At 38.3% G+C, this 72,089-nt stretch overlaps 1 protein-coding gene and 1 pseudogene across 1 annotated transcript; both read left to right on the top strand.

The window, feature by feature from the left end:
- The first annotated feature begins 8,429 nt into the window (after positions 1–8,429).
- LOC148040762 (fruit protein pKIWI502-like) lies at positions 8,430–12,249 on the top strand. The gene is made up of 6 exons (XM_087661530.1): positions 8,430–9,229; positions 9,328–9,427; positions 9,549–9,602; positions 9,701–9,781; positions 9,873–9,945; positions 11,967–12,249. Exons 1-5 carry the CDS (start codon positions 8,556–8,558, stop codon positions 9,933–9,935), a joined length of 972 nt encoding a protein of 323 aa, XP_087517656.1. The 5' UTR covers positions 8,430–8,555; the 3' UTR covers positions 9,936–9,945; positions 11,967–12,249.
- Positions 12,250–58,489: 46,240 nt separating this feature from the next.
- LOC148040761 (E3 ubiquitin-protein ligase At1g12760-like) lies at positions 58,490–59,107 on the top strand (annotated as a pseudogene).
- Positions 59,108–72,089: the final 12,982 nt, after the last annotated feature.

The following is a 72,089-nucleotide window of genomic DNA, read 5'->3' as shown; positions in this document are numbered from 1 at the left end:
AGTTGATACAAGGGTGTGTTGATTGAATCTTGATGACTTTAGAAGTATTTTGGATATTTTGAGTAGGTTTGGGAAAGTCATGATGGATTTTGGTTGAGATCTGATGTTTTGATAGGTTTTATGATGAGTCTATTTGGTCATGTTAGGTCTGTTTTGCCTATAATTTTATTTGAATTCTTTTTTTTTGTGAGGTTGAGATAGTGAATAAGTATTTTGAGGAATTATTGAGAATATTTTGAATGGTTTTGGAAGGTTTGAAGTGGATTTGGTTGAAGCTGCATGTTTTTTATGCCTTCTGTTTTGACACTGTGTTGAGCTTCTATCTCTGCTCTGTTTTCTCGATGAATGTTTTGTGGGATGGATTTTTAGCTTGGGAATGTTTTGTAATCTTAGAAGAGGAAGAATGAAATCTCAAAATAGCTCAAAGAAGCAGAAGAAGCAATTGGAGAAGACTTGAAGTGAAGACTGCAGTGATAGTGACAATAGTAAGGACACTGTAGTGGCTTTGGTGACTCTTCATATCAGACATACCTCTTGGGAGGGGTATCCACGACCAAGGGAGGATCATTGAAGATTATTGATTGTAACTCAAATGTAATATTAAGTGCACATGTGTGTGTGTGTGATAAAGTGTGAGAGATAGTCATTTCTATGCTGAAAAACATTGTATCTATATGAGAGATTGAGAGAAGACTATGAAGATATTGAAGATGAATACTATATGATGAAATTACATTCAAAGTGGAGCATTATTTTGTTCTTTTGTGATTATTCGATGGATTCTAAGAAGAATATGAAGAATGTGATTAATTTTCTTAAAGATAAAGCTGTGGGGGATTCTTTATATTCGTGAAGTTTTATTGTGCCTGGTGTTCTTTTTCCTATTGCGGTTAGATAAAGGATGAAAACAAGCTTGTTGATGAATAAAAGATAGATTTTCTTGCAGTAAGATCCTTGTTTCCTTGGTGTTCTCTTGAGAGCTCTAGGAGCCCCTAGGATAGATATAATTTTGATAGGAATACCCAAACCACCTAGAACCATTCTCACTCATCCACCTAGTGACACTGTTGCACACCTTTTGGAAGAGCCATTGGAAGAGAAAACATACATGAATTATTATATCAGATATGATGAAGAGGGATATCCAATCTTGATGGATTTTAGTCCAATTCCACTTATGGATTTGGGCAGGGGGCGAGGCTAAGCCATAGGAGGAAACCAACCATAATAACCTCTCACCTATTGGATGACTTTTGGTGCCACGAGGGTATATTTCATTGAGATGTCCTGAAAGGAAATAGGAGAACAAAGACAGTGCTAACTTGAGATGCCCAGAGTGTGGAGTCACACACCTATATGCCAATTGCCCTAAATGAAAGCCTTCCATTATCTTGGAAATAATGCATTAGTACCATTGAGACTTTTCAATCTCGAGATACTAGATGATGGTGCCACCCCAATTCCTTTGAATGTGATGAGCTCAAGAAAAATAGGCTAGTATTTTAGTACATGGCCAAGAAAGAGTGTCAACCTTGGGATATGAGCCTCAAAAAGCATGTTTTTATGGGCAAGTGATCATTCTACTTGTTTTATGATAGATTTTGGTTGAAATTGTCTGGAAATGGTTATCTTTGGTTGTTAATGCTATAATCTATCAAAGATGTTGAAGAAAATAAGAAAATTCAGTCACATAATAATTTACACATAAACCCATAAAACTTGCGATTATGTGGTTTTAAGAAAAATGGTCAATGTTGGCATTTTTGTGGTGTTTATGGGGTTTGTGTGAAAAATAAATAAGAAAAATAGATTTTTTTAATATTTAAAAATAAAAAAATAAGATTTATGTGTGCGGATGTGTGACATGGCTAGGACATGAGGGATGAGCTTCATTTTAGCCTTGCCTTTGTGTTAAAGTGGAGTCTTTATCGCTTTTATAAAGAAAAAGACATAAAAAATGCTTCCTACACCTATCAACGCATGCATAACCTAGAGATAGAGAGGAGGGGTTTTGAGGGTGACTAAGTGCTGATAAGATTCTAAATTTTGATATTCTGCTGATGCATGGTGTATACGACGTTTATGGTTTAAGTTTAAGAGGGTCTAGTAGCACGAGAATGATCGGTGCGTGACCCTCGGCAACCTAATATTACGTGTAGATTAAAATCATTGAAAGGAATGCCTTTGCACCTCACAATGTTGATTTCTAAATGATAAAATGATTGAGCACTATCGTGAATACATAATTGCATTGCATGAAACTCATGGTATCATTATTGGATGCATTGTAATTGTATTCATGCATATGATCTACGTTGAGTATGTCAGATATCCTAAGTTGTAGGTTTAGACGATCGATTTCCTTGGGGACTATTTAGTGAAAAATATCTATATCTCCTGAAATGTTTGAAAAAAAGAGTGAAGTTTGTGACGCATGTGCTATTTGTGTTAGTGGCGCATCTAGGGGCCAATCCCTGAGGTGTAGGAGAGCCACAGTGGGGCCGGGCATTCAGCCAACGGGTGCTTTCTCTGTCATTGCTTACATGGTTTTTCACACCGAGATGTGTAGGGACTCCCTCTAAGGAGTGTGGTGAAGGCTTAACCATTGGATTACAATCCAAAATGAACACAAAATTTACAATAGAAGTTATGACAGTGTGTCCCTTAGATGCTCCTAGCCGCAAGGCTTAGAGGGTGTGTTCTTTGAGTGTACAGAGGCACGATTATTGCCTAGAGAGTTAGTGTTAGATCCATTTTGGGTCCTTACAACATTTTGTCCTCATGGAACACAACATCGTGGCTACATATCACTTTCTACACCTTGTGGATCCCAAAGATGATATCCCATCTCACCTTTGCATCTCCATAGCTAGGCAAAATGCATTTCATACTTTTAGGATCCAGTTGATTGCGTTTGTCCTTGGGCACATCGCAGCAGAAGGCATCACATCCAAAGCTATGTAAATGAGTATATGAGGGGGGCTTTCCTATCCATCTTCTCTACAACTTGGAAGTCAATGCCACTACAAGGTGACCTACTAATGATATGTACTACACTAGTAACCGCTTTATGTTGAACAGTGCGCGAGGGAGACAAGGAACAGAGGAAGAGAGAGGAGAAGAGAGACACGAGACACCGGAAGTGGAACCCCAGAAGTGCATCAAGTGAGCACACATGATAGGAATATATAGAGGGGACCTGGGGCGCTATATATAGATAGACTATATATAGCTAACATCCCCTGCTCAAATAAAGGTCCCTTACTGTGGATGAAAAAACCCTTGGGGGCTCAAGGGAAAAACCCACAGCTCTATATAGGCCTACCGTTATATTAATATTCAAAATATAAAATTACAAAGTTGAACTTATAAGAGCCTATTCATAGGCATCAAAGAAGCTACATCACTCATGAATTACAACAACCTATTCAGAGGCCTCCTAAATATACAACATGTAAGATAAGGATAAGCGACATCACTGCAAAAGATAAAATCTCCAAGAAATTCCTTCAACTGAACTTGGGATGTAAGTAGTATATCTGTCACATCAAAACTTAAAGAAAAACGTTATAGTGACATTAGAACAACACAAGGTCTATAGAGACGGTTTGCGACGCCGCTCTATAGGCAACATAACACATGTGGGGGCCCATGAACAGAATATAAATAAAACAATTTGTCATCAGCTGGAATACGCGACGCCGCTCTATAGACAACATAACACATGTGGGGCCCCATGAACAGAATATAAATAAAACAATTTGTCATCAGCTGGAATACAGATGCTCATCAGCTGGAAAGAATATAAACGAAATAATGTGTCATCAGCTGGAATTTAGACGCTCATTAGGAAAGAATATAAACGAAACAATTTGTCATCAGCTGGAATAGAGACCCTCATCAGCTGGAAAGAATATAAACGAAACAATTTATCATCAGCTAGAATATAGACACGACGAGGGCAAGCATCATGAAGCATTGAAATACCAACATACCAAAGCATTGAATGAAATAGTAATTGAATAACATCGATTGAATAAATTGAAATATCGACATCCAAAAGCATTAAATTTTACATTGATTGAATAATGGACGAGAACGAGCAGCATGAAGCGATTAAATAATGCAATATCAACATCCCAAAGCATTGAATAAAACCTTGATTGAATAAATGGAAATATCAACATCCGAAAGTACATGGATGGATTAATTTGCAAGATCATCATAGTAGAAACCACATGAAAAAATTATTACGGGAAAAGAAGCCACATGAAAAATATGAAATATAAGCTATGAAACTTATGAAACAATGACATGAGCTTCGCATTGTATCCAGGAATAGAGTGCATGCTTTATCATGAAACGCTAATTGGAGAGGAAAGACAGGCAACCGGTACTCTAAGATAAAAGAACATGCAAGTGGGATGAAAGCACTATATTTGGTACAATTCTAGGTTTCTGCAATTTTATCAATCGTCCATGGGGACGTATAGCACAAGTGCAGACCATCAGAGCCTCTATTGCAGAAAAAAGACACGAACGTCGAGAAGGATTGGTTATACGTGGAAGGTTGCCCTGGCTACTCCCTTGAGCGGAGGAAGCTCACCTCCAAGGGAGCCCCTAAACGAGACCTCGCCTTTGTGGCCTTCATGGTTCTATGCAACGCACTGCCTATTTCTTCGCTTTTCCGCGGGGATGAGAAGGGTTCGCCCTTCCCTCCTGGGCACCTTGATGAACACCCCCCTTATGCCGTTCTCTCCAGGAGGCAGCATCTGGCCCTCCTCCCCACAAGAAGATGGCCTGAGATGGTCGTCATGGCTCTATCTCATTATTTGCTTGGATCGAAAAGAAATCTGTCTCTGATTGGCCTCAATTCTGTGAATCCAAACTTAATCCAGGACTAATCAAAAGTCTTAATAGCCTAATGCAGCAGTAAAAATCTCTCTGATTGCCCTCAATTCTGTGAATCTGACCGGTAGGGTGGCGGTGAGTGCTGCTGCTGATGATGATGATTACGATGATTACTTAGGTTTAAGGTTGCTCTACACTCTGAGACCGCTCCTTGAGGAGCAATTAGTTATTAAACCTTCGCAAGATCGCACACTCTGAGACTGACGAAGGTCTTACCTGGTGTCACAGTCTGGTTTCCAGTAAAACTCATCCAGAAAATCCATCCTTGGATCTCAAGTAAAGTAGACGCCATACCTCAGAGATTTATGTTTATGGTCATCAAGACTAACCAGACGATCGAATAGTTGAAAAACCTAAGGTAATCACTATCAAGATCGAAGAGAGAGAGAGAGAGATAGGATGCAAGGCTCTTGAGAGAGAGAGAGGACGTTAACCACAAAAGTTACTACGAGTGAGGTATCAACTATATCATGTGCTAGAGCTCTAACAAATTGCATGGCAAGAGTATCATCCTCCCTTACAATCTCTTGAGGGGATTCATAACAATAACAACTTGGAACACTTTTCTAGCATTAATTGGGTATTAGGTCAATGTGATTTATGCACACACACACATTCTCTCTCACTCTCTCTCCCTCTAAAAGTTTCATACTTCATATATACATATACTTTATTTTTCTCTCTCTCAATCACATATATGCACACATATCCCTCCTTAAAATGAACCACCTTGCACATACCCTTTGTCACACCAAACTACATTAACATAGTTATATTATCATATATCCTTATAAAAAGAGTATACTTCTTTATGCATGTCACGAATAATAGTTAAGATCTACTACATGTGCATCTTATAGTAGAATGAGATACTCCACTACAAAGACACATTATATTTCATAAGATCAAGATAAGTTATTTTGTCAAAAGCCTCTTTCAGGTCAGGATGTGAAGAAAAACATTAAAGAGTAAGACATTTACATGTGATATGCTTTTATAATGTAGGCATGATGTACAAATAAGTGTGGCATGTGGGGCTCCCTAAATATGTCAAATTCATTTCATGATTTCCATTTGTGTGATACTCATCTTGGAAGAGAGAAAGCTACAAAGGGACACACACACACACACACACACACACACACACTCTCTCTCTCTCTCTCTCTCTCTCTCTCTCTCTCTCTCTCAGGGAGAAATAATAATGCCTAAAATAAAATATTCATGGATATTTTATCTTAGATGGTATCAAAGATATTGCTAAAGCTTTAGAATTTGACTTGATCCTTCATGTGTTATAACTATGTAACATTGTATTAGATATTAGAATTTGACTTTATTTCACATGAAAAAGGATAAGAAAGTGAATGTGAGATGTTAAAACTATAGTTGATTGAAGAACATCATCTAAGAAGTGATTAACTCAAGTATTCTTATCAATGCCTTAGGGTTAAGGGTTTAGTTACAATTTTATATAAAAGGGGTAAAAATTTTAGCTAATTAAAGTTATGATACAAATAAGTGTTGCACATAGGACTCCCTAAATTTGTTAAGTTTACTTCATGATTTCCAATGGTGTGATACCCATCTGTGAGAGAGAGAGAGAGAGAGAGAGAGAGAGAGAGAGAGAGAGAGAGAGAGAGAGAGAGACATTAATGCTTAATATAGAATGTTTATGCCATTTTTTATCTTAGATGTTCTCAAAGATTTTTTCTAAAGCTTTAGAATTAGAGTTGATCCTTCATGACTAGACATGTGTTATAAGTTTGAGTGTATTATATATTAAAACCTCATTTGATTTCATGTGAGAAAGGACAAGAAGGCATGGGTGTGATATCGAAATTATAATTAATTGAAGAGCATAAACCAAGAAGCCATCAACTCAAGTAGTTACAATTATAATGTCTTAGGGTAAAGGTTTAGATACAAATTTGCTTTAAAAAATGAGCCTTTTTTTCTAGTTAGGTAAAGCTATGACATAAATTTGTGTGTATTACATTCAATATTACAACGAGTCAAATAAGTCACCATGTAAATTTTTGAATACTTTGAAGTTTGTAAAACCTTACAACCCTACATCTTAGGGTATCACGTGGCCGTTTTTCTCTTTTTGGTATCTTTGTTTGTCAAAACAAGTAAAAACAATTTGCATATGTCAAATAGCATGTGTTTAAGACCCTAGAAATTCATTATATGTATACCCTTTATATCACATGCGTTCAAGGCCTATTTCTAAATATCGTTATCTATGAATTTTTTCTTAATAAAATGTAACCCTTTTCTATTCAATCTATAAGTAACCTCTTTATGTGGGACCCTTTTGCATGTAAAAAATGTGTAAAAATTGTATGTTAAAAATCCCTTATGTTGAACCCACATGATACATACATATATTCATGACAGAACTCCCCACGGTTTAAGATAATTATGCATGTCATTTTTCACTAATATTATATATAATATATAAATTAAATTATTAAATAGTTGCAAACTTAATCTAGATAAGTGAAAAGTATTTCAATAGACCTAGATAACATATGAAACTTAGGGCATCTCGTCAAATTTAGATATTGGCATGTAAACTGCGGTTGGTGCCAAGGTCTAACCTTCATTGTCTGAGAGTCGTTGACATAGGGTAAAAGAGCCAATGAAGTGTCATCTAACAATCTTTCATTATAATTTTTTTTTTTTCAAATGAGTTACATAAATTATTTTTAATAATGTATATTATATGGAGCTAGAAAGAAAAAGTTTGGGGCATTTTGAAGTTTTTATCAAGTATTCCTAGTTATAAATGAAAGGTTTACAAAAGAGTGATAATGAGGGGGCCAATAGAGTGGCAGTTGAGGAGGCATTATTTTAAGGTTTTAAAAAATCTACAATTTAAAAAAATTTACATGGTTCAATTCTTTGACTCATAATAAAATTATGTATAACATAAAAATATTTATATCATGATGTTAAAGGGCTTTTAAAAATTGCATCTTTTGCACAAATTTGTCACTCAATTAGGATAAGAGATACTAGGGTGCATTTTGCTTCCGAGGGCTGTCACTTGATTTGACATGGACAAATATTGGTCGGTACGTCTTTCGATAAGTATCGACCTACCACTCATAAAATATCGGTACGACTCGACTCGACTGAAACCTACTATAGGATAGGATCATGCTATTGGAAGGACGTCTATAAGGAAAACTGGGGGGCTTCAACAGAGATTCACAAAAATTGGCTTTAAAAACTGCGCAAAATTGTTGCTCAATTGGCATACGGTGTATGTATCTTGCGGAGCCGTCACTTTATTGGTCCCTTTACCGTACCCAAAGTTTAACAAATATTGGTTGGCAGGAATCTCGATAAGTAAAGTATCAACCTACCACTCTCGATAAATAGATCGGTACGAGTCTAACTGAAACCTACAGTAGTCATGCTATCGGAAGGACGTCCACGAGGAGAACGTGGGGGGGGGGGGGGGGGGCGGCGGTTCATCATGAATTGCAGATGCGGGGCTCTTATAAGTTATCAGTACAAGAGCAAAGACGATCGGATCCTCGTGCGTTTGAACCACATTGTTTACTCCGATTCAGGCTTTGGGATCACCGAACTTGCAACTAGTAATTCATAAGCTCGTGAGCAGACAATCCATCATGGCATCCACAGTTGCAGCAGCGGCCGCACTCTGCGCCGAGGCAGCAGGTATCAATGCAGGCGCTGCACTTAATCATCTCAGCAAGCCAGCTGGCGCACGACCGTCGACACTGCAGCTGCAGCTATCGCTGCATCGCAAGGGTTGTCGATGGGGCGCTATGACGTCGGAGGCAGCAGCGACAGCTACTAGTCGAGGAGTGAATGCAGCACCGTCGCATACACTAACTACGACTCGACCACGTCGGCTAGCGGCAGCTGCAACAGCGTCATCGGCAGCAGGCACGACCACAATTAGCACCGAGGTGCTGAGTGTGGAGCAGGTAGCGAACAAGGCCTACTACAATCTGACCCTGTCGGTGCCGTCGGATGCGATCTCGGCCGTAAATTATTCGAACCCGGGCCAGTACGTCTCCCTCAAAGTGTCGGGCTCGTCGTACGCCGCCGACGCCTACTACGTCGCCTCGGCTCCGTCGGTCCTGGAGTCGTCCGGGAGCATCGAGTTCCTGGTCCACGACGGCAGCAGCATCAACACGGCCGACGCCCTCATCGCCAGCCCCGCCGGCACCACTGTCGAGCTCACCCCCTCCTCCTCCTCTGGCTTCAATTTGGAACCCCTTTACCCGGCCGATAACGTCCAGACCGTCCTGCTCTTCGCTTCCGGCTATGCCCTTGGGTAAGCAACTGCCATACTCACACTCCACAATTCACGTATGTATAGTCTCGTGTGCATATTGGCAATTGCCCGGCTGACAAGTCGTTCTACCGCAACAGGCCTGTTCGCGCTCTCATCGAGACAGGGTTTGATGCAACAAAGAGAACGGAGGCCAAGCTCTATTATTTCTACGCATCTAGTGATGAGATGGTATATGCGGTATGCATTTCACAACCGCACATTCTCTCTAGAGATAGCACAAAGTATTTGTGGGAATTATCGCCTTCATTTATTTTCTCCAATATAGATGAAGTTTTGAAGATTACATTGTATTGAGCAGTCTAAGTATGAAGACTGGCAGAAGTTAGGGGTTACGGTCGTCGATCTTCAGCAGGTGATGTATTAGACACAGTCCCCCCCCCCCCCTCGCTCTTTCCATCTCTGTGTCACATATTCATGTTATTCATTAACATACAAAATCGTAATTCATAGGGTACAAGTATTGATCTGGACCTTCAAGATGCGAGTCAAACTGGTGCAGTTATTTCCGTCGCATCCTCCAGTTACCAAACGGTGAGACCTATTTGAACGTCCGCTAGCTTGTTGGTCTTTCGTCGATTGTTGCTTGAATATGCTCCTGAGCTCCAAATTTTTCCTCATGTAGACCATCAAGTCGTTGTTAGTCAATGCCGGGGTTTCTACCGACAAGATTGTGACACTCTTTTAGACCTAAACATGTAAGTGCGTACATAATTTGCACCCGAAGCACGCAATATTTTCTCTCTCTCTCTCTCTCTCTCTCTCTCTCTCTCTCTCTCTCTGTGCTTACCAATCACAAGGGTCATCCTTGACCTGTGGTCCTTGAGCAGTAATTTGTATGAGATTCTATGAAGTTAATATGTGAGGTGTAATAACTTATTGATAGAAAATACAAGTCGCTCCTACCCTGTCCATATTAGTATTACAGCATTTTATCATTAAACACTGGTTTAGCATTTTTCAATACTAAACCGTAATATGTTTAATATTAAAAACCTCTTAATGCTAAGGTTAATATTGTAAAAAGTTTCAGTACGATTTAAGGGAAGTATTCAATGGCTTAATATGTTTTAAGGTTAATATTAAATGTTTTAAGATACATTCTATTTTATATTAAGGTAAATATTTAAAAACGTATATGAATTGGTATCGAAGAACATTTAAATATGCTTTAATACTAAAATACATTTCGGTATGTTTTAAAGGTAAATTTTATAATCGAATCTAATTTCTCCTCACACACAATGTTAAGGAGAGAGAGAGAGAGAGAGAGAGAGAGAGAGAGAGAGAGAGAGAGACACGGACTGACTCATTGATTGAGAGAGAGATTCCTAAATCCCCCCTCCTCAAGTATGCATAGTTGCAAGGTGAAAGGCAATTATATTTCCTCAAAATTTTGGTGAGAAACTTAAAAAAAAATGGCACTAGCATTCAAAAAAACATTGGCATATATAAGGGATCAAGAATGACATCCCACAATTTAATAAAAAATGGCACTAGCATTCAAAAAAACATTGGCATATATAAGGGATCAAGAATGACATCTCACAATTTAATAAAGTGTTCCCTTTTGGTTCACATTTTGCTACCTTTGTGTTCGTGTACACGTGTGACACTGCAATAGATAGAGCAAGTGACATAGGAGCTATCGGTATAGAAGTTCACACATGCATTTCATATGTTGGCTAAATTCACATAATGGTTGAGTTTTTATACCTAATACTCTATTATAATAGTCAATGATGGATCACACCCACACACACTATGTACAATGTGTGAAGTTCTCTTCTTAAATACACATTTGTTTAATTCACCCTTTTAATGAATATTTACCTATAGTAGAAATAAATGCAAAAAGCCCAACATTATACACAAAATTTATTTTAACATTTTTTAGACGAGTGATTCTAAGCTTCAGAAAATTAGACATTTTAGCTCTAATCTACTTGATGAAAAGAACATGCACATGGATGTTTGCCATGACATTGTCACAGAGTCAAGAAACTTATTCCTTTTATAAGAAAATCAATTTACCTCTCTACTTCATGGAAAGAACATGCATATGTATATTCATCATGACATTGTCATGTAGTCAGCAATCTACTTGCCTTTTATGTGAAAAGCTATGATGAACCGCCATGTTTGTGACGACACACTATGAAGACTCACTAAGTAATCCTAGAACTCAATCCTTGATACTTAGGGCTTCGAAGTTACATCTTAATACTATATACATAGGATATCAAAGTTTTTTAATTAAAAAGAAATTGGAGCAAAGCTGTGTGGACTCTCAAGGTTGGTTTCTTTTTGCCTTCACAACCCATTGCTCTTGCAAATGCGCACTCAACAATGTTGAATAGTTTGTAACAACCATCAGGGTATATGGCGTGATTTTGTATGCGACCCATAGAACCAAAATATGATATCTTTCTCTAAACCCTCTTCCTGAATGAAGCATGTGTCAAGATGCAAAGTGCCCTAACAATGTGTCCATAGAAGATATTGTAGAGTGCACTCCCAACACAAAATGAATGTGTTAAAAAATAAAGACATTGCAAGGAAGAACTCAATTCATGAAACATGTTAGAGGGTACAACAATATTGTTGGATCCTTAAGGATCATGGATTGCTTGAATGTGATTGAGAAGAAAATATTTCATTTCATATAATGAATTAAGTTTAAACTATCATTGAATCTAATATTTCTTCTCATTTTCAGGTGAGATACGTAGTGCTGACAAGCCACATTTTGCAACACAATTTGGGGCCACATGTTGTAACAAAATTTGGAAGGAGGCATAGCACAACATCACCCCTACATATTGTGCACCTCGTATCAACTTTGAATAATTCATCTAGAAAGAGAAATATATCTTTTCAATGAATAATTTTAGATAATAGATATATCTCACTTCAAACATATATATCTTGTTCTTCATTTATCATTTTCAATGGTTGAGATATGTAACATTTTATAATGCACTAATCTATTTATGGTGCTTTAGTATCACTATAAATAGGGATATTTTTTATTAATTTATATAGAAATATATGAGTAAGTTAAATTTATGTAAGAAATGTAAGTAATTTTCTTGATTTTTAAAATTGCATCTTATAATCATATTAAAAGACATTTAGATCTCTTGGTATACTTATAAAGCATGTTTATAATAAAGCTACGCTCTTAAATACATAATATTTATGCATAATGCAAAAGCTTTGGAGTCCCTCACAATTAGTTTCTTTATGATTAAAACAATCCATGAACCCTATTGCCACAAAAATCATGCATTTAAAGTCACGATGGAAATTTTCCTAACCTTTATTGATATCAAACCTTCAAACTACAATCCAAAGCATTGGGAGAACACTAGTGCAAAGTGTCCAGAGAACCTACACATTGATTCGAGTATATATTATTAAAAGGTTTAAAGAAGTGCCATATGATGAGGGTAGAAGTACGTCTTGTGGGGACACTATCCTACCTCACCAAAACCTTTTCTTTATTTATCGTGTGTGTGTGTGTGTATACATACATACATGCATACATACAGCCATACCTTTTTCTCTTCCTCTTCTTTTTCTTGTTCTTTGTTGCCACTGCTTCTTCTTCCTCCCCTCTCTCTCAATTATTATCAAGAAAAAGATTGAGAGGTGAGAGAAGAGAATATAGAGAGACAGAGACCGAGAGAAAAGAGGACATCATGAGTGACAAAAAGAGAGATACTAAAAAGATAGACGAGCTGAGAGAAAAGCCATAAAAGTTGTGAACAAGAAGATAAGATGAAGAGACATTAATTGTATTATATAAAAGTGATGAAAATTTACAAGGAGAGAGATACTAAAAAGATAGAAGAGATGCGAGAAAAGCCATAAAAGCTGTGAACAAGAAGATAAGATGAAGAGATAGTGATTGTATTATGTAAAAGTAATGAAAATTTACTAGTTTCAGCACCTTATATAGCTATGTTAGTGTGACAATGTGTTATTAATAAGACCATCTAAAATAATGTCTCTTCCGAGCTTCTTACAATACATCTATTTTTGAAGGTTTTCACCCATTAAAAATAATAATAATGGCTAAAAAGAATGGATAAAATTGAGTATTACTCTATCTACAACTTTATAAATGATTAAAATGAATGACGAAAATCAAATCTTTTGATTGAAATAAAGACATAAATAGAATCCTCTTTCATGTGTAGCATCTAGATATCTTTGAAAGAGAATTTGATCTTTTAAATATTCAAGAAAATATCCCTACATTCTATAGACAGCTTGTTGGAAAGACAAGCTTTTATATCTTTGTGGAAATAAAATGGAATACCTTGATGAGTTTATCCACCACCACATAGATGCTTTTCCATTCCTTTTTAGTCGTAGATAAGCCAAGAATAAAACCCATAGTTATATGCGAATTTGATCTTTTAAATATTCAAGAAAATATCCCTACATTCTATAGACAGCTTGTTGGAAAGACGAGCTTTTATATCTTTGTGGAAATAAAATGGAATACCTTGATGAGTTTATCCACCACCACATAGATGCTTTTCCATTCCTTTTTAGTCATAGATAAGCCAAGAATAAAACCCATAGTTATATGCATCCGCTTTTCCTCAAGAATGAGTACTTGTTGCAATCAACCACCTATAAGCTTATGAGTGCTATCCTTATAGTCCTTTAAATATTTTCACAATCCCTTCTAGTAAATGCTTTTGTTGATGTTATCATAGGTCTTAAACATACCAAAATGTCTAGTTGTAGGTAAATGGAGGAGTAAAGAAAATAACAATCTTGCCATTGAGCCAAATGAGTTCTGTATTAATCCTTACTGTAATTTTTGAAATATATATGGTTAAGCTCTTCATCCAAAAGATAAGCTTTATGTAGCTCTTCAATCAAGTCACTATGTAACTTAGTCATGGTTGAAACTTTGCATATCCACATCCTTGAAAGATAATCAACTGTTAGGGGGAATATGGACTAAAAAAGGGCCTCATAAGAAATTGATTAGAAATCTTTAATCTTCGATTATTCCCTTTTCAATGATCATCATTGCATGCCTTTTTGTCCCGTGCTTCCTCCTACATTCTTGGGTTTCACCCACATTTTCTTGTGGACTCTACCTAGAAAGGAGAGGGGTCTCCCTTTCTTTTCACCTTGGTAACTAGCCCTTTTCATCCTCCAAGTTGGGACCACCACTCTTTCAAAAATATCGCATCAGTAACTTGAATCTATTTTTGTTCCAAAAAATGGCTTTTAACATTTTTGCAAAAATTAGATTTCTTTTTCTTAAAACGTACCTAAATATATTGTAGTTAAAACACTCATTTTTTTTTTCTGCATTAGAGCCCTCTAAATCGATTCATCCTCCAAGAAGGGACCACGACTCTTTTAAAAGTACCCTATTAATAACTCAAAATTTTTTTGGTTCTAAAAATATAATTTTTAAAACCTTTCACAAAAAAATAGCTTTCTTTTTCTTAAAAGACATCCAATCATATTATAAATTGAAATACTCAATTTATACACTTTTTTACATTGAAGAACTGCAAAATCGACTCATATTTTTTAATACCCATTCATGTGATACTTGGGACCCTATAGAGGTAGTTGCATACCCAATTTATGCTCCACTACTCCTAATTGCCACATCAACAAAGTGGACTAATTTTGACTCCAAAAGGTGACTTTTTTCATCTCTTCTCAAAACATGGTCTTTTCCATCTCTAGTGGTACCTAATTATATTATATATACATTAAAGTATTTTTCATGCTCGTTTTTCCCTCTAGCCCTTCCAAATCAATATTATTCCATGAAAACTTAATCTACTCTATTTCTTATCCTAGTCTAATGGAGCCACTTAAGGACATAAGCAATTATAAGAGAAAGGTGAATCTACATACTTGTGTAGATGAAAAGTATGCAATTGCAAAGTATCCTTATAACAAGTGTGGATGTTTCCTTGTATATTGTGGAAGCCTCTTCCTCAATTACTGCCAAGACCAATAGACCGCTTTTATTGTTTCAAACGTTTCAAGCCAAGTGCAATCATAGCTACCTCTCACATATTCATATATGCTCTCAAATCTACAAGTGTAGTGAGCTTATCTTCATGCTCAATTGAGTTTCTTCATCCCTCAAGCTCTCTTAGTAGCTCCACGATCCAAGGTGCAAGCTCAATCCTCAACCTCTAAGCTTCAAGCTCCATTGCCACCTATGAGACAAGAGAAGAGAAAAGAAGAGAAGAAGAAGAGAGGAGAAGATGGAGAGATTCTCCACCACGGTCCCTCACTCTCATACTCTCACTCCCTCACACTCCCTCTCTCAAGCATAAGCACAAGCAAGAGCAAGAACAAGAATAACAAGAGAACTAGTTTTGGTCACACAAGAATGAGCTTCTTCATTCACTTTTTGCATTTTTGTACATGCCCTACTCCTCTTAGGCGGCTATCTGTTTTTACATGACTGGTCATTTTAGCCTAGGTCATCTTTTTCTATTTTCTTTCTATTTACATGGTTCCTTTACCCATGTCCACCTACATTTACAAATTGCATAGGAGGAAGCCAAGTACTCTTTTACAAGGATTTAGGATGCGCTTTTATATTTAAAATGTGCATTTTTCCTTTTGTACTTACCTTGGACATTTGAGTTTGTTTTTTACACTTTTGGCTCTTTTTCTCCTTTTTTTGAGCCGCATTTTTTCACTTTTTTCTATGTCTTTTTAATTCTCTTTGCTTTCTTTGTGCTTTCTTTGCACCAAGGTTAACATCACCCCCTCCTAGCCAAGTGCAAGTCCCATGGCATTTGTTGATGAGGACTCCAGTAGTTGAAGGTTTGCCATGTGGGTCGATGATGGGGCTTTGAAGAGATTGGCTATGAAGAAGAAGCATAACAAAATGAATGAGAGCTTGCAGAGGTTGAGAATAGATTGACTGGGTGATGGGGGCCTCCGATGTCAATCGTTGATCACAAGTTGTCGAGTGTACCTTAAAAGGCAAAGGAAGTGCATTACCTGGGGGTGTGTCTACCTCAGCATGTAGTGTATGGCATTCCTACCACTATAATTGTGAGTTTGATTGGAACCTTAGGCAAGCCGATGGTATTATCCCACAGTTGAGGACCCAGTTTGTGTATAAAGAGAGGTGATGTGGATGTGACTTAGGGAGACAAGTACCATAGGCAAGTGGGAGCTCCCTAGATGTGTCATGCCCTTGATGTGCCCTAAGTATGTGAAGTGGGCGGAAGGGGCTAGGGATATAATTGTCCCTAGGTGTAGTGTCTGTGGCACTCTAATGATACATGAGGATCCCATTTTGTCCTCTTCTTATGCTTTGTCTCTATCTTTTATTTTCCTTTTTTCTTATGCTTTGTGAGTAGGGTGTCTTTTTCTTTCCTTTATCCACTTGTTCCCTAGCCTTTGCATGAGCCTGATCATGTGCTCCACCACCCTTGGAGATAGAACTTTGTCTAAGGAATGAGGGTAGTGGAAGGAGAACTCGAAGGGTCAGCTTTGGTTTTTCCATTACTCCCAAATAGCTAGTTTTTGGGCCTAGTTTATAGGTTAGCATTCCTCTGTTTGTGGAATGTGGACGTCATAAACTTGCTACAACCTAGCTTGGAGTCTCCTTTGTGCCAGCTCCACTTACTCTCTTTACCCACACTTTGTTTCCATAACTCTCTAAAGGTTAGCCTCGTCACCCTACTCTTCCATTTGAGTTTGCACTTGCTACACAAGGCTTAGCACTTGCAACTGTTTTTCTTTATCTTAGCCTTGCTTGAAGTTTGGCCCTTTTTCACTTGGTGGTTCTGTTGGGGCTGCAATGAATGGTTGAGCTGGTTATTCTAGCTCACTAAACCCTAATTATTCCTTGCTTGAAGTTTGGTCCTTTTTCACTTGGCGGTTTTGTTGGGACTCCAATGGGTGGTTGAGCTGGTTATTCTAGCTCACCGAACCCTAATTATTCTAGCTCCCTCATTGAGAGCCCATCATACCTTAGGTAATGTCGTTGTTACTCCATGCTTAGGTTGGTGCTCTCTTTTGGCACTCTTTCATGGAGGTTGTATCTTAGGGATCGTCTTGTAAGTTATACCTTCCTCTGTAGCCCTTCCATGCTATCTTTGCCCTCAGTTTGGGTCATATGTAGAATTGTGTTCAAAAAGACCTGTTGTTGGACCTCAAGACCTACCTCCACTGCTTTTGCCCTTGCTATTGCCATGATTCATTTTCTTTCGGCCAAGACAAGGCATTTAGAGAGGTCTCTGAGTCTTCCAACACTTTGTTTCTCCCAAGGCCTAGCCTTTTCACTCATCCTCTCTACACCTTGATTTCGACACTAAGATAACATCATGACCATTTGTTCTTGCTCTTTCCAAACTCTAAGCGTTTCCTTTTTCTGTTGCTTGAGGCAGTTCAGCTGTTTTGCCAGTTGTTCTCACTCTAAAAGGGCCACTCGAAGTTGGTTTTTCATTTCTATCAATTTTTTGGCTACCACTTTGTGTCTTTATGCCTTAGCCTCACGCAATTCCTTGAGTAGCTCTTTCTTTTGTTGTTTCTCTTTTTTTCACTCTACGTAGGTTTGGGTCCTAACCCTTTCTAGTTGCTCAATGAGCTCATCTTCGATCTTCTTCGATTGGTTGAGGTACTCTTGCATCTACTTGTTTTGCTCTGCCAAGAGGACCAAACACTCCTCCTCTACCATCACATGTTCTCCTCTTTCCTCGCCATGGGGCTCTTTTGCGACCTTCTCCTCCATTTTTCCTTCTATTGCATGTTTAGCTTGCAGCTCTTTCCTCAAGTCACTTATTTTGTTTCGATAGGTGGCTATTTGGCATGTTTTTTTGAGTTAGTAGACCGAGAATATTTATTTTTCAGTTTTTAACTCAGCCAGTGCTACCTGCCTCTCCTCTTTTACGATTTGCAACTAGGCTAGTAGTTCTTGGATATACTTGTCATATTATGTCGACCTGGCATGATCGAGGATATAGACATAGTCCAGGCTTTCACCTTGGTTTTCTTCATGTCTTTCCTAGATTCAACATCCACAAGCCTCTTCATTCCTGGTATATGGGGGCTCCTCCACTAGGTGCTTGTGCAAGTTGTTACACCATGTTGACTAGGTATTGTATCCAAGCCATCACATCGCTTTGGTCCACTATTACATCCATGGTTTCTTGGGTTGTAATGGCAGTGGCAACCATGAGGCCCCATGGCAGTTCCAATGGTGCCTTCCCTTTGCCTTCAACCATAGGTCCTCTAGCTACTTTTGCTCTCCTGTGGAGCTAGTTCCAAGTGTGTCATCTAAGCTCCTTCTAGCTAGCTCTTTAGCACGGGAAGGTTGCTCGACTGACAGCTTGATGTCAAGAGCCATCTACTCTTCCTCTTCCCTCCTTCGTCTTTCCTCCTCCTCTTGTCGCTTTTTCCTTTGTTCTTTCTCTGTCCTTCAAGATTCTTCTTCTACCTTTCGCAGGCATTCCTCCTCTTCTTCTTGCTTGGAATTTTTAGCAAGATTTTATTTTGCTTCCTCTAGCTTGATGGGACTTAACCCTCCATTCCTTGCTTGCTAATGGTTTGCTCAATGGACCCCTCCTTTTGCTATTGTGCTTGGAATTGAGTTCCCTTCTTTCTGATGGCTTGCTCTATTGTCTCTTTCTGTGGCTCACTTACTTATTTGTCTCCCACCTTTCTAGCTTTTGGAGACGCTGATGGGCTTTTTGGGACTGGGAAGAGGTGTTGCTCTTGGATGGGATATCTCTTTGAAGTCTCCCCTACTTCTTCTTCCATTTTTTTTAAATCCCATAGCTTCTTGGATGATGGCGGTTAGCACCCCTCCAAACCCTGTCAGGGATGCTTTTGATGCAAGTATTTTTCGGTCTAACTCAGTTGTGGTGCCTGGTGATTCACCTCATGTAGGTCATCTTTGGCTCAATGATAATGCCTTGGCTGATGATTCAATCATTTTGCAGACGTAGGGATTCAAATTTACTTCGTCTAGGGCCCCAGATGTGATACTTTCAAGCATTGGCATTGGGTTCCAGGCCAAGAGGATATTATATTGGTGACTAGAGAATAGGGCGTGCACCATCTTGGCTTGTAACTAGATGGTAGGGTCAAGGATGTTTGCTAGACCGATCCCATCATTGGTGTGCATATTTATCTTTAGCATCTTTAACATGCTATAAACATCCTTCTTTAGTCTCTTCCTATGCTAACCCTAAAGCCTTCTCCACTATTTCAAGATTGAGCACAACCTCTATCCTTTTGGGTAAACCTTCCTTCCTTACGATCACCATGCTGCTATTCTTTCTTGCACCGAATGTTCATTGGAACTCTCTACACCTACCGTGTCAATTTTTTGGCTAACCTTCTCTACATATTCATGGAGATTGCACTGGTCAATTATTTATCTCAACACGCCTTCCTTGTTGACCATCTCTCCCAAGCTGTTGACAATGTGGTACTTTAGCTAGTTGTAGATTTGTGTTTTAGTGGCCAATCGGTACCTATTTGTCGAAACCTAAAATGGGCATGACATTGGCTCTCTAGCACTAGTTGGACCTATGAGACACACAAGACACCCCACATGGCCTTGCAACCAAGAGCGTCTAAGGCTCACACTACACTAAACTCTAATATCAATTTTGCATTTGTAATAGGACACAGTCCAACGTTTTCCCTTTCCTAATCCTCATACGGAGATCTCATATACATTGGAATAATGTACCACATATCACATACACAGGAGGCAACCTCTCGATTGAAACATCACAGCCTCACTACAACTCTCCTACATCTCATGGATTGGCCCCTTGATGCGCTGCCTCAACATAGAGAACAAACATACAAGCTCCACTCTTTTGTATATCAAACGATCTAGGAGTTGGTATTTCCTCACTCAACTTTCCCCAATGAACTGCTCATCTAACCTACAACAAGGACTTCCTCACACTCTCAGCGTTGGTTAATGTTCGGCATACAAGTGCTATGCATCCAGGCTTTTATACCATGTGGCATGCAAAATGTAAATATGGATGCCTATTATACACAAACATTTTATTTTTAAAAAAATCAACAAAGTGGAGTGTAAAAATCATCCCTTCAATGATTTTCAATCTATGCATTGTTGCTGCATTGCTAGAGACTAGCATCGAGTTTCCTTGTGCTACTAGTCTCTTTAAACTTAAATGATTATTGTCCTATATGACGTGCATAAACAAAAGATCAGACTTTGTATCAATTTTTCAATTAAACGCTTCCATGACTCTTCTTATTACACCTATCTATAGCTACAATAGCTATAGCACAAATCAATTAGTATAATTAGTTATACATTATTTGACTTAGTAGGCCTTTTTCCTTTATGTTGTAATTTTGTGCACATTGTATTGTGTAAGAAAGAAAAAGAAGAAATCAGTAAGAAAACCTTTTGGCCTCCATCTCTCTTCTCATATTCTTTAGTGAGCTTTCTCTTGTGTGTATAGGGTGTGTTTGGTACAATAGCTTAAGTAAGTCCCTCCACCATGCAATTCATGACATGATATTAGAGTAGCACCATTGACAAAGGTTAGTTTTGAAAGCTGAAGGGAAGGAGAAGAAGCAAGGATTTGAGTAAGAAGCCCTCCAATTCTTCCACTCTTTCTCTTGAGTGAATAGTGCTTATGGAGGCACCACAAATAGTGCAAAGCAATAATCTTATATTGCTATGAGATTTGGTGTGCAAGAAAAGCACTGTATAGTCTGCAAATAAGCTCTTTAGGGCTTGTTGCTACTATTTTGGTCAAACAAAGCCGTTTTAGACATTGTTTTAGACTCATAAGGTTGCAGATAATAGTTTCATGGTATACTGCAATTTCAGTTGTATTGACCGAAAGTAGCTGCACAAGTTATAGATTTCAAATTTGTATGTTCTGAGGTATTTTTCAAGAAGAAAACATATATTTTATTTACCAAAGGATTGTAGATTACGTGTAGTATTGAGTAGTTAGTAAAAAAAGACTGCTTAATCTATTACTCTACACTTTGCTGGGAAAGATTACAGAAGACATGCTTACTATTTTATATTCAATTTGTGATAATGGTATAAAAAATAGAGACGCCATCATTGATAAAGTGAACAAGAATAACTATCCATCATGGAAGTTTTGTGTGATGAAATTCCCTATTGGAAAAGGCCTTTACAAGTTTGTTTTAGGTTAAGAGTATGAGCTAGAGCTGAGTAACCCTATGATTATAGATGAATTAAAGCCATGGAAAGAATGGAATGTAAAGGATAAAAATGTGATATGTTGGCTATTTGTAGTCTTACATGTGTCATTAATCACACAAAGAATTCAGTTTCTATTAGCCAAATGGTAGAGCAAGGGTTGCATATTCGATTTAATGCAAAATGTTGTTTTGTAAAAGACTTTAATGATAGTGCAAGTTGGTTGCAAAAGGAAGTAGAGTTGGCCACATATTCACCTTAGATGTTAGAATTCTTGCTATGAATGTTATATGTATACTAAAGGTAAAGGAGTGGTCATAGACATTGAAATATAGCGTAAAGTATTGGACATACAAATGTACAAAGGTTGAAATTAATATAGTCAAAGCATTGGTTACATGGTTGCCTACTTTTAGAGTTGCAAAATTTCATAAAGTATGTGAAGCATGTCAATTTGGTAAGCATGTAAGACAACATTTTTCTCATGATAGAGATGTGAGTAGGTATATACTTGATATTGTGCATACATATATTTGGAAACCTATATAAAATATATCTCTTGATGGCAACAAATATTTTGTCACGTCTATTGATTATTCAAGCTGTGGGTGTATTTCATGAAGGAAAAGAGTGATGTACTTAAGCACTTAAAAACTTTCAAGGCTATTCTTGAAACAAAAATAGGCTTGAAAGTTAAGTACTTGAGATCAGTTATAGGGAAAAAACTCTTGAGGTCTCATGGGATAAAGAGATAGTTTACTTGCAAGTATACCCCAAAGAAAAATGAGATTGTAGAAGATTGATCCAAAGGCTAAAAAGTGTATTTTTATTGAATATTCTTTAGAGCAGAAAGAGTATCGTTGTTATTACCATATCATAATGAGTTCAAAGAATGTTATTTTTTATGAGATGATGAGCAGTTGGTATGTATCTAGTGGTGATGTATTGGATGATCGTGATAGTTTTGTGCAAAAAGAAAATAAAAAATCATGTAGTCTTACTGGACCAAAACATCATCTTATACTACATCTACAATTAACCCTTGTTTGGGAGACTAAGGAGTAAACTCACATCTTTAGGTGCATCTAAAGTGTTACAAGTAAAGACAAAGGAATGAAGTGACAGATGTGGTAATGATCAATCTACTAGTCATTTGGGATTTGATGGAGATTCCAGTGGTTTAGAGAGTTTGTATGATGAGCTTGGTATTCCTTCAATCAAGACACTAGGTGTACAAAAAGCACATGGTAATGTAAAGGCTCCACTGAGTGATTTCGTGATACGTAGGTTTAGCAGGGTTATATATCCTATTAAAATATTTGGCTTTAAAGGTTATTTAGCTCATCATTATGCTTATATGGTAAAGGTGGTTGAGGATGTTGAGTCCACTTGTTTTGAGAAAGTTGTTGGTCATGCTCATTGGGATATAAAATGGATTTCCAAGAGGAACACCAAGAAAATGGAGAATCTATTGCAAGAAAATCTCTCTTGTCACATCAGCAAGAATTTTCTTCATATTTTAATCAACAAAAAGAAGAAAAACAACACTCTAATCTTTACAAATCTTCATGTAATATCACATAGCAGATCTCCCATGGATTTATGACAATAAATCTTCAACATATTCTTCATAGAAGCCATCGAAGAACCAAAGTTACACAAAGAAAATATCAACTTTGAATGGAATTGATTACATAGTATTCATCTTTCATTATCTTCATAGTCTTTCTCTCATCTCTCTCTTGTAGATACAATGTTTCTCATATTAAAAATTGGCTCTCTCTCATACTCTATCTCTCGTAGATATGCTCTCTCTCAATTGCAAATTTAAATAATAAATAAGTACTCTCAATTATCCTCTCTGGGTCATGGATACCTCTCCTAACTAAGAGGTATGCCTGATATAAAGAGTCACCAGAGCCATTTTAGTGTCCCTTGAGAGCTCATCAGTGTCACTGTCACTGCAGTCCTTCAATTCAAGTCTTCTTCAGCTACGTTTTCTGCTTCTTCAATCTATTTCAAGCTTATATTCTTTCTTTTTCAAGATTACAAAACATTCCTCAATCTGAAAACATATCCATCAAAACACTTGTAGAAACAAACAAAGACTTACAAATCAAATACAAAAGCTTTAGAGAACACTACAAAAGCTCTATAGAAGGCATAAAAACCATAAAGCTCAAATCAAAACCAATTCAAACCATCAAAAACCTTCCATCACACTGTGAATCATTGCCAAAAAGACTCAGTTGCAATCTTAACCTCACAAATAGAAAGAAAACAAACCAAAACAGAAGCAAAGTAGACCCTATCAAAACCAAATAGATACATTACAACTTCTCAAATCTTCTCAATGCATCCCAACACACTCTAAAACACTTTGAAACTTAAAAAAAAACCAATCAATCTATCACAAAATCAACCATTTAGTTCACAAAATAGCAAAAATCAACCCAAAAAATAAGTCAATTCAACTCTCAGCATATCCCCACAATTAATCAAGGAGTGTCCTCATCACGACCTTGAAACAAGAAAGAATATTAAATCCAAAAACCAGCTCAAAACTTCTTTCTTGAACATCGATCAATTAGTATCCATGAACGAACTTCAATCCCATCAATCTCCAAAATAACCTGGATCTATAAAAAAGATTAACGAAAGGAAAATACCTTAAAGCATAAACCAATTATTAGCTTATAAAATTGACAAAAAATTTAGTAAAGGATATAAGAGGTTCTTCCAATCCTTTTCTATTCTTTAAAACTTTAGCCAAATCTATAAATCAAAATCCTCAAATCGTTTCTGCTTTCTCAAACCATATCTCCACATGAATAGAAATTAAACACACTCACATACTTACACATAATACATAGAAATCTGAATGATATCCCAATAAGGGAGAATGAAAAGAGATTCCATTAAAGCTCACTCCACCAATTACATCCATAAAGAAATCATCAATGAATATGTTCTCCTTTAAAATCTTGATGATTTCAAAACCTATCCATGGAAAAGGATTCATCCATAAATATCTTGGAAGGATTTTGAAAAAATTGCAAATAGCACATCCTCTCCACAAGAACAAGATATCTACTTGAAAGACAGAGTATGGAAATAAACAATATCCAACTGACAGAAATCAACATCCACATTGGCATTCATACACAACTTTGGTACTAGCTTCTAATCATTATGAGAATGAAGATGCATGTACGCTAGGTACCAAGCAAAATGAGCAATTAATCTAATTGAAGGATCAATAGATTGATGATAGATCTACACAAACTGTAAATATTTCTAATAAGCTTGGATAAGAGTCTGTCAATCCCCTAGAATCATAGGCCAATTAATTTGAGGTCTTGTTAACGAATCTGTTTGGCTCCACCCTCTTCGTCTTTGTATCTACAAATCAAAACCAAAGTGGCTACTAACCAACTGAGAGGGGCTAGGAGTAAAAGTGGTATATAAAGGAAGAGGAATAAGTATCAAGGGATGAAGGGATAGATGGAAAAAAGCATAAAAATAAGAAAGGGTTAAATATGGATATTCATGTAATTTAACTAAATTGGATAAGAAAAAAGTTAGTAAATATACTAGAAAAGTGGAAAGGAGTGTGGTAGATGGTGAAGAACAAGGAGGAGTAGGATAGAAAACACGATCCACAATATATGGGCAATGAGTAAAGATAGGAATTTGGGGAGTACCTTGTGGTTGAAAAAGAACAGGAGAAATAACATGGAGAATCATTTGAAGTATAGATAGATAAGAATCTAATATGTGAGCCATCTGTTGTACTAATGGACCTAGAACAAAGCGATGATTACAAGCTTCAAAGAAGGAGGTATCAACAGGGAATTGTTTAGAAACATGGGCTAAAATATCATCTCTCATTTGTTTAGTATTTTGTAATCATACAGGGGCTTTCAATTGTCTATAATTCAATACCATAAACTCTATCATTGAATATCAAGAAATCTCAAGACATGCATCCACTTTGGAAGAATAGGCTTAAAAAATCTCATCCATGTGCAACTCTTAATGTTTGACATAAAGAACAGCTTGCAAGATAACATCTCCCACATACCAAGACATATCCTCATTTTTTGAAATTAGAAGGTCACCTCTAAGATACATGTAAGACATTAGCATGATGTCTCATATCATTGAATCAACAAAAACCATTCGAGCAACTTCTACGCTAGGAGATTTGAGGACCAAGCACCACTCTATCCATCCTTTGGAGGATGCAAACCCATGGTGAATAGCTTCATGTAAAACACTAGCTTTTGTTATTGATTGTGCACAAAGAAAAAATGATGTAGCAGGATGTATTCCATAAACTGCTCAAAACAAGACCACAAAAGGTACATTTTAGATTGAATCCTTTCCAACTTAGCTTGGAATAAAGGACAGAAGGTTGCATTACATTGGAGAGCATCCAAGTTTGTAGCTAATAAAGATAGCACTAATTGTACATTAGGACATGGAGGAATGGAGTGTAGCTGAGCCAACTGTTTTTTTAACTCCTCAATTTGGGTATTTTGATGCTCAACTGTACAATTTACTAATTGTAATTCCACTAATTGGTCAACAATTAAAGCTTTAAGATCCTGGGTTTCTTGAAAAAATTGATCGTTATCCTCATTGAAAGTAGCTACTTGAGCCTTTGCTTCAGTTAATTGATCTTGCAACAATCTAGCCTGTGACTCCATTTGTTTCAAAAGATTGGAAAGAGTTTCCTTAACAAAGGCAAGCTCAGTATTAGCCTTATGTAACTCCTCCTTGGAGTGTTGCATCTTCTCAGGGAAAGAAGAGTACAATTGCTAAACACAAGCTATAATAACTAATATTTATATGGAACTCTAAATATCCTTACATAAGAAAGGAATGGCATCTCCTACCACTAGGTGATATAGAGAAAGAATTGTTACGTCGAAACTACCATTTTTGTAAATCTAGAGGTATTAGGCATGCAATAAGGGTACTGCTAGATGTAGTAGGAATGGACATTGGAGGAACTAAAGCAAAAACCATTTTAGCCACACACTTTAAGCACTTCCTTCAAATAATTAGAGGAGGAGGGAAGTCATGATCTTGAGGGATAGATTCAAAAATCTTCACTAGAAAAAGAGGGAACCATTGGAGGAATTTCAAGAGGTGGTGGAATTTCATTTGTAGGGGTAGAGTATATCAAGAAAACATATAAGTAAGAAATATACATGACATTAGTCACATCACCCCTCGTCACCATAATAAAAGTGTTGATCCATTTTGGTAATGAGAAATAAAATCCAATCAATGGTTATATCCTTGAGCACCATTCTAGAAGTAGTAAATAACTCCTTAGACATGTAATTAGATGGAGTGTTGGTAGGTATAAACCTACCCTAAAGGAACTGATATAATTGTTTCCAAAAGGGATCAAAGATAATGGAAACACAAACTTTGGATGTGGTGATGACCTGTTTAGCATCCAATAACTCCATGGTCTATCTCTACAAGAGCTTCATAATATTAGCATTGAAAGAGAGCAGGTGGGCTACTAGAAAGGTCTCCCCACGATAAGGAAGAGACAAAATCTTCCCCAATCCTTGAGGTATCATCAGGGCAATGGTCCCATGAACAAAGCTAGACTATTTTTGCTCTAAGCAACTAATAATTCATCACATAGTGTAGGATTATCAAGAATGAGTGGCAATGAGAGAGCCACAAAATGGGATAGAGCGGTCTTAGTAATAAGATCTAATTCCAAAAATTGAGAATAATCTAATCAACCTACATAATATATTGGACTAGGGGAGGAGTTTGAGGTGCCATTCAGATTTTTAAAAAATACACACACACTACAAATAGACATAGAGGAGGCCCCAAAATAGCAAAAAAAAAAAAAAAGATGTCATGAGAGTATCAATTTGTCCACAACACAAAAGACCACCCCAAGCAAACCACATCCTAAAAAGAATTCAACATGACCTACCCACACATGCAACCGATAGCTTCATGAAATGCAAACAAATAGGCACCCTAATCCTCATATATCAAGCAACAAAATTTTAAAAAAATATACACACTGTAGTCTTAAATGCATTATCATGACCATCAAAACAGAAGTAATACCACAAACTACACCACACTTGACACTATTGAACCAACTAAAAAAATATCAACATGGACTAAGTAATAGACTATGTCACCTTCATTCTCATGTATCATATTCATTGATTAGATGACAGATGTGCAATGAAGATAGATTAAGATTTAATGGTAGGTGAACTTTACCAATTATTAACAATGGATGAAACTTTTATTAGCTAATCAATCTTAAAAAGAAAATTTTGGTTCATTTTATCCATTAAGAAAAATTATTACAAGTTTATAGTGCATTAAATGAATCCATACTTCAATCCCCTGAAGGTCTCTAAATGCATATTCATATTTTATCAATTAGTGTATGTGGAGCACTTTTTTCCTAGCATGTGCAAGGTCACTTGTACAAGCCCACAAGGTCTTTAAAAAAGACCCTCCAAGCTAAGCCACACAAAGTCAAAAAGTTATGATCATTAACTATGGATTCATACTATCCTTATAGCCACCTTCCTAGGTGTGCCTATGAACAATTGATGCTTAGCTCTAGATTTGACTCAATAGAAAAAGAAAAGAAAAATTAGCAACAACAGAAAAGGCATAGGGAAGACACTATAGGTGATGAAGAAAAGATTGGTTGATGTGGTCGCCAAAATCTCTAAGAAAGAGTCTAACAAACTAGAGGATGGATGGGCACAACAAGAAAGAGAAGATCTCATAAAAGCTATCCAAGGATCATTAGAAACCTCAATCCAAGATCACGTTATGGCTATTTTAGCCCTTGAAAAAGCAGAATCTAGTTCTATAAGAAGGGCAAGGAGAAAGTAGATGAAGAGCCTATTCCTTTGACCCTCTTACTCGATATGCAAAAAAAGATGGATTAGCTCTACAAGCTCAAGTTTCTATGAGTGTAGCAAAGTCAAGACCCCACATGAGAGTGCTACAAACATTCACCAAGAGAAAAAAAAACATGAAAAATATACAAAAAGTACCCGCAAGAATCCAGAATGAAAGGGTAAAGGAGGAGGAATTGAAACCCTCAAGAGGATATGGGAGGATCACATTCTTCTTACTTGGTGGGTTGCGGATTTTATCTAAGATTAGCTGACTAGGTAGGAGTAGATAGTAGGAGAACTTGCAGGGTGAGAGATTGTAAGATATCATGAGTACATGACAAATATGTCTTCTTCCATCTAGATTTGGCATGTAGGTAAAGTGCACCTACAATCCTAGACTTGTTGTTAAAGTTCTAGATGTCCTTCCCTAGTAATCCTAGTCTTTATGAGTACTTGATGGAATTTGAAGTTTGAAATCTTAGACTTCCTTTTTGAAGTTTTAGATGTTCATTTATCTTTTAGAGTGAGTGCCATCTAGCCCATATCTATCCTATCCTACTGAAGAGCACCCTGCCACAACACAATATGAACCACGAACCGGCCAAGAGACGCTACAAATACATTTGCTGGCCACAAAAACCTGCAAGAAAACTCTCCTTCTCACCAAGAATCCATGCTCTCCAAACACACAAGAGGAAGGCACACAAGAAATTGGACAATTCTTCCATCCTCACCCTAGACTTCCTCTTCCTCACTCTCCATTAGATTTTGCAAAGGAGCACAAGAGAGAAAAGCAAGAACAAGAAGGCAAGTGTTGTGCCAAAATGAGAGAGGGAGAAATGAACCGTGACAAGAGAAGATAAAGGAAGAGAGAGGGTGTAACCACCTCAACCTCCCACCTCCCCAAATCCCACGGCTGCAACCACCTCCTTTTCCTTTCTTGAATTATAAAAATTCAAATATGCATACATGGACTAAGGTCTAAGGACCTTTCAATTTTTGGAATGAGACAAAAGGGTTTGACCTTTCCTTTTCCTAGCAATATTTTATAGTGTGTCTCTTTTGGACTACACATTTTACATTGCTTCATAGTTGAAATTTTAACAAAGGGGTACAATTGCAATGAGTCATTTTACAAAAAGTTGTTTCCATGTGAGCATATTTTTGTGCCTATATTTGCATTGATTTGCCAGTCATCACCTACATTGTACATTACTTGCCTATTATTCATACCAAGGAGGGAGGGTGTTGGAAACAGACCTTTCTAACATGCTCATGTGAATTCTCCCCTAGTTGGTGGAAAAAGGGAGAGATTTATTTGGACCATTTTAAGAGAAGTAGTTGGACTCATGGCATCACTCATGATGTAAACAAGCTACTTCCCTCAACTTATTCAAGAGGCTCATTCTCATTATAATAGACAATACTTGGATCTATCATTGCAACTACATTTCTACTTTGTATCTAGCTTGTCTGTCTTACTCTCTTACATCATCCTCCATAGCTATTTCCTTGATCTCGTGATTGTGTGGATGCACAAAAATTCCCACAAATATCAACTCAAAGGTGAATATATCCACTAATCATCATCATCATCACCATGATGGCTGGTTTGATATTTACAACTATTGATTGCTAATTTGATCTTGACAAGTATTATGATTCTCATTCTGTTTTAAAGCCACTTTATATGATTACCGTTATGCATAGCAATCTATGCTTGGCCCCTCAATTGCATGATTAATCACTCTAAATTTGAATTTTGGAAGGTCTATACCAATCTAAAGATTTTTTCCATCCCATTAATCAATGTTTCAAATGTTTTATTAGAGTCTCACTACATGAAGAAACTATGAAGTTCTTACTATTAAGCATAGTGAGTCTTCACTTTTCTTGGACTTATATGGTGAAATTTTAAACAGGAAAAAAGTTCATGGAGATCCAAAAACAAGACCCAAAAGGAGAAAAGCTAAACAAAGATTTCATAGATATGAAGAGCTTGGAAAAATCAATCTAAGAAACACCATCAAATATTGGAAAGGACCTAATAGGTTGGACATTGATAAAAGCTAAAATATAGTAGCTTTACTATTTACTAAGCTTGTTGAATAGTGGTTACTAGCTTGGTAGCCAAGTAATCAAATCAATGCTTTCTTGGAATAGTACCTTAGTATCCAAGATGTCAGACTCAATGCTTTCTTAGGATCTTACTTGATAGTCTTAAGCCCTTCCACATGAAGATTGATGTAAACTCAACCTAATTCCACATGAGCCAAAATATGCCATGTTTGGACCATGGGAGGGTGTTGAAAATATTGTTATCTTGCATATGTATTGTTAGGATTTGAAATCATAAGAGTATACACTTGATGTTGGGCATGGAAAGAGTATGAAAACTAGCTCTAAAATAATAGAAAAGGGATCATAAGTAATTTTAGATAGAGGATTTGGTGCAAAGTGGCATCTAGCTCACCTATGATGTAAGAAAAGCTTGGTTCTCACTTGATGGTATTGGGCCTATATATGAGACATCTCATAATGAATAAAATTACTCTTGATCTTAGCCATTTTCCTATTACTTGTGCACACACATGCACACACATCTCTTGAATCACCTCACTTAGCATGAATCACATGTCTTAATGAGCAAGAGCATCTACAATCCACCTTGACATTGTGCCTCTCAATTACCATGCTTGAAACCAACAGTTATCTATGTTGAATCTAGAAAATCCCAAAAGTAAGTTTTTGACTACTTTGAGGGAATTTTTAATTTTTTCTAGTCATAAACTTTTATTTTTAGATCTTGAGATATCAATTCTACAAGTCTAAATTCTAAAAAGATTACTATCTAACATCTTCTTCTTCTCTCCATTGGTGGAACCTTTCTCCTTGCTCTTCTCCTAGTCATCCTTCTGTGTATCTTCTCCTAATTTTTATTTTTCTTTTTTCTACTTTTGAATGGCCTCTAGCTCAGCTTGCTACATTTTTCAGACATTTTCCTTCTCTCCTCTTCTATCTTCCTTTCCTTTTGAGTTTGTAGCCTTTTCTTAGTTTGTGATGTCTAAGAGAACTCTACTTCTTGCATCTATCCATGTTTTACCTATCTTTCTAGTCTCCCTTTCTTTTCAAGTTATCTTCTACAAACATTCATGACATTGTGTTGTCTTCCTAGGTACTTTTTTTCAATTCCTTGGCTATATTAGGATCATTCAATGCTTCATCAATGATGGTGGTTAGTATACCTCCAAATCTAACCATAGCAGTCTTACTTGTAGCATTTGCAATTGTAGGTTTCTTACTCCCCATCAAGGACCTCCTCATACTTAGTAGCATCATTATGTACTTTGGCCACTACATGGATTGTGTTACTTGCATAAGTATTTAGATCTATATTTTATAGGAATCCTATAACCAAATCTTCAAAATGTCCAAGTGGATCTTGTTGATTGTAATGGAAAGTGCTAGAGAACAATGTTTGTATCAGCATGGCATACAATTTCAAGTTAGGATCAGGGAAGCTTAACCCCATCATTACCCATTTCATACTTTGTGAATTTGAATTTTGCCACAATGTTAGTTTTCTCCCAAGTTTCTCTCCCAAATGACCACTCTAATAGGTGTAGATCCCTATGTATGAGCTTTACAAAAAGGAGAATCTCCACTCTTTGTATGCCTTCTCATATCTTTATGGTGATTGTTTTAGTTCTCTTATCATGATCATACTTGGTTAGGAATTATCTATACTTGGGGATGGTTTGCTATTGGGCTAAATATACAATAGTTGAGATGGACTTCTATTATTTCAAGAGTTGCAACTCACTTTGGCAACAATCTCTCACCTTATCTCTTGACACTTCACTCTAACTAAGCATGTATTCTCCTCTTTATCCCAAGAAAGCAAGAATACAAGACTAGTTGCGAGGTGTAGTGAACTCACCTATCTTACCTTCCCAGATTGTAATTAAAAAGATTAAAGGCTTGAATATGGTTTGAGGATCCAAGAAATATGATTCAATGTTATTTCTCTTTTGCATTTACCACCAGCACACCAACAAGGCAAGAAGATAGTAGAGAAGAAGAAGAAGAAAAGAAGGTGACATACCCTCACACTAGACACACCTCTCACTCTCTCTCTCTCTTATCCACTCTCAACAATGCAGGCAAGATGATTGAATAGAATAAGAGAATCGAAAACTTCAATAGTTGCACTGATAGAGCTTCCACAACATAGATGCACCAAAAGGGTGAATACAAGTGAGACCTACCATCCTTATATAGACCAAAACTAAGGTTAGGATTTTTTATTTTTCCAGGGTGGTACACCATTTTAGGATAAGGGTTTGTGTCCCTTTTGTATTTTAGGATTTGTACCCCTATGAAATAGGATTTGTGTCCCTTTTGCATTTTTTCCACCACTGTGAACCAGGATTTCCACCCTCTCTTGGGCATCCTACCCATAGATGATTTTAGTGGCTATATGTCACCAAATGGCTATACTCTTATTTTTTCTTTTTTTTTTTGAAACTCGAGTAGGTTGAGTTACACTCCAAATTTTTTTATTTTCCAACATTTCTAAGGTGTATCGAGATTTTGAAGGCTCTTTTGCCATTCATGCAAAACAAATATTGAAATAAATATTTAAATTGGCCATAGTATCTATAAGCTATGGGATATATATATATGCCGAGACTATCACATTTATTTAGAACAAAAATAGATACGCCTTTACTGATGACTAGGATATGCTAATTTTTTCCACAAGCATCTCTCAGTGCTAGTTGAAGTTCAGTCCAAGAGTGTTGTTGATTGGTCTTAGAGTGTTGCTAAAATCTTGGATGTGGAAATGGAGAGAGTCCTTGGCACCTTGCTCAAATTAGCTTGCTCTTGGATAAACCATTCATTTAAAGGGAGGTATTATTTGTACTCAAGTCTATGAAGAGGGGAAGTCCCTTAGCATTTATGGGTTTTAGGTGAAGCTCTATCTTGCTTTGCAACTTTCAAGATGCATGCTTCAAAGATCTGACTAGCTCAAGTTATTGGACCATGAGTACCTCAAATCTTTTGGTTCTAAGAATTGTGTATATGTATGTATGAATACAAGAGTAGATGTAATGCTGAGTAATGTGTGTGTGTGTGTGTGTGGAGAGGTGTGTGTGAGTCATGTGTATGAGTATGTAAAGAAGGAGAAAGGATAAGTAGTATGTGACATGTGTCTATGTATGTACTATGTGTATGAGTACATATGTACATGTGGCGAATGTCTGATCATGTGAATATTAGTGGTGGAGTAGTGTCTATACGACAATCCTATCATTGCCATTGGGGCTCATATTATTATCAATCTCATCACATGCCTTGCTTTGAAGGACAAGAGGATTGGCATTGTTACGATATGTGTTGGTGAGGAGTTGCTTCAACAATTGTGACTAAATGATACCAAAATTATAGGCTATATGAACATCAATTTGGTCTCATGGTAAGTTCAAGATTAAGACTGAGTAGAAGAAAGGAAATCACAACAATCTCAGAGAAATCAACAATGAAGGTCATCTTTATTGTGGGTCAATGAAAAGCTATTGTTGGATGTTGATGTGAATGTACGAAAAAGTAGCCTCGTCAAACAACATTCTTCTTGCTATTTGAAGTCTGTTTTATAAACTGCTGATCTTGAAGAGGAGTTTCATTATCTTTTTCTACTGAAATGGCTCTGTAGCTCAACATACCAACTCCCCTCCCTCTCACCTTGGGTGAAATTGGTGCTAAATTCTCCTGGGAAAATGTCCATCACCATTCAAAAGGAGACCTTAATCTGTTATACCAAGGAAAGTAAGAAAGCAGTAAAAATTGATGAAGATATGCTCCAAGCTCTTTTCAAGAATGACAAGATAAGTTTCCTTGCCTCTCTACATTCTGTCAAGTCTCTCAAAAGTGTGCTTTGAAGAGGAGTTTCATTATCTTTTTCTACTGAAATGGCACTGTAGCTCGACATACCAACTCCCCTCCCTCTCACCTTGTTGCATGGCTGACATTGGTGCTAAATTCTTATGGGAAAATGACCATCACCATTCAAAAGGAGACCTTAATTTGTTATACCGAGGAAAGTAAGAAAGCAGTAAAAATTGATGAAGATATGCTCCAAGCTCTTTTCAAGAATGACAAGATAGGTTTCCTTGTCTCTCTACATTTTGTCAAGTCTCTCAGAAGTATGCTTCTTTCATACAAATGTAGCTCACAAAGATTTGACACGAAATGATGAGGTCCACAAGATTTTAAGCAGTGTTAAACGCACTACACTATGATGCCATTAATTTGTGTAGCTTGCTTGGATGCTAAGATGACAATGATGAAGGAGTACTCTCATGGCTTATAGAGTATGATTTTTGCTAGATATGAGCTAGCGGCTTGATTCAATGTTTGGCTTCATGCAATTATGTGAAGGGTGCCAAAACAAGAAACGAAAATGCTTACCAAAAGATTTTTGGAAAATGTTAAAAGGTTATTAGTGTTCCTTAGAGAGTCGATAAAGCTCTTTAAGCTTTATTAAAATCCTTAAACGAATTGAAAGCTAAAAGCTTACAAAGCCCAACTTAGCACTTGTAGAAAATCTATATAAGGGGCTAGAGAGAAGTTGTAAGGGGCCCTTGCCCTTCCCTTCATAATCAAATTTTGTCTTGAGAGAGAAGAGAGAGGAAGATACCGTACAAGTGTATGGATGTTCATGTGTGTTGATTGAGTTTGCAAAATTTAGATGTTGGAAGCTCGAAGCGTTGTAACAATCTCAAAGATGTACAAAGTAATTTTGTTTTCCTAGACTCAAATTTTTATGTCGTTGATGCTCTACCTTGTGTTTGATTTTGGAGTATTTGAGGCTACAAGAGGCATATTTGGTCATTTTTGTTCATGTCTTGGTTGAGTTGTGTTCGTGAAACATTGAAATTTTTTTTGTTTTGAGTTCTTCGACAAAGTCAATTTCCCAAATGGCACTCCTTATCGTCATGTTTAGGGGTTGTGAGAAGGGCTTATCTTTGATCATTAAACACCGTCTTGCTCATCTAAAAGATGATCAAATCACATTTTAGAAAGTTTTGAAATTGACTATTTATATGTACATTGATGATCTATGAATTGTTTTCATGGCCTACCATCATGAGTAAGTGCTTGATCAACAACATTGCTTGTTTGCATACACACTAGCTTCTTCTATCCTAGTTTTGATGCAAGTGCTTTGTAAGAAGCTGGGAATAGCAAATAAGTGTTAATAATGTTGATATTATGCCATGTCACACTGACATTGGTATAAAAGGAGAGAAGATGTAAATTTTCACATCTTTTTGACACATTAATACAATTACAAACTTTCTCTCCCTTCTTGCTCACAGCTTCTATGGCTTCCCCTTATTTCTTCTCTTTCTCTCTCTAAATCTAGTCTTTCTCTCTCCTCGTCACTCTTATTCTCTCTCTTCCTACAGTCTTTCTCTCTCCTCTGTAGTCTTCTCTCTCCTCTTTCTCTCTCCCTGGCTCCCTCTCTGACAAGTGGTATCAGAGCTTGAGTCTTTGATCCATTATTTTCTTCCATTTTCAGTTCCATTTTCCTATTTCCAAAATCAATTTCAGACAAAAATGGTACAAGACAGTGACTAGTGGAGTGCTGCAGGATACCTACAGTTAGCAAGAGACAACATCTGGAGATATCCAAGGTTAGATATGGCGAGTAAAGGCTTAAATGGCTGGACATCATCAAATTTCATGCAAAAATGGAGGTAACTAGGGTAAAGGATGGTTAACCGAGCTTAGTTAGAGACTAAACTACAGTTACTTTTCAAAAGAGAGCTTCTCTTCTCTCTTTTTCAAGCTTTTGGCTGAAGCTTTCATGGTGGCTGTCAAGAATGTCCTCAAATATCTCTCTCTGCTGAACATTTCTCTCTGTCAAAGCATGGGGCAAAGGATCCTTACAGCAAGAGCTTCAGGAGGAGTACCATGGTTGAGGTGTGCTGTTGATTATCAGCCAGGAACAGCCCAAAAAATGCGCCGAAATTTGCGTTGAATTCCCTGCTCTCTCCTCCCTGCTCAGCTTGCTCCAGATCTTCAGCCATTGATCTTAGATCTTGAAGGCTTCATCAAGCACTTGTTGGCAATAATCTTCAGCCTCTGAAGCATTCTGATCAGTGATTTTCTTGCTCAAACCCTAATACACAGTAGGGCAGCCATAGCCACAGACATGGAAGCTGAAATTTCTCAAAATTTTGGACCTTCCCGACCTCCAAAGCTTCTCTAAAGCTACGTACAAGCTGGATAGACTCCAAGATTGAAGACATTGAAGAGATTTCAGCCCGTGCATGACATTGGAGCTCAAATGGAAGGATTATTTTGGGGCTTTTCATCAAGGAGCTTGAATCTTTGAGGTTCAAGTGTTCAAGCAAGGCTGGAGCATTGATTCTTCAAGGATTTCATCATACTGTAGTTTGTATGGACTGATTTTATGGAGATTTCAAGCTTTATGATGGATTTATGATGGATTATGAAGAACTTTTGTATCAACGGGGTTGAAGCTGACATCCATCATATTCTTCAAGCTTAATGGAGGTATTTCCCTTTTACTAATCTTTGAAATCTCTCAATAATCCTATTGCTAATGGCTTTTCCACTTGTTGATGGGAGGTTATTGATCAATTAATTCACTGGATTGATCAATAGATCAAAGATTAGTGTTAATTTTCCTCAATTTCACCCTATTTCATTGAATTCCATTTTGATTCAAACCATTACTCATCATAGGTATCATTTGATCAGCTTGATGCATAACCTTGATTTGTTTTGTTGAATTTCTCTCACCCAAGCTGAAATATTGTAAAAGGGTAAGTACTAGCAATCAGTGAGTCACTGAATTGCATAGGTAAGACCCTTCTCCCATCTCAATTTTTCTAATCCCAATCAATTGCATCTCATGAAAGGCTGAATGAATATTTCTGAATTGCATATCATACTGATTGCTTAGCACACTAGCCTCTGCCATGTTGATATTCCCACCGAGGAAAAAGGTGGATGCCGGGGGAGATAGTGGGACAAAAGAGAGGTGACCCTCCCTCACTATCGAAGATCCCGAAGGGGTGCAACCAACCGACCCGGGGGGAACTTTGCCCACCTCCCGGTGATTCGGAGCCCGTGTAGGGAGCCTGTCATGCCGTTTTATCCCTCACACAGGTACAACGAGTGGAGGATTGAATATTGAAGACTTTCCAAGGACTCAAGTACCTATAGGACCAAAACAGGGTAAAACAGGGAATTTACAGGTCACTTACAGGGTATTTACAGGTGGTTACAGGTACACCATTCATTGTTGAAGCACAGGTGCAGGTACTACAGGGTACCCTCAGGTCCTATATACCCTTTTGTAGGGTTTGGTAGCCATTTGGGGTTACTATCTTGCATTACAGGGTCAAAACAGGGCACTTACAGGTCTAGACAGGTTGCAGGACTGGACAGTTCAGACTTTGAAATCCAGCTACAGAATTTTCTGTCCTAAACCTATTATAGCGTGCTATAGCTCATCTCAAAGAGGGCATTGTTAGCTTTGATTCGCACAAAAAAGTTCTGAAATCGGAGCTTCCTAGCCAAAGTTATAGCTGTTTTACTGACAGGGGGTACTGTAGGATTGCACTAGTATGGCAGGACATAAAGGCAAAAATAAGGTCCAGGAGGATTATGCTCAGCAAATCAGGGATTCCATGATGGATAGCACACTTTAAGAGAACCCTGAAGAGCTTCAACAACAAGGAGAAATCAGTATACTCACTGATACTTTGTGTGCCCATGAACAAAGACACAGGGAACGACATGAGGCCATCTTGTCAAGAATGGAGCAGATGGTTCAATCTACTGATCAGACCAAGGCTTCTATTGATAAGTTGGTAGAATCCAACGACCAAATCATGGTACAAATCTCTAAATTCATACAATTGCAAATGGCATCAAAAGAAGTTAATGAGAAGGCTTGTTCAAACAGTGGCCCTTCAGTCCCACTTCAGCCATCTAACCAAAATGGTAATGGAAATGGGATTATTGGAAGAAGAGGCATTCCAAATAGTCAGTATGAAGTAGGAGAAGCTTCACAAAGGCATGATGACTATTTGGGCAGTTTGAATGGGGCCAATACTCAAGTTTTTGGACTGCATACTCAAAATTCCAGGGGTACTTTACCAACAGGAAGATTGCATAGTAATTCTCAGCCACCTGTTGGAAGATTTCAGTCTCAATTTGGGGGTTCTGTACTTGGAAATCCTGATCAACCAGTTTTGGGATAGCAACCCTTTCATGAAAGAGAATTCAAGGACAAAATTGTTTTAGCCAAATTTAATGGCCAGTCATCTTCACCATCAGAATTAGAGGAATGGACCTCTAAGATGGAGTCTTACTTTGATATATACCCTAAAACTGATGATATGAAGATTTACTTTGCTTCCTTGCATCTAGAAGGATTTGCCCATACTTGGTGGAGGTATATCAAGAAAGAGAATGTACTTATTGAGAATTGGGAAGCTTTCAAGGCACTTATGGCTGAAGTCTTTGTTTCACCTCTTGAGAAAGAGAAGCTAGCACGGAGATGGTATGGTTTGGAACAAAGGGGCCTAAGTGTAAGAGAATATACAAACCAATTCCTCAACTTGACCATGTATGTGGAAAGCATCAGTGATGAGGCCAAGCTTCACAAGTTTATGTATGGTTTAAAGCCATCTTTGTCAGCTGAGGCGCAAAATCCTACTTCACTTTTCAAGGCTATTGAGCTTGCGGAGCGCTATGGAAGAAAGTATAGGAAAGAGTCTTCATTTCAGCCAAGTTATGGACAGCCAAGGACTGTTTTAAAGCGGGGACAAGTTGTAACATTTATAGCAGCAATCATATGCCTAGTGGGAGCTTACGGGTACCAACTTATCCTCCATTCAATGCTTCTAGGTCTCAAAGTAATTTCAGGACAGCAAACAGTCCAAAGGTTGAATTTAAGCAGGGTGACAACAAGCCTAAGTCCACTTCAGCTAATACAAACCCCAAATCTATTCCCATGGATCTTTACAAGGAAAGGAAGGACAAGGGCTTATGCTTCAAGTGTGGAGAAAAGTATACTCCTGATCATGCTTCAAAGTGTGTATACAAAAATGTCAAGCCAAAGCTTCAGAGTATGCTAGTTTTTGAGGACTTTGAAGATGACATAGATGAAGCTAATGCAGTGGCAATCAATGCTGAAAATGAAGATTTTGAGAATGACGTTGGACATGAGTACTTTTATGATCCAGCCGACTCTTTTCCTTTTGATCCAGGCGGAGATGTTCCGTTTGATCCTGGTGGATCTTGTGATGAGTCGCTTGCTACCACTAATTGTTCTATCTCTGTGGATGCTTGGACGGGATCTAAGAGCCCTAATACACTTCGTATGAAGGGAAGCATATGTGGAAAGCCAGTGTTCATCCTGATAAATAGTGGCAGTACTCACAATTTTGTCAATAAGTCCATCATGGACAAGTTAAATTGTGTTCCCACAGACTTACAGCAGCCCATTAGAGTACAAGTAGCTAATGGTGAAGAAGAAATCAGCACACAGATTTGCCCACAGGTTTCTTTGTAGTTGGCTGAAAATTTTGAAGTCAAAGTAAACCTGATCACTTTGGAAATGGGGCCCATAGATATTGTACTTGGTTGTGATTGGTTGATGACATTAGGCAGGATCACTATGGATTTCTCACAGTTATATATGGAGTTAATCTCCAATGGACAGCTTATCCATTTACAGGGAATTCTTAGTAGATCTGATTTTCAGCTTATCACCATTCAACAACTCAAGAGAGAGTAAAAGAAGCGCTCACAAATATTTGTTTTGCATTTGAACAAAGAAACACAGGATCAGCCCAATAATTCAGCAAACCATCCAGCCTTGACAGCTCTTCTTGAGGAGTATAGAGATTTGTTTGAAGTACCTACTTCATTGCCTCCTAAGAGAGCGGTGGATCACCCCATTGATTTGGAACCCAACTCAAAGACAATCAATAAGCCGCCTTACAGATTATCAAAATGTGAATGAGAGGAAGTAGCCAAGCAAATCAAAGAGCTTCTTGAAATGGGATTCATTGAACCAAGTTCTTCACCTTATGCATCTCCAGTCCTGTTAGTCAAAAAGAAAGATGGATCTTTCAGAATGTGTATTGACTATAGGGATCTCAATAAGATAACAGTGAAGAACAGGTATCCTATACCCAGGATTGATGATTTGCTTGATGAGCTTAAGGGGGCTCGATTCTTCATGAAGATTGATTTGAGATCAAGGTATCATCAGATTCGCATGTGCGAGGGTGATGAAGTCAAGACTGCTTTTAGGACAGATCGCGGGCTATATCATTTCTTGGTGATGCCATTCGGGCTTACAAATCCTCCAGCTACCTTTCAAAGCTTGATGAATAAGATCTTGCAACCTTTCCTCTTTTAGTTTGTCTTGGTGTTCTTTGATGACATTTTGATCCATAGCAAGACTTTACAGGATCACTTGGAACATATGAGGAAGGTTTTTGATGTATTGAGACATCATAGGCTTTTTGCTAAGGAGAAGAAGTGCTCTTTCATGCAGACTGAAGTGGAATACTTGGGGCATATAGTCAATGAAAAAGGAATACAGGCTGATCCCAAGAAGATGCAATGCATAAGAGATTGGCCAACGCCTACTACTACTACCTCTCTTAGAGGATTTCTTGGTCTATCTTCATTCTATCGCCGATTTATAAAGCATTATGCGGCAATTGCAGCTCCTTTGACTGACAGGTTGAAGAAAGAGGCCTTCTTTTGGGATACTCTTGCAGATAGCAGCTTCAACTAGTTAAAGGAACTACTTACTTCTGCTCCTATCCTAGTATGCCCGGATTTCTCCAAAGAGTTTACTATACAGTGTGATGCTAGTGGCCGTGGCATTGGGGCTGTTTTGCTTCAGGAACATGGAGTAATTGCATTTGAGAGCCGTAAGCTTATAGATAAGGAGATGGCCATGAATGTTTATGACTAGGAAATGTTGGCTATCCTGCATGCAATCAAGAAATGGCACCATTACTTATATGGCAGCCGATTTAGAGTACATAGTGATCATCGGGTACTCAAGTATTTCCTTACTCGGTCAAATCTCACTCCAAAGCAACGACGATAGGTAGCTACATTACAGAATTACAACTTTGACATCACTTATACAAGGGGCAAAGATAACATAGTCGCTGATTCTCTTTCTCGTATGTGGGCTTGCAAAGTGTCAGCCATGACACAACTACATAATGATTGGATTGAAGAACTACAGGAGGCCTATTTTTTAGATGAGGAATTCAGCCAAATCTTTCAAAAATTATAGCAAGGTCTTATGGAAGAAAACTCGCATTACCAGCTTACAAATGGTCTTATTTGGTGGAACGGCAAGATTGTTATTCCCTCTACTTCTTCTTTCAAGCGGAAAATTATGGAGGAGTTACATTCTTCGCCTTTAGCTGGACACTTGGGATTTTTCAAGACTTATGACAGGATAAGCAAAAGCTTTTATTGGAAAGGACTGTGGAAAGATGTCAAGGACTTCGTTATGAAGTGTATGCCTTGTCAGCAAAATAAGGATAGCACCCATAAGCCAGGAGGTTTGTTACAGCCATTGCCTATTCCTACGGGTAAATGGACTCATATTACTATGGACTTTATCACTGGCTTACCTACTACTAAGAAGGGGTGGAATAGTATTTATGTGGTGGTTGACAGACTCACCAAAGCAGCTCATTTTATCCCAACAAAAATTCAGTTTACTGCTTCTCAAGTGGCCAACCAGTTTATGGAGCATATTTTTAGACTACATGGATTACCGCAGGCGATTGTCCATGATAGGGACTCAAAGTTTATGAGTAACTTCTGGCAAGCGGTATTTACATCTATGGGAACTAAGTTGGCTCTATCTATGGCTTATCATCCCCAAACCTGATTCTATATTAGATGAGTATCCATACTTGAGGGAGACATTGGTGGTTGAAGCCTATTGCTTATGGAGCTAGTAATGATGCAGACTGGTTCAGGACAACACGCTATTTTAGAATAGTTTTTATCGTACCTAATTTTCAGAATTAATATATCTATATGGGCTTAAAGTACTCTTCAAGAGCTTCGTTTTGATATATGGTACATCTCATTTGGACACTTCTATCAAAAGTTATGGCAGATTTGGTCCAGTAGGTACTGTTTATTCAGCAAGGTGTCTACTTTGTTGTGGGATTATTTGTTGAAGACTTTATGGCTCCATTTGCTTCTGAAGTAATTCAAATCATGTATATAGTTGGGCCTTACTTTCGTTCTTCAAATTCAGCTCTTGTAATGGTCATTCTTCATTCATTTCCCATTTGTAAAGTTGTAAAACAGAGTAGTACTCTGTTCTATCCATTTCCTCTCTAGTTGTTTCTAGGTTTGTTTTTTAGGACAAAAACTTTTGGGAAGAGATGGATTGTAAGAAGCTGGGAATAGCAAATAAGTGTTAATAATGTTGATATTATGCCATGTCATACTGACATTGGTATAAAAGGAGCGAAGATGTAATTTTTCACATCTTTTTGACACATTAATACGATTACAGACTTTCTCTCCCTTCTTGCTCACAGCTTCTATGGCTTCCCCTTCTTTCTTGTCTTTCTCTCTCTAAATCTAGGCTTTCTCTCTCCTCGTCACTCTTATTCTCTCTCTTCCTACAGTCTTTCTCTCTCCTCTGTTGTCTTCTCTCTCTTCTTTCTCTCTCCCTGGTTCCTTCTCTGACATGCTTTGGAATTTTTATCTAGCTTGATCATTCAATAGGGATCACTGGACTTTGATAATGTATTATGCGAGTACAAACACATGTTATTTTTCAAATACTATTGGTAAAGGCTACCATGGAAAGAAGAGCTCGATACTAAGTACATACATCTCTTCTTTGAGGGTAGTATTTCTTTGAAGGTGTTGTCAAGAGAATTAACTTGGTCTATGTCTTGAGAGCTACATGCAAACTTTTATGTCACATGCAATATCTTGTGTTTGAGGGTGAACTTGTAAATGACATGTTTACATGGATTGTGCAAGTTCCAGAATATCCCACTCAAGATGCTAGTTGTGGGTGGAGAATGTAGCTTAACACATTTTTCTCCTGAAGTCTATATATAAACTTCCAAAAGTGAGTGTTTTTAATAATGCAAGCTTGTATTTCCTATTAAATCTCACATTTTTGAAACTTTTATCTTGGGTAGGATATTGATGTACAAAGGTACTCCCATTTTGATATTAAAAATTCATAGTCATCACCCTTCAACATTTTTCATCTCTAATTATGAAATGTAGGGAGAAGATGTGTGGAGAGAGAGAGAGAGAGAGAGAGAGAGAGAGAGAGAGAGAGGAGGCATGAGGGTGAAGAATCCTAGGAAAGAACTGTGTAGTGTAGGAAGAGGCCATACGGCAATTTGATGTCGATAAGGCAAACATGGATGAATGATTGCAATCAAGGAGGGTGGCTTTATATTTCCAAACTTATTGGTTATATTTATTTATTAATATTGTATTTCTTGAGTATAAAAGGCTTGTAAAATGTTTGTCTTGTGTAATAGCCTCTTCAAATACAAGTGTGAAAGTCTAATTAATAGATTTCTAATGCAGATGCACATTTTTTTTGTTGTCTCTTTACAAGTAAAGCTCATTTCTTTTCTTATTAGGACCTAGAAGTCATCAAGAGAGAGTAATTAGAGGTAACATTATGCAAACAAATCCTTTGATCATGTGAATGTAAAGCAAAATAAACAATGCAAATGATAATGCATCGTTTATCATCAATATAGAAGGTAAAAAAAGTAGGAAGTTGGATGCTTTCACTATGCAAGTCAGTCCTCAATTTTTATAATGTGTACATTCAACCTAGCTTCATAATGATCAAAAGTTTATAGTGTAGTCAATCATCAATATTTTGTATTGAACTTCTAGAGACCCCATCATGTCTTGGTCTAGTGGCACCACCTTTCCACCAACATAGTGCCATCTTCTGTACATAAAAATCATGATGAAGTTTTGAGTAGCAATCATGTACATGCACACAATAGAATCTAGGTGCACCTTTTTGGTGATTCCATCTTGTACTTTTGTATCCCAACTAGCATCCACAAACTTGAGAATACTATTTACATCTAGGAACTTCGCTAGGAACATGGTTCTTGAGGTTGGACTTTAGTGCTAGAGAAGAAATCCACAAAAATGGAAAACCAAGAAAATCCTCCAACACAGTCAGATAAAAGTATACCATAGGTATGTCACATTAAGCTAGAACAACCCTTGAAATTGCTGCCCATGTGCTTTAGACCCTCCATAGTAGAACTTGTTGCAAATATGGGTATTGACATGGGTGACTATATACTCAACAATATCTGCCATCTTGATAATACTTTCTTCCTATTCGCTTCACAGCTAGACTGCCTTGTCCTAGGACTATTAGATGAAGGCATAGCAACAACAATTAGAATTATTCCTTATTCTTGGGAATTATTCTAATTCATCATCACCAGGAATGCTTCTACTGCTAAAGAGATAATTTCTACAAAAATAGAGAGCAAGCTGTCAATGGCCACTTGATTACATCTTTCAAGCATAGCCTCATAGAAACCACAAGGGAATAAATAACAGACTTAGAGAATCTAGCCAAATTTGAATACCCATTTGTGAAAAAGTGGTTCACTCTCCATGCATAGTGCAAACTACTCGATTGTTAGATAATGATAAATGCAAAACAATGTCATGCCATTCAAAAAACTTAGTATTGCCCCACTTATACTACTCCAAAGTCATTCTACATGTTAGCCATCACACAAAAGCTACCAATAGAGGACCATGTTTAGTACATCCATATTTGGATTGAATGCTCAGTGAGGAGAAACTTCACATTGCTAGCCACTTGGGCACAGGGAATTTCCTCATAGATGTCCTCACATACATGACTCATGTGGTCATTAGGTCAAGTGATATGGACCATTATGCTACCTTGAAAAACAATCCTAACTTTCATGATTGGCTTCTACAGTAAGGTCATATATTATTCAATTAAACTTGCACATATACAATGTTCACATTGTAGTTCATTCGTTTCTTTTTTCATTTTTCTTTCATAATTTATAATCATTCTCGAGTCACACAAAATCACGCATTTAAATTCGCCTCTCCTACAACAAGCGATAAAGCATTGCCAATTTTTAAGGAATGGGAGGGGTTAAATAGGAATCATTTTCTTTTGAGAATTAGGCAATGAGTAATTTTTTAACAAATGAAATATGCTAGCTTATGTACTCTCAACTTGTGTTCTTATGACATTCTCTATTTTTCTTACAGATACATTGGAAAATTGCAGGAGTCAATGAGAAGGTCTTTGTGAAAGGCATGGGAATCCTCAGATAGGTTATAGATGGAACAAAAATCTAGAAAGGTTATAGATAGGTTATGGATGGAGAGAAAAAAACTAGAAAGGAACAAAAATCTAACATATAGCAAATCTACAACCTTAGATAGGTTATAGATGGAGAGCAAAAATTCCTAGAACTAGTGAAAATGTGCTCCCTAGGTAAATATGTAGAAAATTTTGAAGGGAAGGTAAATGTTAATAGTATTTTGTAATTGCTAAAGTCAAAGAAGATCAGAGAAAATTCAATGCACAAGTTTCATATTTATTTGATGGTAGATCATATATTAGAGCACTTCAGCGATTATTTTTGGGTGTTTATAACATCTACGTATTTTGTGGACATCAGTTTATCATGATTATGTTCTTTTGTAATAGCCAGGCTCACAAATCTGTACACATTGTATCATCATCAATAGTCATATTTCTCATGCCCACAATTGTTGTGTGGGTTGCACACATGTATTTTCCATTATATTAGTGTAGGCATGGTCTAATAAGGATAAGAGACAAGTATGCTTAGGGAATGACTAGCCTAGGTCCCACAAAGTGGGTAGGGTGTCCAATAGAGGGTGAAAACTCAATTTCATAGTGGTAGAAAAAATGCAAAAGGGACACAAATTATAGTTAACAAGGGGTACAAACCCTAAAACATAAAAGGAGCACAAACCCTAACCCTAAAACAGTGTGCCATCCTATAGAAATGACCAAACCCTAACTCTACTTTGTGTCTATGTAAGGGTGGGAGATCTCAGTTGTAATCATCCTTTTGGTGCATCCATGCTATGGAAGCTCTATTACTGCAACTATTGAAGCTTTCTATCCTATTCTTATATTGTATCATCTTACCTCCATTGTTGAGAGTGAATGAGAGAGAGTGAGTGAGAGCTGTGTTGAGTGAGGGACTATGGAAAGGTGAAGCTCTAGGTTGTCGAAGCATGTAAGGTAGAAGGTCTACCACAAGGGTAAAAAATGGAAGGGTTTAAAAAGAGTGAAATAGAAGATAGGAAGAAGGAAAGAGTATTAAGTGTTTAGATTAGGTGAAAGATAAGAATAGAGGTGCAATTTGATGCTTCTATTTCATATATGGTCCAATAGTACATCTCAAGACAACCATATAAGATGCTGAAATCCTAGGCATGCAAACACACTTGGGACAATTACCCAACACACAATCAAATACTATAGCTCAAAATTCTCTAACATGCATAACGTTTTTTATTGTACATAGACCAAAATCAAAGACATGTGCCTTATACATCCATACATACATCCAAATCTTTGTATTAGATTATGTGTATTAATGCCACAAACAAGAATCATAATCCATCAAAACCATTGTTTATCCATTATGGGACTTCAAAAACTGCTTCAGTCCTACATGCCAATTCTATCATAGCAAGAAGGAAATACTCACACTATCCATAAATCCACTCTAAACTTGAGTTTTGATGATATTCAAACCTTCTCTAGTGTTAAAGAGTCAACTCCATTATGCATTCAGACATATGTTTGAAGCTCATGAATTTCATGGACAGCATGCTGCCCTATTTTACAATGTTTTGGATAGAAAAGATATTAACCATATGTTCAAGAATTTGGGAAGTTTTATAAAATTTGGGAACTTCTAATGTGATTAATATTTGGACATGTGGTGAAATCTTATTTCCTTACTTGAAGGTGAAATTTTCCCTAGATACTATCTAAGCAATCGCCCCATGTTCCACTTTCAAATATGGGATTACGATTTAGCCACTTGGTCAAATCTTTACTCCCTATTTGAAAGTGGAACTTGGAAAATTTCCTAATTTTCTAGTATGGTATTCACTTCAAAATTTACTGTTGAAACCCTCATTTAATTCCTTTTTTCATAAGCTTTTAGGGCTTCTCCTTCTACCCTATCTTGGAGCTTTCTATTGAGCATAAGAAGCACACATCTCTCCTTCCCAACCTCTCCATGTTTTTTTCACAAGCAAGTTGAAAAAATGTGCTAGTTTTTTCCTTTCTGGCTGTCCATGACTAGCTTCACATAAAGGTTCCACTTTTTTCCTTCTTTTCCTTTGCATGTTCACTATATTTGGACACTCTGTCCTTGTTCCGTGAGTAGTGGATATTATCTTGGGCACTCACTTACTCTTGACATTTTTGGTCCAAACCATTTACAACCTTTGAAAAGTCCATGGTCACTGACTCGATAGGTATATCATAGGTAAACTCTATCTTACACTCGACAACTGAAGTGGGAGCTCACGCTCGACCACCAAGACCCATGGACTGCTTATTGTTTCAAGCATTTCAAGCGAGCTCCAATGGCTATCTATCACCTAGCCAATGTGCCTTTGGTCCTACGAGTGTAGTGATCTTACCTTGAATGAGTAGCCTCCTCCCTCAAGCACTCAGGCAGCTTCAAGATCCGTGATGCGAGCTCAAGCAAGCTCAACCCTCCATTGTCAAGCTCTATCCACCATAGCCGCAAAGGTGAGGCAGGAGGAGAGAATAAAAGAGGAAAGGAGAGGAGAAGATGGAGAGCTTCTCCACCATGGTCCCTCACTCTCACACTCCCTCTCTCAAGCACAAGCAGCAAGAGAAAAAGAAGAGAGCTACTTTTGCCACACACCAAGAATGAGCTTCTCATTCTTTTTTTGAGTTTATATATAACATATGTGTGTGGTCATTTCTCTTGAAGGGTAGTATGTTGCAAAATGTCATTTAGGCATCCATCTTACCATCCCAAACTCTTCTTCTCCACCTTGGTTGGGACTCATAGCCTTGCACCATCCTAGGCACCTCCATGACTTTGTTTTCCCAATATTTGGGTGCTTCTATTCCCCATCATGTTGAATTCTTCTCCATCTCATGTTTCCACCTGTTTTGCTGATCCTTCCTTCCATGCTTATCACCTCCTTCATAGGGTAGAGGGGAATTCAAAACTGAAGTCAAAGGGTTGGCAACAATTTTCTTTTTGCTCCCACACTATGAGTTCTGCATTCCAATCCATTGGGAAGAAATTTGCTCATGGTGGAATGGGTGCTTCCCGAGCTATTGTTGGTAGGGCCTTTAACCTTCTCTTTGTCTACTCCAACATCCTTATCCTTTCCTTCTTGAGTTCAACTTTCCTCTAAGTAGTAGTGTTTGCCTCTTGCTCTGATTCTAGCCATGGAGAGGGACGTTGCAATACTAGTTCCTTGTTTGGCTATCCCATTTCAAATTCCAATCTTGCTCTTGAAACTGGCCTCTGCATTTCACCCTCGTTCCTGGACTGTTGTGGGTCTCCTTCATGGAAGCCTAGTCGGTCCACCTCTTCTCTTGTTAGCCTGCCCTTAGCTAATAATCTCTTTGAGCTTGTTGGCTTAGGCTGGTCCCTTTTCCTTGCGGTGTCCTACTACTATGTGGGCATAGTGTGAAAAACTCTAGAGTGCATCATCATCCAAATTTCTTATTAATCTAGAGAGTTAATGTGATCTGAGTCATTAGTGCTAGTGTCCGTGGCATGGATGGTCCAAAAATACTAGATTTTGGGATAATTTTAGTCTATTTTTTATCTTATTTATCGTAAAAATCCTTAAAGGTTAGGAAAGCTTCTAGATTAGGATGGCATGCAAAAAACAAGTTGCTTTTTCAACCAAATTTGGGATTTTTTAGAAAAAATAAAGATAGGAGAAATCGCGCACATTGTGATTGCAATTAATAGTCTAAAAATAGCACTTTGAACTGGAAGAAGAGAAAGGAGTGATCAGGGAGACATCTGACCACGTATCCTAGAGTTTTACCCCCCTTTCGGAGCCAACGGAGCCATTAGATTTGGGTTGTAAGCAGCAAAGAGGAAGTTGTTGTTTTTTATCCACGTTTTTGGTCTACGAGGGAGCTCCAAGAGATCTAATGCTTGGAGATTGCTTCTGAGTAGTGCCAAACAAGGGATTTTAGGTTCTATCAATACATATTAATTTGATTCATTTTTCTTTGTCTTTATTGTGTTTACCTCTTGTCTATTCTGTTTCTTCTTTTCCATCTCCTATCTCTACTTCCATTTTTGATCCCTGATGGATATGACCTTTCAACAAAAATCCCTCCAACAGGCAGTTCAACACACAGTTAATGCCTTATGCTATGCATACGATCTCTTGCTTTTTCTTTAGTGATTCAATGGCCTCCTCTTCCCCTGACTAGAAGACATCCAATATAGTGCTGAGGAAGGCATATTGTTGGGCTTCTAGTCTTGTCTGCTAACACTCTATTTCCCTCTACAAGGGCCAGGCGACTCACCACACCTTTTACTCCTCTCTCATTCTTTGTCACCTATTCTTCGTCTTTCAATTTCATCTCCTCGAGGCTTTTACTCTGCCTTTGCACTAGGGCTAGTATGGTTAGTTATTGTTCTTTCCACTCTTCTGTTATTATGTCCTTCTCCTTCTTCAAGTATTCGATCTCTCTCTCTAATCTCCCTTGCTCTTCCATTTCCATCATTAGCCTGCCTATCATTTCATCCATTTGTTTTTTATGCTCCTCTCCTTCTAGAACTTTTGTTGCTTCTTCTACTACAAGTCGATCCATGGTTTCTTGGATTTTTTCCATTCGCCCTATCAGTTCTTTATTCTACACAATGAGGAGTTTGTTTGTCTTTGTAGGCCGATCAGCTCCTAATGCTCCTCTTCAAGCCCCTTCCACCACTTGTCTTCTTCTCCTTCCTTAGCCTTGAGTTTTGCTTTTAACTCACTTATTTATTTCTGGTACCTTGCCACTTGGCATGTTTTCTTGAGTTGGTAGGCTACTAGTGTCTCGTTCTCAGCCTCCAACTTGGCTATCCCTATCTTCTTATCCTCCTTTGCTATCTATAGTTGCGAGAGAAGCTCTTTGATGCATTCATCATAGCCTATAGAAGGTGGAACAACAGTGGGAATGGAAGTGGTGGAGGCCTCTATCTTTCGTCTCTTGGGATCCTCTCTCGACTCACCATCCATGGTTGTCAATCTCTTGGTTCTAATCACTGGGGTTCCTGTACTTACATCTGGGGTTGTTGTCTCTTGTGCCCTCTCCACCAAGAACTATACCCAGGACATGAGATTGCTAGCATCTACTTTGGGTTTCATGCTCTAGGTGGTTGTAGCAGCTAGGGTTGGTGACACAAACACCGAGGAGATTGGGTGAAGTAAAGCCCTCGCCCTTGCCTTCTACTACTAGGGGTGGTATGTTGTCCAACATTTGGGCACTAGTTCTTGGGCGTTCTTCTCTAAGAAGGCCCATGGAAACCAACTCCTCCTCCCCAGAGAGCACCTCTACTAACATGTGGATAGCCCTAGCTATGTCCTCTTCTTCTCTCCTTCTAAGCTCCTCAGCCTCTTCATCTGCCTTTCTTCTGTCTCTCCTCTTCAACCTTCTTGGACTCCCTTTGCACCTGAGAAAGTCGACTTTTTATTTCTTCCTTCTCTCTTCTTCTGCCTTCTTTTAGGGAGCCATCTCCTTCTTTTTCTTAGCCCCTTGGATTGTGCCTCGTTCTCTCCTTCGTCACTCACCATTCTCTTGCAGGATTGTGCTTGCTCACGGAAAGGTGACCTATCGTGTGTCTCCCCAACTTGCTCTTCGCTTCACACCTCTCCTATTGCCTCCTGGATTATGGCCATCAACACCCCACCAAATCCTATGGTTGAGGCCTTGGAGGATGACTTCTTCCTTGCCTCTAGATTGCATCATCATTTAGCTTTCTTATTGATCTAGAGAGTCAATGCCATATTAGTCATTAGTGTTAGTGTCCGTAGTGTGAATGGTTCAAAAATACTAAAATTTTTGACAAGTTTAGCCTATTTTGATATTTTGGATATTATTTTTTGTAAATATTCAAAAGTTGTAGATAAATTCTAAAATAAGATGACATGTAAAAAAAAGCAAGTGGCTTTCAACCATTTCTTGGGGGGTTTTATGCAAAAAAAAGGATTGGAAAAATGGAGTGATGCACGATCGCAATTTACAGTCAACAAACAACACTTTGAACTCGGAGAAGAAGAAGGTGTGATTTGGGAGAATTCTAACCAGATTTCGTGGTTTATTATCCACCCTTTTGGAGCCAACAGAAGCATCAGATTAGCGGTTTGGGTAGTAGAGAAGAAGCTACTATTTGATGCATTTTTTTTCTTGCAAAAGGTTTATCTTCTCAAAATACGTAAACAAATTGACAAGCTTCACCTCTATGAGTATTCTTCTACATCTTCTATATCTTTAAATCCCTTCTCTTTCATCAATTTCTCTCTTTGAATCTCCCTTCACCCTACTATCTCTTACCCCCATGGTAGACTTTCGAACCCAAATGCTCCCATAGTGGGTGGTGAGCCCGATGTGAAAGTCCGCACAACAGGTGTGTAAAGATGGGGATTTCTGCAGGTTTAAGTAGTGGTGATGCTTTACAATAGATGATTGCTTTATTGCAGCAACAACAACAATAGATGCAAACTTGGAAGGAAGCAAAAAGAATTGATTCCTTAGCTATGAATACATTGCAAGGAGTGGGACATGAATTGAAGCAGTTTAAGGGTCAAAATGTTTTGGCCTTCATTCGATTGTATGAAGAAAATATGTTATTTCATGGGGTACCATGGTATGCATGGAATCAGTATTTCTCTTGTTTGGCCATGCATGCATTGCATGATCGGATTGATGAGTTACATAGAAGAGATGCTATTTGGGAAGCTTTTAAGTAAGCTTTGAGAGAAGAGTTTTTCTTGGAAGATGATTCCATTGATGTGTAGAGCAGGTAGCGGTGGCTTTGAGTAGCACTAGGCGTTAGTGTAAGTCCAAGCGTAAATTTCATAATTATAATTAGTTATCTGAAGTATAATATATAATATTATGTATTTATATGATATTGTATTATTAAAATTATTACTCTATTTGTAAGTTATAAGTTTAAACTTCTTTAGTAATAATTAGATCATTCGCCTTAGTACTATTAATTAATTTATTTTTAATATAGATTATTTTAGAATATGAGATTTAAGATATACTTCTATTGAAATAAGCTTTCTTTATGGAATACCTTGCTATTTTATTAATGTGGTTAAGTTTAGAAGGCTTTTCTAGCTTTCTTTACAAAAGCAACAGGATCGCACGCAAAAGATGAGAAGAGGATAAAAAGTAAGTTTTTTTGTTGCTCCCTTATCCGGAATCGGAATTCAAAGCTTCAAGAGTCATTCTGGGGGTTTTGACATGCGATGTACGCAATGGTGATGTTAGAACGTCAAGATTCAAAGCGCAGAATTTTCTACAGCAAATGCAGGATATTTGCCACATGATTCCACTTCGCACAAACCTTAAGGGGGGCAGGAAAAGCCTAGCGAGTTCCCGCTTGCCTACTACAGTTAGAGATGCCTCCCTAAGTTGCACCAACACCTTTCTTAGTATAGAAATTGGGTCCTCAAGTGTGGGACAACACCTCGGGCTTGTGCCTAAGGTTCTTTGATCCAACTCCCAATTCCATTGGCACAGACACCATGTATTACATGATGAGAAAGGCACACCCCCAAGTAGTGTACCTCATTTTCCTTTCAGGTATGTTTGGGAACCTGCAATCAACCAGCAGCATCAGCAGAGACCTCCATCATCCACTCACTTCATCCTTGGCATCCACAACTCTCCCTTCACTTTTATGTGTCTGTTCTCCATAGCCAACCTCCCAAAGCCTCATCATTAACCCACATGGCAAACCTTCAGTCATCCGAGCCCTTATCGAGAAGTGCCATGGGAGTAACACTTGGCTAGGAGGGGGGTAATGTTATAGCCCATACAAGCCCAAAAAGGAATACCAAGAAAGCCCAAGTAAAAAATAGAAGATGGTCCCAAGCAAGAAAAGTGGAAAAAAATGCAAGCTTAGAAAAATGTAGAAAAATCCTTAATACAAAAGGAAGTTCACAATAAGGAGTGCACCAAATATTTTGGCAAAGAAATCATGGGACGCATTGTAATTCATTTTATAAAAGAGTGCCAAGCTCCCTCCTATGCAATTTGTGAATGTATACGGGCATGGGCAAAAGAACCTTCAAAAGAGAAAAAAAATAAAGAAAGAAGAAATTGGCTAAAACAACTAGTCATGTAAAAATGGATGGGTGCTCAACGAGAAAGAGGGCATATATAAAAAGGTAAAAAGGGAATGGAGAAGATCATTCTTGGTGTGTGGCAAAAGTGACTCTTCTTCTTCTTCTTCTTCTTCTTCTTACTTTTCTTATTATTATTATTCTTCTTGCTTACTTGTGGTTGTGCTTGTTGAGAGAGGGAGTGTGAGAGTGTGAGGGAGTGAGTGTGTGAGGGTGAGGGACAGCGGTGTCACAGTGCATAGGGTTAAAGGTCACCACAAGGGTTTGGTAAGAAAATTGGGCAAGATAGATAGAGATGTGCCTTCAAGAGATAAGTAAATTACAATGAATGTTTAAAGGTTCAAGAGGTACTTCACGATCAACCACAGGGGTTTGAGAGAGAAGAATGTATGGGGGTTCAAGAGCTTAGACTCCGGAGATGGTAGAGATAAGAGAAGGATTGAAGGTTTCAAGCTAAGTTCTTGAAGATGTTAATAGAGCTTCCAACTACATGTTCTTAGCAAAGATTACAAGAGTATTATCTCATAAGTTCTAACTCAAATTAAGCTTTTTTTGTTGACTATAAGAGCAATCACAAATTATAAAATCAAGTACAATATACTGTCATGTATCATAAACAACTCTGCATCCCATCATTCATACATGATGCCATAGCATGAATCAACTTTGCATGATTACATTCACTGTAGACTGTTAGGGACAAAAGCTTATGAGTCAATTACAAGGCTTGTAGAGCAAAGAGACTTGCTTCAAGATAGCTTCAAGTTGAGTTCCTGATAAGGATGAGTTGCCACATCCAAGAAATAAGAGAAAAAGCTCCTCTTAATTCAACTCAAAGCATCTATGAATGATCTACAAACATTACCCTACCATAAGGATGCATAATACTTGCATATTTTGACGAGATATCTCCTATAGCGTAAGAAATGAATTAAAAGAACAATGATGTAGCTAATTCTCTCAATATGGCTGAAGATTTCTGCCCCAAATGAGCCCAAATATCTTTCAGAATTCACCATTGATGATAGCATAAACTTCCCCTAATAGGGTATCGGAGCATTTGGTGTCGAAAGTCCACCACAGGGGTAAGAGACAGTAGGGTGAAGGGAGATTCAGTGAGAGGAGCAGACGGAAGAGAAGGGGTTTGAAGAAATAGAACATGTATAAGAATACTCCCCAAAAGAAATAGAAAATGAAGAAGAATACTAATAGAGATGAAGCATGTTAGTTTATTTCAGCATTATAAGAAGATAAAACTCTAATAAACAAAAATGCATATAAAATAATACCTTCCTCTATACTGCTCAGATCACCAATCTGATGCCTCCATTGGCTCTGAAAGGGGGGTAAAATGCCAAGACACTTGGCCAAATTTCAACTAGATCACTCCTTCTTCATCTCCCACTTTGGAGTCATGTTCACTGCCTGAAAACAAATATCACGCATCACAAGATTTCACCAATCTCTCTTTTTACATAAAATGCTCAGAAATTAGCTGAAAATTACATGCTTTCTTTAATATGTTATCATAATTTAGAAGTTAATGTCTACAGTTTTATGTATTTTTATAAGAGATAATATCTAAAATATCAACAATTGGCTAAAACTTGTCCAAAAATCTAATATTTTTGAATCATGGACACTAATAAACACCATATTGGGGAATATGGGAATTTTCCATAAGTTTGGGACACATGGTCAAATATTTGGATTTGTCATAACTTGAACACTATAACTTCAAATCGAGCGCTCTATAGCTCAATAGATTCCATTTTTCAAGTGCTTTCCAATGATAGGTCACATCATATGGTTTTGAGAAACTTATGGGCATGTTATCCGAGTGCCATCTTTTTAGTACTTAAAAAATGGAAATTGGGAAATTCCCAAACTCACTAATATTGTGTTAATACTAATGTCTCAAATGGCATTGGCTCTTTAAATCAATAAGAAAGCCACACTCTAGATTTTTTTTTACACGGTGTGTGCATAGCAACACGACAGCGGTGGAGAAGCTCTCCATTTCCTCCTCTCTTGTTCTCTTTTGTTCTCTTCTATTATCTCACATGTGGTTATGGAGAGTGGAGCTTGAAGGGGGAAGATTGAGCTTGCTTGATCTTGTATCTCAGATCCTGGAGCTATCAGTGTGCTTGAGAGAGGAGGATACTCGATCGGGCATTGAAATAAGCTCACTACACTTGTAGGCTTGAGAGTACATACGACGATGTGAGAGGTAGCCATTAGCATTCCGCTTGAAATGATTGAGCAATAAGAGGTCCGTGGGTCTTGATAGTTGAGTTTAAGCTCCCACAAGAGTGCAAACAATTTGAATGCACAACAAAGAATAAAAAAGAGAGAATGTGTGAATCACACAAGTAATACCCAACTAGAGCAAATGAAAAACAACATGGCCGCTTCTACCATTTTTACTCTATCAGCAAATGAGCAACTACAAGAGCAAGTATATGAACAATTAATATAGCTTCCAATGTCTATGGAAGTGCAGTTCCTTAACGTATATCCCAGTCTTTAAATAGTTAAACTTTCTCTCCATGAAGTGTTTCCACTAGACAAACAAAGCCCTTACATTTTGAGGTAGCCATATCCCTAGATCTCCTTATAGATGCCAAGTCAAAGCCTCATTGATATCTCATTCAACACCATGCATAACTCTACTAGTCAATCATATTGCTCACCAATAGCAGAAGTGTTCAGGGAAAGAAAAGAATTTTGCTACAGCTTTTAAAAGCATTATATTGAACACACAAACATCATGAGTTTGTGAGCCACAATAGATTTCAATTGGCCTTGCCAAAGAAATAGATTTTATCTTCATGTGTATTCATTTGCCTTATCATGCATTAAAGATTTGATTTGGAATGCATTCATAGTTCCTCTTATTATGATATTTTGTCACTCAAGCACATGCTAGAAACATACATTATTTTCTCAGCACAAAAGACAAAGCTTCTATGCATGCCTATCATTGACACCTCACTCATAGAGGTGATGGAAGAGATGCCAAACTCCATCATTGCTATAACAAATGAGTTCATCAAAAAATAGCCACTATATAGCTTAAGAAAACCTCCTATATTATAAGATCGAGACAAAAGTCTAGTGGCAACTAGCAATCAATATTACTAGAAGGTAGGGCCATCTTCATAGTCATGTCTAAGAATCAACAACTCAATAATAAAAGGCTATTGAAGAATGTGGCTACAATTTCCTAGACCCAAGCATAAAAATTTAGGAAACGAAATCTTATTGAAGGATAGAAAGAGTAGGTCCCTTGCAAACGTACCTTCTATACTTCTCATGTGCCATCCAAGTAGGCCATCATCTCTGCATCTTTGGGAGTCCCGAGTTCCTCGCCACTCCAATCTAGCCTAGCTTTTTGTTCCTCCTCGATAAATTCCCTCATCTTTTTGCTCCTCTTGATTTTTAGCAGCATTAGAGGTGTCAACCTCCACTAAGCTCTCCTTCCTCCACATCGTCAAAAAGGTCAACATAGCACTAGATAAAGAACCTCCATCAGTCTCAAAATGGGCATCAAAGCTACTTTAACATGCTTCATTTGTTCTCTTTTGCCCACCTTTTGTTACATCAAATTTTATTTTCCCTTGAATATAAAGATCAAAGATTTTGGACCCTCCAAATCTTTGGCCTTTGTGGGTGTTAGTCAAAAGTTAGTTTGCCATAAGCATGAACCTTGCAAGCAACTAATAAGAAGTCCCCCTGTAGTCTCCTGTGCTTGGAAAAGAGAGCATGCACATATTGGCTGTAATGAGTAAGCACTAGATTTCTGCACACGATCAAAGTTGATGACACTTAAAAGAAGCATAAAAACAAGGCACAAAAGAATCCAAGCATGCATCATATTTTTATTTTTTGTCAAGAGAATAATACTACATTGTTCCAAAATCACTAAAATACACACTTACATGAGGGGGCCGCATCCACATCCACATCCACATCCATAATAAATAAATTATATACACAAAAGTGTTATGTGCATGCATTGGTGAAGGGTAGGAATACTCAAAATTAAAGCCCAAAGGTCTTATAATATCAAATGTATCAAAGTTACAAAGAAATAATAAAAATACGAAGGGGTGTGCTTTTTGGGAAAGAGGTGGGGTGGAGTGCACGAGTGGTTATGTGCCTCTTTCCCTTCCCTCTCTTGTCCAATTGCATACTCTCCTTTTTGGTGGTGAAAATAAGTTATTCTCTCTCCTCTCTTCTCTGTCTTTTGTGCAAAAATCCTTCTTTTCCCTTTTGTTCTTGTATAATGGTTGAAGATATGGATGAAGATGATGAAGATAATGAATTTGTTCATTATTAAGTGGAAGATTTATGGTTTCTTTTCAATTTTGAGATTAATGGCTCAGCCATGTGCATAGATTTTGTACGCTTCTACCTTGGTTTCATGTTCATTTTCTGTCGTGGGAGGGTTGCTGTCATTTTGGTGCGCAGCCGGGGAAGAAGATGATCTCAAAACACCAAAGGAAGAAAAAAAAAAGAGAGACTTGAAGATCTGATGCAAAGCAATGAAGAAATTGTGTGTCCCAAAGTACAAGAAGGTGCAGGATGAGATGGAAGCCCGTTGTTTGGGTGTTTGGAAGACCCTCCTCTGCTGAAGAAAGCCCAAAGCTTTACAGATTGTGTGTAGCATTCTTGGCCCTAAGCTGCATCAGCTATGCAATGCCATTCGTGCTCTGTGCTGACGTTGTGTGATGTTGCCTTCCTTGTGTGATTTCCCTCCTCGGTTTCTGTGATAGTCACATGGAAGGGAGGGGAGCCTCTGCCGATGTTATTGCCTCTTTGCCCATTTACAAGTTCAGGACCAAGAGGATACCGTTTCAGCGAGAGAAAAGCAGCTACAATGGATCAGATAGTGATAGCTCCAGTGAAGGTGGTGTGATGGTAGCAGGAACAGAGAATGAGAGGGTAATAACAGGGGATGATGTGGCATGTTGTATCTGCCTGGGCCGCTACAAGGACAATGCACAGCTACGAGGATTACCATGTTCCCACCATTTTTATGTGGAGTGTGTTGATCAGTGGTTCAAAATAAATTCTTCCTGTCCCCTCTGCAAATCTTCTATTCAAGGGTGTAAGACCGGAGATGGAGACACAGATGTATCAGCACCTATGGCAAGGCGTGCTGCTGGAAAAAAATTCAGTCATGAATGCTGCTCAACCTAGAAGCAACTGGAACACAAGGGTTATGGGACCTAATTTGATGGCACATATGTCACAAATCGAAGTTTTTTGCCCCATGATACTGTATGAGTAGGTACCCTGTGGGACATGGATCCCACTACATTTTTGCTACTTGAGAAGGATGCAAAGATGAAGAAGACTTGTAGCAGAAATAGTAGCGCAGCATCTCCATGTCTCCAAGAGGTTTTCATGTCTCCAAGAGGAACGAGAAGAAGAAGAAAAGGAACATAAGAGAAGGAGAGGGATGAGAAGGCGGCCATTACCACATTGCGTTAGAGATAGAGAAAGAGGAGAGAGAGAAGAGAGGAGGAGGATTCTTTGGTGCTGTGATTCGATCGTAGAATTGATCGTACCGGAGGAATTAACTAGGAGAGGAGGAGGAGGAGAAGATTGTTCGAACGAGAGAGAGAGAGAGTGCGGGCCTTCCAATAGAATCTGGCTACCACAGAGATCTACATCTTGTGCAACATGCAGAAGTATCCTGATGGCAGTGTCTTTGGCAGAGGCTTGAGCGCACTGCTAATGGCAATAAAGTGCGAGTCAGCCTCCTTTGCGCGCTGGCGCCGCAGCAACAGTGCCTATGACAGCAGCAACCAGGTATACAAGGCATATCAATGCAGGGGGACGTGTCACCAAACATCTGCTCGCAGTGCATTGGGGATGCTGCCCAGGCAGCAAGAGAATAATACTACATTGTTTCAAAATCACTAAAATACACACTTACATGAGGGGGCCACATCCATATCCACATCCACATCCATAATAAATAAATTATATACACAAAAGTGTTACGTGCATCCATTCGTGAAGGGTAGGAATACTCAAAATTAAAGGCCAAAGGTCTTATAATATCAAATGTATCAAAGTTTCAAAGAAATAATAAAAATACGAAGGGGTGTGCATTTTGGGGAAGAGGTGGGGTGGAGTGCACAAGTGGTTATGTGCCTCTTTCCCTTCCCTCTCTTGTCCAATTGCATACTCTCATTTTTGGTGGTGAAAAAAGTTATTCTCTCTCCTCTCTTCTCTGTCTTTTGTGCAGAAATTCTTCTTTTCCCTTTTGTTCTTGTATAATGGTTGAAGATGATGAAGATAACGAATTTGTTCATTATTAAGTGGAAGATTTATGGTTTCTTTTCAGTTTTGAGATTAATGGCTCAGCCATGAGCATAGATTTTGTATGCTTCTACCTTGGTTTCATGTTCATTTTCTGCCGTGGGAGCGTTGCTGTCAAAAGTCAACACATGTAATATGAAAACAACAAGTATGCTGCAATGTGGCATGTGGTATACCCTTGGACTCTTTTCTTTCATCCCACTTGATACATTTTAGGAACTCTTATTTGCTATAGCGCCTGGAAGGAGCTTCAAAATCTTAGCATCTCCTACATGCACTACAAGGATATAGGGGAACATTGATGGCCATTTTCGACGCAAATTAGTGGCTCGATAAATAGAGATGGTACTCAGACGAAAAAAACCGGGCCGAAACCTGCTGAGCGTGGCATTTTCCGCAATAGAGCAAAAGAGAGAGTGAACTACATCATGCTTTAGGAGGGAGAGGGAGAGAATGAGAGAATGAGAGAGAATGAGAGCTTCTCACCCCCATTGCTGCCGTTTGCAAAAGAGTTCCCCGAATCCATCCTCAGGCCTTTGCGGTGAGTGCATTGCTCCCTCTTGGTTTATTTTTGTTTTTTCTCATTTTCTTTTGTTTGTTTTTGTTAAAAATTATGTGTACTGAGAGAGAAAGAGAGGAAATGAGAGAGGGAGAGGAAGAGAGAAAAAGAAAGAATAAATGAGAGAGAGAGAGAATAAACATGAAACATAATAAAGAAAGAGAGAAAGAGAGAGAGAGGGAGGGAGAGAGGAGAATGAATGGATAAAAAACAAAGAGAGGGTAAGATCTTGTTCTTTAATTTCTTCTTTTCTTGTTTGTAGTAGTAGTAGTAGTAGTAGAGAGAGAAAGATATGTTTTGTTAAAGGTGCACCTTGGGTGTGTTTGATGCTTCAGGAAGGCAAGTGGTGGTGGTGGTGGTGGTGGTGGTGGTGGTGGTGGTGGTAGTAGAGAGAGAGAGAGAAAGAGAGAGAGACTTTACATACTGTAGGCCCATTTGTAGGTGGGTAGAGACTTTACATACGTTAATTTCATAGGTGGGTGGAAGGCACTACCCAATCCACAACTTGGAAGGAACTACCCAATGTATATAATCGATATCAGAGACAGGCAGCCTTCCAAACTTTCCTACAATCTTGGAGCCTGAGATGAAGGAAATCATTGATACATTGATGCCCATGGATGTCGAGACATCTGATCCACTTAGAGAGGAACCATCCATACCTTTATATGATGGGTGCCAAGTATCTCGCCTGAAGACACTGCTTGCACTCCTAAGTGTGCAAGTAAAATACAAGTGGAGCGATGCGAGTGAATGAGTTGTTTAGGTACCTTCTACGTATGCTTCATTGATTTCTTTTTAGCACCATAATAAAAAACAATTGTGATTCTTCAAGGTGTTTTATGATTTCTTTTCAAGTTATTAAAGTATCATATATTACCACTTGTAAATACCATGTCTGAGTCTCGTGATGATGCGCGTCATATTTTACGAAAGCTTGGCATGGACTACAATAGCATCCATGCATGTATTAATGATTATGTACTATTTTGAGGAGAATACGAGACTATGGAGACATGTCCAAAGTGTGGTGTTCACAGGTATTGATAGGACTTGCAAGGAAAAATCATCCCTAAAAAATTTCTTAGACACTTTCTACTTATCCCTCGTATACAATACATGTTTTATACACCTGACATGGCGAGCTTGACAACGTGGCATGCGGAGAATAGATCCACAGATGGAGTCCAATGAATAATAGCGGATTCAGGTGCATGAAGCCACATTGACTTTACATTTTGAGGCTTTGCCCGAGAGCCAAGGAATCTTTGACTCGGTCTTGCTATGGATGGCGTGAACCCATTCAATCTGCGCTTAACTTCTTATAATGTGTGGCATGTAGTCCTTGTTAACTACAACATCAATCCATGGCTTTCTACGAAGAAGGGACACCTCATCCTTAACTTGCTCATTCTTGGCCGCTACAAAGTCAAGAATATGGACATGTATCTTTATCCATTAGTCGATGAGCTTAAGATTTTGTGGGAGGAGGGGATCACCATGGAAGATATTGGGAAACACGATGGTCAAGGGTCCACCAATATACGAGCCATCCTCATGTGGAACATGCATGACTTTCCAGGATTCGGGGAGTGCTCAAGTAAGTAGGCTTTCGTTCTCATTGGTAGTATCTATCATAGCTCATTCAAGTTTGTATTCATTGGATAGAGGTGTTGGGACATGTCTGGTTACCTTAGTTTATCATGCATGTCCATTTTGTGGGCCACAGCTAGACTCCTAAAGGTCACAAACCATGAAGAAGATGGTATATCAAGGACATGCCACTTTCTTGCCAGAGGGTCGTGAATTGAGGGAAGGTTTTCTTGGACGACCTCCAACATGAATGAATGCCCAAAGCTGGTACAAGCTAAAAATGGTCCATACGGAGTCACATCCAAACGGAATGTGATGGTTCTTAGTTTTCTACGAGTTGCCATATTGGATCTACTTATAGGTCAACCACTTGTTGGATCCCATGCATTGTTAGATATGATCAATGCCCCACCCTCATTAGGTGCTACCAATGATCCATGGTGCTCAAAGTTGTAAGGCCCCCATTATGAGGAGAAGCCAAATGTGAGCCCGGACATTGGTTGAGTCCTGACTTGTATATCAGATGAGGTCTATGTGACCGGATGGCAAAAAGGTGATCGTTGTGGGTCTAATCTCTGGGTTAGATGAAGTGATTAAGCTGGTAGCAACTCGAGGCACATTGCATCGAGTTGCGGGGTAAGGGAGTTAAAAGCGGCCCCTATTGTGGAATATTCCCTGGAATATTCCCTGGCCGACTAGTGGAGGCTTATATGGTAGGTCAGTCAGGCCAACCTCACGGTCTTCACAGGCTATAAAAGCTAAACCCCTTCACAACCATCGATCACTCATCTTTCACCCAGTCAGAGTTGTTGTTCCAGCTAGCCTTAAGCTCTTCACCTATCTTCTGTCTAGATTGCCATCTAAGCTTCACACAGTGGAAGCGCACGGGTGGACAGAGCCATCTTTGTATCAGTTGTTTGAAGTTAAAGAATCTACTGATTCTCCTCTTATCTATTGTGTGTAAAATATTACACGGCGCAGCGAACAGAATCTGAGAAAAGAGATAGAGAGTACACAACAGATAAGAGAGGAATCAGTAAATTCTTTAACTCCAAACAACTGATACAAAGATGGCTCTGTCCACCCGTGCGCTTCCACTGTGTGAAGCTTAGATGGCGATCTAGACAGAAGATAGGTGAAGAGCTTAAGGCTAGCTGGAACAACAACTCTGACTGGGTGAAAGATGAGTGAGAGATGGCTGCAAAGGGGTTTAGCTTTTATAGCCCGCGAAGGTCGTTAGGTCGGCCTGCTGACCGACCTACCATATGAGCCTCCACTAGTCGGCCAGGGAATATTCTAGGGAATATTCCCTTTACCATCGGGCCGGGGGCGCTGCCCCCGGACCCCCGCCAAGGGGGCCGCTGGCCCCCCTGGGACCCCCCAGCCACCCAGGGGCCGCTTCCGCGGCCCCCGGACCCCACAATAGGGGCCCCTTTTAACTCCCTTACCACGTAACTCAATGCAATGTGCCTCGAGTTGCTACCAGCTTAACCACTCCGTCTAACCCAAAGATTAGACCCACAACAGTCACCTTTTTGCCATCCGATCACATAGACCTCATCTGATATACAAGTCAGGACTCAACCAATGTCCGGGCTTACATTTGGCTTCTCCTCATAATGGGGGCCTTACAACTTTGAGCACCATGGATCATTGGTAGCACCTAATGAGGGTGGGGCATTGATCATATCTAACATTGTGTACTCTCTATCTCTTTCTCAGATTCTGTTCGCTGTGCGGCGTAATATTTTACATGCATATTTTCAAGAATGTGGGCAGCTTACTATGGGACCACATCACAGGAAAGAGAGACACTACAAGGGCACGAATGGATTTGAAGGAGGTAGGCAAGACGGAGGCGCTTTGGCTGTAGTCGCGTGCTGATGGTCGCTTGCAACTACCTTGTGCTCCTTGGATTTTGTCCACTAAAGAAGATCACATTGTGAAGTAAATTATCAAGTCTATCCGCACTCCGACGGGTATGATGCATTCTCTTAGGTTGGCGTTTTCTAAAGACTACCAATTATCAAGGCTAAAATCCCATGATTGGCATAAGATATGTCAGGTTTGTACTATGAATGGATTGTAAGTGGCTTGCATATTTTGCTATTTGGATTCTAGTCATTGTTCATAATGCTTCTTCATTTGTGGCAGTTTGTACTACCAATCATGATCAAGGGATGCCTTACTCTAGAAATATGCGAGGTGATTTATAGGTTGTCAAATTTAGTACAATGGATCTCATAGAAGGAGATAAAGACATCCTCTATTGAATTTGCAAGAAGGCGGAAAACAATGGAGATTGTCTGTCTCTTTGAGAATTTTTTGCCAATGAGCATGCTCACGATACAAACCCACCTCCTGGTGCATCCTATAGAGGAAGTGGAGATTGTGGGACCTGTCCATACACGATGGATGTTCTTCTTGGAGCGCTTCATGAAAACCATGAAAGGCATTGTGCGACAAGGAGCTCGACTAGAAGGTACTATGACTGAAGGTTGGTTGGTGTCTGAGGCGTTAGTGCATATTTCACAATGGCTACCAACAGTGGATTTGGACAATAGTATGCTATGGTCAGTGAAGGATGATGATAGATTGACCAGAGTTTTGGTGGTTGGAAATGGGGTAGAAAAAAGGATGGATGCTATAATGGAGAAGAAAGTGAATTATTTTTGTATGTTGCACCATTCCTCCAAGGAGACGTGGCTCGCTAGGTACGAGCAAGCCATGAAAGATCGAAAAGAAGCGTGATCTAAATTTTGACGTAGTACGTGCCATCCATCGATTTGATATCCCAAGGGCATGGAGGAGATGTTACGGTTTATGTCAACACAATGATTGCATGGAGCTTTGACCGCAGCATCTTGCGAAGGGGTGGAGGTCTCAACTAAGGAGTGGAACACCATATTGGGGAATATGGAAATTTTCCATAAGTTTGGGACACATGGTCAAATCTTTGTATTTTTCATAACTTGAACACTATAACTCAAAATCGAGTGTTCTATAGCTCAATAGATTTCATTTTTCAAGCGCTCTCCAATGATAGGTCACATCATATGGTTTTGAGAAAATTATGGGCATGTTATTCGGTGCCACCTTTTTAGGATTCAAAAAATGAGAATTGGAAGATTCCCAAAGTCACTAATATTGTGTTGTGGGAATTCTCGAGGGAATGTAGTCCAAAGGTGACGACATGTTTATGGTTTGTCGTATTTAGATTTTATATGCAACAACTAATTAGTTGTTTCAATGTATAGTATAAAATATGCAGTGTGGCGTGGTTGCATGGACGACATTTCCGCATGGAGCGTATTGACAAAATGTGCTCCACAACAGATTGTGGTATCCTGGCAAAGTTTGAGCAAGAGAGTATGAGAAACAGATCCAAACACCGTTATGGATTAGATAGAGTATTTTGGAAACTTGCAAAGTATTATCATGGTGGATTACCGTAGCTTATCCATGATCCTACTCGATGTGTAGTGGTTCAAAGTGGTACTTGAAGGAATTAGGAAAACAATTCAACGAGGTCCATCTAGATTTCTCGAAATAGATTTTGAAAAAAGATGAATGGATTTGTGTGACACATTTGTGTTGCCAATCCATTGTGAACATGTGCATGAACTCATGTTTTTAAAAATTTTATTACGACATGGTACATGTCACAAAAGTTAAATCTCTCTTGTACGTGATTTTGAACATATAACTTTCTATCCAAACCCCCAACAACCTCAATGGTGGTATGTTGTACCTTCAGCTCCCCGAAGTACGAGAGTGTATGATGAAAGCAATGTTCCTAATGTAGATGAGGACAGTATGCAAATAGAGAGGTCGATATTGCAAGGAATGGAGGATTCCAAAAGCTTGGAGCATATAGAGGAGCCAGAATTGGATAACAATGATGAAAATACAGGAGTCCAAGAATTCTTTGAGAATGAGGTGGACTCATCCTTTTGTGGTGACCTGTCTATCGACCTTCGAGTGTATGCAAAGTTATGTCAGGAGATTGACATGGGACCATAGGGTACTTCATACTTGGAGCATCCACCTACTCAATTCATTGATGAATCACTTATAAGGGTACATAAGATATACATTTTAATTAAGATCATTTTTTAAAGATTTATGTTATCGTTGTTTGCTTGATTTATATTGATTATGCTAACACCAATTTTTGTATGTGTAGGTGATTTTTGTGGATATTTGGATTCACACGATGAGTTGAGGGATGAGTGAGGAGGAGCTATAGAAGATCTTTACACATATGTCTCCAGATCAAATGGATCGATTCAGAGATATGGCGGACCAGGAACTATCTCGGACACCATCAAGCCGTTTTGTTAGATCCACTTCGGTGCGCTCTAATGCTTCGATTTCCAGTAGACGAGGTTGATGCTCTAGACTTGGGCCGGATGGAAGGAGTGGTTTTTGGGGATGCTCTTGAGATTTGGATGTAGTAAGCCCACAGTTAGCTCAGGATACAAGTGCTACTCCTTGCTCTCATGCATGTTTGAGAGAGCATGGCTCAAGTGGTTGTTGTGGAGGTACCGACGTAATGTTTGCGTCTCCTTGTTCTACTGGAGTTGTATCACCTATGGGATTTGTCACACCTGTGGGAACGTCTACTCCAATCACTCTAGCTTTTTCTCAACCGTCTGCAGGTGGCACCCCTATGGGTGCTACTCCGAGAAATACTACCCCCATAGGTCTCGGGGGGGTCACTCATGAATATATGTATATATAACGTGAGTTCAAAATAAGGGGTTTTTAAAATACCATTTCTACAAAAATTTTATGTACAGAAGGGTGTCATATAAAGGGGTTACTTACAGATTGAATAGAAAGGGTTGTTTTTAATTCAAGAAAAATTCACAGATTAGAATATTTATAAATAGGCCATGAATGCACGTTATATAGAGAATATCTATATAGTGAGCCTCCCGAGGCCATCGGCCACTTTCATAGAGACTCCTTGCCATGATGTTTATCTCCGAGCCATGGCCTAAGAGTGCAATACATGGTGTTTATTTTTCTCCAATTTTGACAACTATCTCCATTGTTGCTCTTGCCTAATGCATACAGGAGCAGTGACTACTTGGAATGAACCGAGCCTCTTCCTCCTCATGCATGTGCTGTAGATGGCCTTCTTTTTGTGAGGTGGGCTTCCCAACTGGTTTGGACCAGCCGACCATCACATTTTCAGCTTTCACTTCTTTAATTTTTGCATTCATGCTTTCTTTATCTTCAGCTTCAATTACTACAATTAATTCTTTAACTGCTTCAAGATGAAGTCCTTGTGAAGTCAGCTTCTCTTCATCCTACACAAAAACTTGAAGGACTTGTAAAAAAGCATGCACTATTTCTTCAGCTTCATCACCAACATATTGTCTTTTCCTTTTGATTACATTAATAATTACATCATGGAATTCACACTTGGCAATTCCAAGAATTTCACCTAAGCTGAATTCAAATTTTCTTCCCAAAATTTGTTCTTCTAGGACTCGTTTGAGATCGGTTGCAGATTCTATGTCATCAGACTGTAATTTATAGCATGGCTTCTTGCCTTCCTTATTTCCTTCGATCTTCTTTGTTTGTGGTGCATCTTCCATCTCTTGATCTGGGGTTATATTTTCAGGAAGCTTTGGTTGTTCAGGTGCTCTTCTAGTTACCTGTTTCGAAGGGCCAGAAGAGGAAGGCCCTAGTTCACTCCATGGTTCATCTTTTGTTCTTCTCTTTTCTTTAATCAAGACTTCTTTATGATTGAGATCAGCCAAATAAAGAAAAGAAGAAAAAGAATCTACTGATTCTTTCCAACCAGTTATTCCTCGAATGCACTAACCGATCATCTTTGGCTACTTTGCCACGTTCCATTTGATCTAATACATGCATCCATACTTTAGATTGCACATTAGCTTTACATGCTTTAAAATTTGATTTAGTTGGGTCAATTTGCAGCCCATAGGTAGCTGATCAATTGCTGCATAGGCATTGTTTACAACTAAATCTTCTAATCTTTTTTTCATTCCACCATTGCCAAAATTTAGCTCCAGTGGGAAGACTAGTTTCAGTTGCATGAATTTTTTTGTCTTTCCAAAAGAGGAGCTTCTATACTTCAGCCCCTCATGGAAGGCAGAACACTCCCTCTTGTCATGTTGTTGGCTGTCGCACCAAATACAATGCCTCTTAAAGCCTTCTCTCATGGTTCTTTGAGTTGATGATCGTCCTTGTTCTTCAACTTTGACATCCAGCTTCTCCACCTTGAAACTAATTTTTGTAAGATTTAGATGAAGGTCACACATGCTTTTAATGAGTTCATCCATGACATCATTTTTAAAAGGAACAAAAGAAGAAAGAGTTGGTTAATTAGTCAAAGGAATAGGGGATTTCGAAGGTGGAACAAGCTCCATCAATGGAGTTTTTAAAGTTGAAGTAGAACCCAATCTTAGTCGCATTTACTCTCTTCAAGCAATCATGTTAACTACATCAGTAATATCTATCCATGCAGTCTTGACTCCTAATTTGGAGGTAGCATCTTCTAGGCAATCAACAAGCTTCTCTTAGAGAATGGGATTTGCAGCCTTAAGGAATAATTGAATCTTTTGACCTTCCATACTTTGTTGATCTTTAGCATCAAGTTGCCCGAATTTACTTTCAAACTCATGGTATACAGCTGTTGCAGCTAAACTTTTATTGGGTTTCTTAACCCAATCAGTGAAACTTTTCTTCGTCATTAGGCCAGAGTCTTCTAAGAAGAATTCTTTGCATAGGGCTTTTTTGAATGCAACCCACTCCGGATCTCACTGAAAAAGACCATGGATTCTTTCTTAAGACCATGCTTGGCTAGTCTAGCAACATAGCGACTCCATCCATGTTGCGGTATACCAAATAAGAGTCTTTTCTCAACATATAAGTAAATAAAAACAGAGACATTTGGACCATTAAATTGTTTTAATTCCCGCCCAACTTCCTCTAGGGCCTTGATAGCTATGGAATTAATCTTCTCTTCACCTTGCCTTTGTTGTTATTGTTGTAACATTTGGATTTGTTGTTGCTGAGTCTACTGCAGTATGCGCACCAATTGTTGTAGAGTATCTCCTAAAGAATCCCCCATCTTGGAGTTCTCTTACACCAACCTTCACGTCAAGTTCACCAATGTCACAACACGTAGGGTTGAAGGTCATCACATGGTTTTGGCAAGAAAACTCGACAAGATAGATGGAGATATGTCTTCAAGAGATAAGTAGATTACAGTGAATGTTTAAAGGTTCAAGAGGAACTTGATGGTCAATCACAGGGATTTGAGAGAGAAGAATGTATGGGGTTTCAAGAGCTTAGACTCTGGTGATGGTAGAGATAAGAGAAGGGTTGAAGGTTTCAAGCCAAGTTCTTGAAGATGTTGATAGAGCTTCCAACTACATGTTCAAAGATCATAAGAGTATTATCTCATAAGTTCTAACTCAAATCAAGCTTGTTTTCTTGACCATAAGAGCAATCGAAAAAATCAAGTACAATATGTTGTCATGTATCATAAACAACTCTACATCCCATCATTCATACATGATGCCATAGCATGAATCAACTTTGCATGATTACATTCAATGTAGACTGTTAAGGACAAAAGATTATGAGTCAATTACAAGGCTTGTAGGGCAAAGAGACTTACTTCAAGAGAGCTTCAAATTGAGTTCTTGATAAGAATAAGTTACCACAATCAAGAAATAAGAGAAAAAGCTCCTATTAGTTCAACTCAAAGCATCTATGAATGATCTACAAACATTGCCCTGCCATAGGGGCACGTAATACTTGCACATTTTGACAAGATGTCTTCAAAAGAGTAAGAAATGAATCAAAAGAACAATGATGTAGCTAATTCTCTAAATATGGCTGAAGATATCAGCTCCAAATCAGCCTAAATATCTTCTGGAATTCACCTTTGATGATAGCATAAACTTCCCCTAGCACAATGTCAGTGCGTTTGGTGTCGAGAGTCCACCACAGGGGTAAGAGACAACAGGGTAAAGGTAGATTCAGGGAGAGGAGTAGATGGAAGAGAAGGGGTTGGAAGAAGTAGAAATAGAAATAGAAAATGAAGAAGAATACTAACAGAGATGAAGCCTATAAGTTTATTTCAGCATTATGAGAGGATAGAACTCCTATAGACAAAAATGTGTATAAAATAATACCTTCCTCTATGGTGCTCAGATTGCCAATCTGATGCTTTCATTGGCTCCAAAAAGGGGGTAAAATACCAGCACATCTAACCACAATCATTCCAAATCACTCCTTCATCTTCCACTTTGAAGTGATGTTTACTACTTGAAAACAGTGATCGCGCGTCGTGCAAATTTGCCAATCTCTCTTTTTACATAAAATCCTCTCAAATTTGCTGAAAGCTACATGTTTTCTTTTACGTATCATCCTAATCTAGAAGTTATCTATAGATTTATGGATTTTTACAAGAGATAATATCTAGAATATCAAAAATTGACTAAAACTTGTCCAAAATTTTAATATTTTTGAACCACGGACACTAACACTAATGTCTAAAATGGCATTAGCTCTCTAAATCAATAGAAAATCCGCATTTTAATTTTTTTTTACATGGTGTGCGCATAGCGGCACGACAACACATACGGCCACAATGCCATAAGATGCACAATGACAAGTGCAAAGAAAAGTGAAAAGAGAAAGTGCAGGAGAAATCCAATGATTGTAGTATTATACTTGCAAAGTCAAGCGTAAAGATTAAGGAGATAAATATTATGTAGTTTGAGGAGTCCAATGTTGACTACATCTTAGCAGCCTCTTCATGTGATTAGGGTTTAGGGTTTAGGGTTTCATACCTATCACAGTGTATCTCATTCTTCGAGCTTAGGTGATGATCGATTTCTTACTATTGTTGGCCTTGGTGATGTCACTCTAGAGTTTACCTCTGTGGTAACACTTTTGTTCTACATAATACATGTCATGTAGCCGCACTGACTAAAAGCCTTATGTCTCTACTGGGCAACTTGATAATGCAGGTTATCATATATGCTTTGGTGATTCTACATGGAAGATAACTCGTGGTAGGCTTGTTCTTGCAAGAGGTGCCAAGTTTGGCAGCCTCTACCCCTTGGTTGTATTTGGTACTATCGACCATGTTTTGTCAGAGGGTTCTATCCCACATGTATCTCTCTGCTCATCTTGGGTATATGTCGCCTAAGGGAATGAAAATTCTTAGTGCTTTGCAGTATCTTCTGTCGTTGGACTACTCGCATTTTGAGTCGTGATCACTGTCTATATGGCAGGTAGACTAGGAATTTGCATAAAAAGTCTAGTATTCCACTCATGGGTGAGCCTTTGGCTCTTGTGCATTCAGACGTATGTGAACCCATGCCTTGTTAGTCCTTAGGGGGTGCGAAGTACTTGGTTACATTTATTGATGATTATTCATGTAAGGTTTGGGCTTATCCCATAAAGCAAAAATCTAATGTCTTGGTAGTCTTTCAGCATTAGCTTGCTCTAGATGAGAACTAGTCTAGGCATAGGCTAAAATGCCTATGGAGAGATAATGAGGGTGAGTATGTCTCACGTGATTTTGAGTAGTTTTGTGATGAGTGGGGTATTAAGTGTTAGTTGACTGCCCCTTACACCCCTCACTAGAATGGTATGGCTGAGCGTATGAATAGGACTTGTTGGGGGTAAAGGCGCCTCTGC

Source organism: Lygodium microphyllum, chromosome 2, assembly GCF_053477565.2.
Source record: "Lygodium microphyllum isolate KBCC chromosome 2, Lygodium_microphyllum_v1.1.10, whole genome shotgun sequence".
Lineage (NCBI taxonomy): Eukaryota > Viridiplantae > Streptophyta > Polypodiopsida > Schizaeales > Lygodiaceae > Lygodium > Lygodium microphyllum.
Note: the sequence above shows the minus strand (reverse complement) of the source record. Positions and strands in the feature narration are given on the sequence as shown.

Bases quoted from the DNA above. Each gene is read 5' to 3' on its own strand.
- LOC148040762 (XM_087661530.1), top strand. From the start codon at position 8,556: ATGGCATCCACAGTTGCAGCAGCGGCCGCACTCTGCGCCGAGGCAGCA. The intron at 9,603-9,700 runs GTGATGTATTAG...CGTAATTCATAG, and splicing joins CGGTCGTCGATCTTCAGCAG to GGTACAAGTATTGATCTGGA. The intron at 9,782-9,872 runs GTGAGACCTATT...TTCCTCATGTAG, and splicing joins CATCCTCCAGTTACCAAACG to ACCATCAAGTCGTTGTTAGT.